Here is a 72,089-nt window from a genome sequence, read left to right as displayed (position 1 = left end):
GTGTTGAGAAGTAAATAAGAAAGTGTTATTTACTTCTTTTCATAACTCAAGAACTAGGGGCACAAAATGAAATTAATAGGCAGCAGGTTTATAACAAACAAAAAGAAGTATTTTTTCACACAGTGCACAGTCAACCTGTGGAACTTCTTGCCAAAAGATATTGTGAAGGCCAAGACTATAACAAGGTTCAAAAAAGAACTAGGTAAATTCATGGAGGTTAGATCCATGAAGGGCTATTAGCCAGAATGGACAGGGATGGTGTCCCTAGCCTCTGTTTGCCAGAAGCTGGGAATGGGTGACAGGAGATGGATCACTTGATGATTACCTGTTCTGTTCATTCCCTCTGGAACACCTGGCATTGGCCACTGTTGGAAGACAGGATACTGGGCAAGATGGAGCTTTGGTCTGACCCAGTATGTCCGTTCCTATGTTCTTATGAGTGTCTTTGAAATCATTGGAACATCTCACATACATAATCTTAAGCATATGCACACGTCTTCACAGAATTAGGGACCCAAGCAATTTTCAGAGTTTACATTATAACATTGCACCTAATTTGAAAACTCAACACTGAGCTGCATGAGAGCAGTTTTTCACTAATGCACCTGTGGAAAATTGCCCTGAAACTAATGAAACCAGACACTGGAGGGTGACTATTCTGCATTGAAGCCACTCCTGGGTCTGATCCCCATCCATCATCCACTGAAATTAATGGCAATCTTTCTACTAATTTCAATAGGACTTTGATAGATACTTCATGTATGGAAACCCCCCATTTTGCATTAGTCACACATCAGCAGAAAAAAACAAAACAAATCTAAAATACCCTGTCTCATCAGAGGGATGCTGATTATTCTTAGTGTGGACCACTTCACTTGGTCACCTATCATGTATACATGACTGGGCCTGTTTTCATTAAAATTGTTTGGCCTCTAAAGTGAAGGGAAAACCAGTAAAGCTGAAATATTTTGTTAACAAATGATCAGTAAATGGATAGGGGAAATGTCTGGCTGTGGGAAGTGCTTAGTTATAAATAATTATATTATGTTTAAGAAGGTATTCTGGATCTCAGAGGCAGGGAGGGTAGCCAGAACATTTGATCAGTGGTTCAGACCCTGAGATACTGAAAATCTGCAATTCCTGTTGAAGCTAGTAGGAGTTTCAAGAGCTAAGGTGAGTCCCCTTTTCAGGATTTGGCTTTGCTCTAGGTGGTTTGTGACCCTAATGAGCACTTTTAAAATTTGTACTGTTTTGGACAGCTATTAAAAAAAACAATTAGATGAAAAGATCAAATATATTATTTTTCCTTTCCTCCCACCCACACATAGGTGGCCCCATGGGGACCTGTAAGATTGGGGCCAGACTCTCTTTTACAGGAAGCAAGGTCTGAAGAGGGTGATCTGGAGCAGTTGATGGAATCTGCCAACTTCTTCCTGCTCCTCTAGAAAGTGCCCCTAGGAAGCAGGAACAAGATATTTTGGGGTTGCTTCTTTGAAACCTCTTTGAGAGAGGAGAAGGACTGGCAGGGAGATTCCTAACAAGACTACTTGTGCATAAAGTTAAATTTTATGTGTATTTGCCAGATTGGCACTTAATTAAAAAATCAACACTCAAGTAGGTGTATGAAGCAACCAGAAGGAACTGGGAAAGAGGTTGAAGATAACACATAGTTATATAGACTGGCTAGGTACAACAATTAGCTGGTGTCAAATTGTTCATTTTTTAAAGATAAAAATAAAATATTCATAAAATCACTAATCCCTACTTGCCACTTCCATAGTCATTATCAGTTTTCAGCACCATAGGCATCATAATAGCAGGTCTTGTGGGAAGATTTGAAGGATTTAAGGACTACTTCAGAGATGTCATTCTATACATAAATGTAAGGACATTATTTTTCCAGTCCAAAATGTATGCTTCCTCTTCTAGAATAGATTTGATTTCCACTAAAGCTGAAATAGCCTTAAAATATTTAGGTCCTGAGATAGGCACAGGTCTTCTCTCAGGTAACACAGCAGTATAAATCTGGCTGGAAACATGGGATGTCTAAGATCATAGCCGACTTGACATTCTCCTTTATATTCTTTGAAAGAACTAAAGTTACTTCAGTTTATCAATTAATAGGAGGCAGTCACTGTACTGGTTTTGTGACAGGCATTTAAGACATACATTAAATAGAGGAAAATTACATATAAGATGCAAATCAAAGAGCCTTTTCAGCAGAGACTGATATTGGGAAAGACAGTAAAATCTATTCAACAATTATTATTTTTATTACTTATTTATTCTTATTGTACATGTGTGTAGGAACTCCAGTCATGGACTGAGGCTCCAATATACTAGGTGCAAACAAAAACACAGTATCTGCTCAAAAAGCTTGCAACCTAAGTAAACAATAAGGGTATGTTTTACACTACAGTGACTACAGTGGCACTGCAACGGTGTCGCTGTAGTGTAGATGTTTCCTACATCGATGGGACAGATTTTTCCATCAATATAGGTAATCCACTTCTCTGAGACACAGTAGCTAGGATGAAGAAAAAATTCTTCATTCCACCTAGCTGCATCTCCAGTGGGGGTTAGGTCAACTTATGTTACACAAGGTGCAGAATTTTTCACAGTCCTGACTGAATTAGCAAGGTAGATCTAATTTTTAGGTGTACACCAGGCCTAAGTGACCACTAGTGCTTTCCAGGAAACAAAAGCTTGTGCTGAAAAAATTCATTTGCAGTTTAACAAAGCTATCTCATAGGGCAAAATCCATAAACCTGGGCCCCATCATCTCAGGCATTGTCACCCTGACAGCAGGATTATCGGCTATGAAGACTCTCTCCTCAGGCCCTATGCTACCAGCACTCCCAGCTATCTTCGATACACCACTGACTTCCTGAGGAAACTACAATGCTAGCCACTATGGATGTAGAAGCTCTCTACACCAAAATTCCACACAAAGATGGACTATAAGCCATCAGGAATAGCATCCCCGATACCGTCACGGTAAACCTGGTGGCTGAACTTTGTGACTTTGTCCTCACCCACAACTATTTCAGATTTGGGGACAATTTATACCTTCAAGTCACCGGGACTGCTATGGATACCCGCGCATGGCCCCTCAATATGCCAACATTTTCATGGCTGACTTAGAACAATGCTTCCTCAGCTCTTGTTCCCTTATGCCCCTATTCTACTTGCCCTACATTGATGACATTTTCTTCATCTGGACCCATGGGAAGGAGGCCCTTGAGGAATTCCACCAAGATTTCCACGATTTCAACCTCAACCTGGACCAGTCCACACAAAAGGTCCACTTCCTAGACACTACAGTGCTAATAAGCGATGGTCACATAAAAACCACCCTATTGACTGGTATACCTATTGACTGGTATACTTACCTACATGCCTCCAGCTTTCATCGAGACCACATCACACGATCCATTGTCTACAGCCAACCTCTAAGATACAACCGCATTTGCTCCGATCCCTCAGACAGAGACAAACACCTACAGAACCTCTATCAAGCATTTTTAAAACTTCAATACCCACCTGGTGAAGTGAAGAAACAGATTGACAGAGCCAGAAGGGTACCGAGAAGTCACCTATTACAAAACAGGCCCAACAAAGAAAGTAACAGAACACGACTAGCCGTCACCTATAGCCCTCAACTAAAACCTCTCCAGCACATCATCAAGGCTCTACAACCTATCCTGAAGGATGATCCCTCACTCTCGCAGACCTTGGGAGACAGGCCAGTCCTCACTGACAGACAGCCCCCCAACCTGAAGCAAATACTCAACAGCAAAAACACCAACACCAACCTAGGAACCAAACCCTGCTACAAACCCTGGTGCCAACTCTGTCCACATATCTATTCAAGGGACACCATCATAGGACCTAATCACATCAGCCAGGGCTCGTTCATCTGCACATCTACCAATGTGATGTATGCCATCATGTGCCAGCAATGCCCCTCTGCCATGTACATTGGCCAAACCAGACAATCTCTATGCAAAAGAATAAATGGACACAAATCTGACATCAGGAATCATAACATTCAAAAACCAGTAGGAGAACACTTCAATCTCTCTGGTCACTCAATAACAGACCTCAAAGTGGCAATTCTTCAACAACAACAAAAACTTCAAAATTTGCAAACTAGATACCATCAGATGAGGCCTGAATAAAGACTGGGAGTGGTTGGGTCATTACAAAACCTAAACTTAATTTCCTCAATACTAATTTCTCCCTACTGTTACTCACACCTTCTTGTCAACTGTCTATAATCATGTTGATACACTCTCAACATGGCCACTCTCTTCCCACTTCAAAAGTTATTTTTCCTCCCTTAGTATCCTGCTGTTAATTGATTTATCTTGTTAGACTGACTTGACACTTGGTAAAGCAACCCCATCCTTCCATGTATTTATACCTGCTCCTGTATTTTTTATGTCATACATCTGATGAAGTGGGTTCTAGCCCATGAAAGCTTATGCCCAAATAAATGTGTTAGTTACTAAGGTGCCACAAGGACTCCTTGTTTGTTTGGTTTTTTTTGCTGATACAGACTAACATGGCTACCACTGAAACCTCTATGCTTTCAAAAATATACCATCCAAGCAATGCACCAACCATTACCCATAATTGCAACAGAAACAAATAAAGGGAAAAAAATATTTTTTTAAAAATTAAATTTTTTAGTTCTTTAAAAAAAAAAGATATCCACCCACTGGAATTTGTCAAGAGATTCCAGTGTCTCAAATAATTCATATTTTCTGTCACTTTCTAGAACAGGAGAAATTGCCCAGGTATTGTTTGGAAGCGAGGATAGCCGTTCTCTTGAAATAAATAAATAAGCTAAAAATCTGGAAGACTGCAGATCATACTGCATACTGATAAAAGTAATTAATTAACTGAGACAATGAAATACTGGAAAACCAACTATCTCCAGCCTTAGCACTTCTAATTCAAACTAACTGATCAATCTAATTTTATTCCAGGGAGACCCACTAATTTTAATCACATTAATTAAGGAAATTATTAAGTGTGGTCTTCTAGTAGTAGTGGAAGACATCCACTAGGGTTCTTTGGGATTGTCTTTTCACAGCATTAGAAAAAAATAATTTCAGACATCAGTTTATTTTTTCCAGTCATACCGTTTCCCATTCTCCAGATGCATTCTTTTATTTGAATCGATTTTTCTCAGTCTTTTTTTGTTAAAGAACACACAAGGCCAGGTTGTCTTTTATCACCTTGTCTGTTTGCTCTATCCATTGAACATCTTGCAATAACTATCAGATTCTCCAGAGAGTCGGAGGATCACAATTCATGATAAAGAATGTAAAATAGTGTTTTGCAGACATGCATCCTACTTTCTCTTAGTGGCGTGCAATGTTTTAAAGACGTATCAGAGGCCCGTGCCATGATGAACCAACTTTTCAACATGATCTGTTAGCATAAAGGGGCCAAAAAGCCACTGGATCTCCCAGATGAAAATTCTCAACCCATGGGGAAGTCCCCAAGTCCCCATTTGGCATAGAGGTGATATAGAAGGCTCCTGTACCACCTCAGCATAGGAGACATGAAAAGAAGAAAAATGGCCATGGCCAGAGAGCTCTGTACTTCAGTGACCCCTGGCTATGGCCTCCCGGGGCCATTTTCCAGCTATCAAATGTAAATTAGAGCAGTTCTGGGGATGATGTAGAACCAGCCTCATAATCAGGAAGCTTTGAGTACTGTCTGCCCCACATTTTAAGAATATAAGTTCAGCTCATGTTTGTAGTTTTGCATATGTTACCCGTACATACACTACACATTAATATTAATGATCTGTGAGTTATGGGCAACAGTACCAACTGGCATTGACATGCTCTTAGGGTCACAGTGTCTTATCTGGATTTCTGCATGTAACTGCAAGATAGGCATTTCCTGGATAGTTACAAAAGGAGAAAAGTCCACAAATTAGAGGAAACACTCAGAGAGTGCCTAACCCAAATAGTTAAGGGCTTGGCTACACTTACGGTTTGCAGCGCTGGTAGTTTGCAGCGCTGGTCATCCAGCTGTGTAGGAGCAGCGCTGGTGTGTGGCTACATTTGCAGCATTTCCAGCACTGTTGGGAGTGATGCATTATGGGCAGCTATCCCAGCATTCAAGTGGCCACAACGTGCTTTTCAAAAGAGGGGGGTGGAGTGGGGTCTAGTGTGACAGGGAGCAGGGGGAGAGAGAGAGAGTGGATTTTTGGAGCCAACACTGTGTGTTAGCTTCTTGACTTGAAAAATCAGAACATTTTTCCGACCCCTTAGTCTTAACTCTTAATTGCAAACAGCCTGCAGGCAACACGACTCCCCGCTGTTTCCCTGCCTGCCTCTCATTTGATTGTTTACAGCCAGGTACAGATGATCACAGCAAACAGGAGCTCTATTTGTTTTTTAGATAAGCAGCAACGGCAACGGAGGAGCTCCACAGAGCTGTTCACAACAGGGAGGAGGATCTCATTTGATTGTTCACAGATTGATCACAGCAAACAGGAGCTGATAAGCAGCTCCGGTAGAAACGGAGCTCCGGCGGTTCACAACAAAACAAAGACAGGCTGCATAACAAAACAAAGGGAGTAATTTAGTTAAAAGCATTCTGGGATATCTCCTTATTCCCTGGAGGCCAATAAAAGCGCTGGTGTGTGTCCACACTTGATGAGCAGCACTGGATCACCAGCGCTGCAATCGCTACACCCCAACCTGGCCAGGTGTACAGCCAGCGCTGCAGCCAGGGAGTTGCAGCACTGGATGTGCCTTGCAGGTGTGGACGGTTACTAATTGCAGCGCTGGAAAGCCTCTACCAGCGCTGTAACTTGCAAGTGTAGCCAAGCCCTAAGCAATGTTTCCTGAGCCACTTCTTTGCTAAGAAAATGGTACAAATGTATAGTCCATGTGTTGTTCTCTGGACTCGACATCTTAAAATACCACTTAAAGATCATCAATAGCAGAAAGCACATGAATGTCCTTTTGAAAGCAAATGCAGTACTTTGTGCTGCATAGACTTTGCTATTTTTCTCCTATTTCTAACAGAGTGAATCAAGAAACTACATTTAAGATGCTCTAAATGTGATTATTGTTCATCCTTACACATGTATTGTTTATGGAACTGCCATTATATGCACTGCTTTGGGATACTGAGTCCTCATTTCATACTTTGCTAGCTTGCTGGCTGATTCAAGCATTTAACCCTTTATTGTACATTTTGGGAATCCTCATATGTTAACAACTCTCTAGCTCAAATTTAAGGGTATGGAACATAAACTCTTTTGTGAGCAAAAAGTCTGTTGTAAATCTATTGATTGTACCAATGAATCCCACATTAAAGATGTTGCAATATGAACTCTGAACAATCCTTAACCTACAGAAAACACCACTTCAGATTAATAGCCCCACAGAAAGCTTCTATAGATAGTCTTGGCAGAATTCATTTTTTACTTGTTTATAATTTTGATGGATAAGATCAATGTTCATTTTTAAGCTTTTTTCAACTTTTATTGATTGAAATGTTCACAGTTGCAGGAAACTATGGGGGTTAAAATGTAGGGAGTCAGGCAATAATTATTTAATGACAGTAAACACTGAAATTCAAAAAGTTAAAGTTTGATAACCATTAAAATACAAATTGTCAACATATGTCAAAGTATCCAAAATAAATAGCCTTAAATCAAACTCGAAGAAGTTCTCAAGCTGCATTTTTCTTACTTTGCTTCTCCACAAATTTCAATTATCTATAAATCTTTTTTCATCCATTTGTGTGTCTATGGTGAAATCAATGTTTCTATCAATAAACATTTAATCCTTCCAAATATATTTTTAAATTACATGGTGTAAATATAAACACTGGAATTTTAATAAATGATAAATCAATGTAGTATCATTTTAGATGCTGGAGATGCCCAACTTATTTTCAAGTCAGTCAATCAGTTGTTCAAAATATTATTAGCATATGGTGTTTAACTTTATAATGAGTGCTAGATGGCTCGGAGGGAAACTGTGTTATTTAGACTTTTTTAATTATTACAATGGATATTTTTAATGTGTGAAGTGAAACTTTCATGAATACTGAGTATCTGTTATCTGATATATCATTTTGTATGCTATGATTATCATGTAATGCAATGACATTTAAAAAATCAAATTCATTCGTTTAGTTTTCCTGGATTTAACTCTCCAGATACAAATTTTCTTTCATGGGATCCTTAAACCTGCATTTCATCTGAACCCATCATTTTCTTCAAAAGTATATGCTATGGCCAGGAGGATGTCATGACATTCCATCATAAAAGGTGAGCATGGATGCAGATATAGTACAATAGATATCCTTGAGACAGATCTTTGGCCCCAATCTTATGAAGGCTTACACATGCGCTTAAGTTCATACATGAGAATACTCCCATTGAATGTGAGTAATTCCAATGTGTTTGTGTGTGAAGGTAAGTACAGTAACTCCTCACTTAACGTTGTCCGGGTTAATGCTGTTTCGTTGTTACATTGCTGATCTATTAGGGAACAAGCTTGTTTAAAGTTGTGCAGTGCTCCCTTATAATGTCCTTTGGCAGCTGCCTGCTTTGTCCTCTGCTTGCAGAATTCTCTGGAAGAGCAGCCCCTCCTTGTGGGGATTAAAACCAGGGGGGGCTAGCAGCTCCCCTAAATTTCCTGTAAGGTATGTGGCTTGGCAGCTTCCCATCAGCAGTTCAGCTGTGCCTCGCCCCCCCCCCCCCCACAGTGCTGCCTCCTGCCTTCTGCTTGCTGAGCAGGGCCGGCTCTAGGTTTTTTGCCGCCCCAAGCAAAAAAATTTTTGCCTGCCCTTGCCACCCTCAGACATGAGCCCCCCCCGCCCACCAGTGCCCCCCCACTCACACCCCCTGTTGCCCCAGCACTGGGCTCCCCCCCAAACGTGGGATCCGCTACCAGCACACTGCAGCCGAGCCCTGGCCCAGCTGCGACTCTGTCCCCATGCGGGTGGAGCTGCTGGGCAGCACGGAGCGGGAGTACTTCCAGGTGGCGGCGCGGCTACAGGGTGGTGCAAAGAACACGGCCCCCTCCCTAGGCTTTGCCGCGCTGCTGGTGGCCAAGGTGGATCAGTTCACGCTCACCGCCCTCACTCCCGACATGCTGGTGGCCGAGGACCTGGAGAGCCCCCCGGACCTGCTGCTCTTCAGCCTCACGGTGCCCTGGCCCAGCCCCGGCGGGCGGGAAGGTGAGGATCTCCGGCTGCGGGGCAACCTGCTCAGCACCGAGGAGCCCAGCCGGCCGCTCACCTCCTCACACACTCTGGGAGCCCCTCGCCACCATCGCAGCCCGGGCTCGGCTCCAGGGGACCCCGTTTCCCTCCCTCCCCGGCTCCTCACACACACTGGGTAGGGCTGCCCAGAGGATTCAGGGGGCCTGGGGCAAAGCAATTTTGGGGGCCCCTTCCATAAAAAAAAGTTGCAATACTATAGTAACATGTATTTGGAAATGTAAAAAATAACTAGTGAAAATTAATTTGTAATAATTTGAAAATACACCAGATACATTATTTAAAAACATTAAATGCTTTACTGGTCTGTATACATTTGCAATTACAAAATGGGCTGTTGCTGGGTGATGGTGATGCTTGGTGCCAATGGGCTGTCACTGCCTGGAGGTGGTGCTGCTGTTGCCCAGGGCTGGGTGGGGAGCTGGGCTCTGGGGGGTGCCCGGCTCACAGGGGCTGGGCTCAGGGCTGTGAGGAGATGGGGTCGGAGGTTGTCTGGCTCAGAGGAGCTCGCCTCAGAGCTGGGGGTCAGGGCTGGGTGGGGAGGATGCAGGGCCGGCTCTGGCTTTTTTGCAGCCCCAAGCAAATAAAAGAAAAAAAACCTGCACAGCGGCTGGAACAGCATGGGGGGGGGACCAACCTGCCGCCCGGACGGAGCAGCACCGGGGTGGGGGACGGGAATTCCGGGAAACCTGCCTGCTGGTCAGAGCGAGGAAGGGGAGGGGGGCGTGAAACAAACCTGCCGCCCGGCCGGCCAGAACAGCAACGGGAAGAAAAACCAAAAAGAAAAAAAATCCCTGCGGGGCGGCGGGCGCGCGGGAGCAGGGGGACTCCCAGCCCTGCAGACCCCGGGCAGCGCAGTGCACACCCCAGCTTGGGGGGGGGGGGCGGGCAGGGCTTCCTTAAGCGGGGCGCTCCATGCGGCCCCTCCTGCCGCGCCGCCTGCCGGGAGGGCGCCACACTGCTCCGCGGGGCGGACTGCCGGCGCGGACTTGCTGGAGACCTGGCACTGCTCCCAGCAGCTCCGCGCCGCCGCCCCCTACAGGGCAGCAGGAGCAGCAAACCAAAAAGGAAAAAATCTGCAGGGGCGGGGGAAGTGGCGAAGCCAAAAAAAAATAAAAAAAAATAAAAAAAAATAAAGGGATTGGACAGAGGCCGCCCCTTGGAAACTGCCGCCCTAAGCACCAGCTTGCTTGCCTGGTGCCTGGAGCCGGCCCTGTTGCTGAGGGAGGGGTACTGCTCTGACTTCACCACCTCAACCAAGCTTTACAACCAGGGGCGGCTCCAGGCCCCAGCACGCCAAGCGCGTGCTTCGGGTGGCAAGCCGCGGGGGGCGCTCTGCCGGCGCCGCGAGGGCGGCAGGCAGGCTGCCCTCCGCGGCTTGCCTGCGGAGGGTCCGCTGGTCCCGCGGCTTCGGCGGACCTCACTGCTCCAGGTCAATGGGGCGGCGGGAAGCGGTTTGGGATGAGGGATGTTCTGGTCGCCGCTTCCCGCTGCCCCCATTGGCCTGGAGTGGCGAACCGCGGCCAGTGGGAGTCACGATCGGCCGAACCTGCGGACATGGCAGGTAAACAAACTGGCCCGGCCCGCCAGGGTGCTTACCCTGACAAGCCGCGTGCCAGAGGTTGCAGACCCCTGGTATAGTCCATCCCTATTTAGTAAAATGCTTAAGCACATGCTTAATTGTGATGACTTAAGCATGTGCCTAGGTTGCTTCATTGAGGCCTATCAAGGGCAGGGGACTGCCTCATTATACCCTGTGCTTGGATATAATGCCTACACTAAGAGCTCTTTGCATGTGCTCTGAATATTTTTTGTAGCAATGGTCCTATATCCATAAAGAAGTGCAGAGAGCTGCAACATCATAACAAATGAGCTGTAGTCAGCTTTTAGGCCACGTTTCCTATCCTGTGGTAGGGCTATGAGGAAGGAAAATGAAGAAAAAATAAAATTAATACTAATACTATTTTTAATCATTCAGCTTCTTTTTATATATTTTTGGCCTGCTATATCTGAACATGGTGGTCTCTATGTTCAGCATCCAAGTCTATGCTGAAGCTGTAGTACAGACCTTTATGCAGCAAGCATACAACAGATAAACATATTTCTCACTTAAAAAATAAAATTTTTAGCCGAGTTTGGAAAATTTCCTTTGGGAAGTTGAGGCATATAAAGATGATATTTGTATGCTGATGTTTGATGGATATACCTGAAAATGTTAGGAGGGACAGTTCAGATGAACAAAGTGTTTATGCTTGTTTAAAATGTCCTAACTTCTTAGATCTCTGCAGTTGACAAGATTTCCACTATTTCCTGTTTGGCCAGAATATCATGTGCACAGCTTTTTCTGTTATATTTTTTCCTCTTTGATTTTCACTGAATGGTACTAAGAAGTGCAAAGTTGAGGGAAAATGAAGGTAACCAAATAAGGTAACTTAATGCTTTCAGCCCAGCAAAAAAAGATCTCTTTGGATTCAGTTTGCGAGATGCATTTAGTTTGGATACATGTATTGATGGAGCCAGTTTACCACTCCTGGGTTTGTCTCAATGATATAAATTGTACTGGTGTAACTATATCAATCAACTCAAGCAAGCAGGTGAAGGTTAGAGGTCTGCTTGGGCCTAATTTTAAAGCCTGGCCTGAATCCAATCAGACAACAGCCAATCTGAACCTAAAACTTGTTTAAATCTGTTTAATGTAATTCAGAAATGTACTGATGCTAACTAAACCACTATAAGAAAGGGTTAAACTGTGTCAACTATAGGGCTGACACCAGTTAAACTAGATGGATTTTGCTACACCAGTTCAACGTATATCATGTAGTCAAGGCCTTAGTGATAAATTTTTCTGGTAAAATCTTTCACTGCTCTCAAGCTCAGAAGAAAAGCAAGAATACTTGATCTACATTACATGTCAAATACCTTTAATGTCTACATGGATTTCATTTTACTGTAGCACCATAACAACATATACTGTACTGATATCAAAGTCTAATATTCTTGCTAATATTTATATAGTTATTTGAGAAATATCCATTCCCCTCCTCAAGTTCCTACTAACTGCTCCTATCCTTCCCTGTTTCTTCTTTTTCTTCACCTTTATTTGCATTGGCTATCACTTGAATTGATTGGAAGTGCTGTATTTTTTTTTTTACTGTACTGCTAGGATAGTATATCATCTAGTTCCTGTATTGTGCTTTGGCTCATGCACTTCTTAAAAAATAGCAATAGAAAATCTATAACAAAAAAGTACATGGTATCAAATGTTGCTTTTGGAACATTGTCAAGCCAGCTGGCTTCAGTGCACTTTACGGATGTGTTCATAATGGTAGCATTCAGCTTGTGTGGATGAGTCTCTCGAGATTCTGCAAGGTTTCTGACTGATAGGCAGTAGCTCAGTATTACTGTCTGAACTGGGGCATATGGTCAGATTTGGAACCGACTCAATCTCACAAGTTACACTGATGTCAAAGTACTATGCCTACAGTGATTTAAAGAAAAAAAATGTTTCTGTTTGTGGTTTCTCATGGAGTTTCTCTGTCTGCTGAGCAAGCACTGCTATGCCAGTGCTATTTTTTCATAGTCCAGCATAGGAACAGCAGTGCCAGTACTGGCCACCAACCTATTGTGAAAGTAGAATGAATTATATTGTAAAAATAAGAATGGATTAAAGAAATGTTGTATGTACCTTTAAGCAGAAATAAGAAATGTTGAAATACAGGTGCCAGGAAAAGAAACATGAGGCATAAACAATGGTGCTAATGGCGAAACATTAACAGAAGATCGGTAATAGTTAGTAAGGAAATAAGATATGCATGCCAAGCCCAGGTAAACTTATCTGATTCTGCTTCCTTTGTTATCTTGTTAAGTTCTCACCCTTTTATCTGTATAAATAAGATAGTTTGTGTCTTGCATGGTGCTCACATTATCTGGGTGTTATTAGCAGAGCACTGTGCTAATAAAACAGAGTGGTCTGACAAACTGTGAGTCCTGAGTCTAACTTTGACACTATGAACTCATTAATAGTAAACAAAACCAAAGACAGCTCTCATTTATTCCTGTTTTCAATTTAAGTAACTAATGATAAACTGAAAACCTGAGGCAAAAACTATAGAGATATGTTTATGAAAGATTGCGATTTGGAGTCACGCCCTCATAAGAGCCAGTGTTGTGGGAATTTGAAGATGTGCCATGGAGGTGGGGGTTGGGAACACCACATGGTTGTGTGCTGCAGATCACTACAGAAGTTCTCCCATTTGTTTTATTAAAGTTTTATTCCTGTGTTATTTGTTTGTTATTTAATGAACCCCAGCATCATTACTTGGTGTCAGAAGTGCTGAATGAGAAGGAAGCTGCAGTCATTTTGAAGTTAACCCCTGTCAGATGTTTGTAGCTGAAAGCAGAGACAAAGGGAGGCATCAGAGAAGCATGTGGAGTACCAGGCATAGTGGTTTTTGCATGTATTTGGTGAGCACAATAGTAGCTTGACTAGCTTATGAAGGGAGTTGGGGGGAGAGACAAAAATGGATGTGTTGCAATCTCCTTCCAGTCTGCAATTGTCAGGCAATGTTGCAGAGAACTGTAAAATATTCAGATAGAGATTTAAATTGTATTTAGAAGCCAAAAGGGCAGAGGAAAAAATGATTAAGTGAAATTATCAATCTTTTTGCATGTTGCCGGGGAGTAAACACTGGATATTTATAACAACTTTTAAGTTTGAAGAAGGTGAAAGCATGAAGTTAAATAAAAATACTGACTAAATTTGAGGAACACTGCATGCCAAAAAGGAATGAAACCTTGGAAAGACACAATTTTTTTACATGCATATAAAAAAAATGATGACATAATATGATGACCAAACTGATGTCACAGAATTAAGGAAACTCAGTAAAACATGTGACTTTGGTGAGTTGACAGAGTCTCTGGTCAGAGACAGAATCATTTGTGGCATTAAAGACAAGATGTTAAGAGAGAGACTGCTTTGAAGGAGATTTCACTTTCAAAAAAGCTCTCCAAATATGCAGGGCAGCAGAAACTGTGAAAGCACCAGCCAAAGAGCTGAATTCACCAGAAGGGGTTATCCATCTACTAAGAACTAAGGAATATAGCCAGAATAGGTCAAATCAAAGAGTGGAACCACTCGCTATGAAAACCACTGCTAGGAGGGAGACTGGGTACAGACAATTATGTGGAAGGTTTGGATCACAGCATGGCCCCAAACAATGTGTTGCCTTTGGGAAACGCTTTTATAAATGTGAGAAAAATAATCATTTTGGAAAATTCTGCAGATCTCAAATGAAGAAAAGCCAAGTGCATTCAGTTACAGACAATCTGGTTGAGGAGTTTTTCACACGCATATTAGGATCTACCAAGGCTGATGAGAGGGACTGGATACTGCCTATGACAGTGAATGGAACAATTATTCAACTGAAACTGGACACAGAAGCTCAGGTTAATATTCTCTCTGAACAAGATTATGAGAGACTGAAAATTAAGAGCAAAACTGGGACCAACAAAATAAAAGTAACTGTTTTTTCTGGAACAAATATACCTGTCAAGCGGGTGTGCAGTTGCTAGGATCAACCATAAAAACACCATGTACAGGCTCCAATTCATTGTAGTGCCAAAGGAGGTGACACCAATTTTAGGCCTGGCTACATGAGAGAAATTCAGTCTGGTACAAGATCATACTGAACCTGGCTATGAGGTACTTTCAGGCGTATCATGACCTGTTTCAAGGGTTGGGTTGCTTGCAGGGTAAACATACAATCCAGATAATTAAGCAAGCTCCTCCAGTTATCCATCCATGTAGAAAGGTGCCATTTGCACTCCAGGATAATCTCAAGGCTGAACTTGCAAGGATGGAAGCAATACAAGTCATACAAAAAATTGAGGAGCCAACAAAATGGGTGAACTCACTAGTGATTGTGGAAAAAAGTAACAGCCAGTTATCCACATGATTAGATCCCAGAGTCTGTAAAAAGAGAACATTTCAAACTACCAACCAGAGAAAAGATTATGGCTCAATTTGCAAATGCTCAATAATTCAGTAAATTGGATGCATCTTCAGGGTTTCAGAAGCTAAAATTAACTGAAGAAAGCTGAAAGCTATGCACATTTAATACCCCATTTGGAAGATACAGATTTTTACGCTTACCCTTCATCATAGCTTCAGCAACAGAAGTGAATGAGTTGCTCAATGAAAGAGGAGCATGATCATAGACTTCAGGATATCCTGGATGCAACTAGAGCTCAAACTTGACCCTGCCAGGAGGTAGGGGATCTTGCGGGACAACTACTGCACTGGTGGGGTGCAAAATAAGCTTTATTAAGAAAATGCAAAAACAGGGAAAATTCAATAGTGAGGGATATGGGGGGTGTCAAGGTAGACAATTGGGGAGGGGTTTCTTTTAGTAAATAGTATAGGGGTTTCAATAGTGGGGTACAATACAGTGGGGTACAATACAGTTGGTAACCAATTAACACTGAAGTATAAATGTAACAGGTAGCTAACAATTTCTATGTAAAGGGTGTGTCACAGCAGCATATAACCAACTAACAGTTATGGATAAAATATGTTAAATAGCAAACAATTTTAGGTAAAATATGTCACAGTGGTATAAATGTAGAATGTGAGGTGTATCAGAGAGAAAAAGTAACCAATGGGGGTTTATGCTAGACTTTAGCAATACAATTGAGGTTTGGCAGCAGTAGGAGCGGGGTGAACATGTGAGGGAAGGAATTAAAAGAGAGAGAGAGAGCACGAGGTGGAGCAGAGACCAAAGGCAGAGGCCCTGCGGAGGGAGATTTAAGCTCAGGGAGACACAGAGAACAGACAGGCTGTAAGTTTAAGCAGCAAAGAGACTGGGAAAGCCCCGGGGGGGGAGGGGGCACGGGGAGAACGGAGGAAACACAATTATACAGAACACAGCAAGGTCTTTATCTATGATCTAACTTAACCAAGACTACACAAATTAGCAAGTAACAAAACACAATACAACAATTCTCTAAGCCTAACTTACAGAGTACAATGCAAACAATTTTCTAAACCTAACTTAACCACAGCTATGCAAAATGAAATTACAACTTATCTAGACTAAAGGCTAAACCTAACCTAGTGGGTGCACCTTATACTAGGGGTAGTTTTAGAGGGCAGAGTGGTGTGTGCCCAGGATACAGCTCCAAGGGGTGGGATTTAAGGTGGTGGCTGCAGCAGTGGGAGCAGTGGCACAGGCTTATTTCTAGCAGCAAAGGCGCTGTGGAGCTAGAAACAGATTGCAGATACAGACCAAGGAGTTAGCTTGGGTCTGTCTGCTGGGGAAACAAGGCCAGCAGCTAGGACAAGGGGAGTTTGCAAGAGGGAGTTCTTACCAATCCCCAGGACAGCAGCAAGCACAGAGACTGGAACAGCAGTTTCAGCATCAGAGGACACAGAGAGGACTCGATTCGCTCACAATAATCAGGAGATCTCCAGGCAAAATTTGTTGTTCGTGGGAGAGGAGTTTAAAAACGGGGGTACACTCAAAAACAAATGAGAGCGGGGAGAGGGCCCCCCAAAGACCCCTAGCTGATCAGACCAGGTGGCAAAGCAAGGACCTTCTCCGAGGTCTGATCAGAAAATGTCTGGTTTTAAAGGCAAACTCAGGCAGTTTCCCGCCAGTAACTCTGATTGGTTCCTTTTCATACAGGGGAGGAGAGAAGGCAGGGAAAAACTGCAGGTGAGCAAAGAACATGTCTGGGCAAGTTCTGAGTCACAGGTATGACTCATATGCTTAACTATTTGGCCATTTTAGGTCTTGCATACCTGGGCAGAGCACCCTACACCGAGCCGGGTCTGAACAAAGAAGAAGCCCCCCTCCCTGAGCAGAGCAGTGGCTCCAGTCCGTCTGCACAAGCCATTCCCATGAGCAGGGCCAGGCTGTGACTTTGGTAGCAAGCAGTTTAATGGCCAGGGGGGAGGCCACTTAGCACAAACAGAAAGTAGGGGGGGGGGGAAGGAATCCAGCAGGGGGACAGCTGTAACAGACAAAACTAAAACCTCAAGTTTGAAAACCTCCAACTAAATAGGGAGAAATGTGCTTTAGGAGTTACAGAACTGACTTTTGTTGGAGACATTATTTCCAAAGAAGGTGTAAAACTTGATAAGAGGAAGATTTCGGCCATTGAAACGATGTCACATTCCCAGATGCCCAACGGTTCCTGGGAATGGTTAATTATCTTGGTAAATTCAGACCTAATCTATCTAGCAAAGCAGCTGCTTTGAGAAAACTCATAGAGAATAAAAATGAATGGTATTGGGGTTCAGAACAGGAGGAATCATAGGGAGCTTTAAAACAACAACTGATACAAGAACCAGTGTTGAAGTTCTATGCATCAGGAAACCCTATTAAAATCTCAGCAGATGCTTCACAGTCTGGGTTAGGTGCAGTGATTTTACAGAAGTATGAGGATTGTTGGAAACCAGTGGCATATGAATCCAAATCACTGACTGAGGCAGAAACCAGATATGCACAGATCAAGAAGGAGCTTTTAAAGAATAATGTTTGCCTGTGAGAGATTCAGTCAGTATATTAATGGACAGACAGTGGAAGTTAAAAGGGACCACAAGCCCTTGATAGCATAGCAAAGCTCTAAATCAGTGATTCTCAAACTTGGGCCACTGTTTGTTCAGGGAAAGCCCCTGGTGGGCCAGGCTGGCTTGTTTACCTGCCGCGTCCACAGGTTCGGCCAATCGCGGCTCCCACTGGCTGCAATTCGCCGCTCTAGGCCAATGGGGGCTGCGGGAAGCGGCGCGGGCTGAGGGATGTGCTGGCTGCCCTTCCTGCAGCCCCCATTGGCCTGAATCGACAAACCGCGGCCAGTGGGAGCCACGATTGGCCAAACCTGCAGATGTGGCAAGTAAACAAACCGGCCCTGCTCGCCAGGGGCTTTCTCTGAACAAGCGGCAGCCCAAGTTTGAGAACCACTGCTCTAAATGATTGTACCTTAAGGATTCAAAGAATGATCATAAAGCTGCAAAAGTATGATTTCATTGTGACTACGGCTGCTGATTAATCGCAGTTAATTCATGTGATTAATAAAAAAAATTGTGATAAAAAATTAATTGCAATTCATTGCAGTTTTAATTGCACTGTTAAACAATAAAATACTGATTGAAATTTATTAAATATTTGTGGATTTTTTCTACATTTTCAAATATATCAATTTCATTTACAACACAGAATACAAAGTGTACAGTGCTCAATTTATATTATCATTTTATTACAAATATTTGCACTGCAAAAATGATAAATAAAGGAAATACTGTAGTATTTTTCAGTTCAGCTCATACTAGTGTTGTAGTGCAATCTCTATCATGAAAGTGCAACTTACAATGTAGATTGTTTGTTGTTACATAACTGCATAAAAAACAAACCATTATAGAACTTTAGAGCCTACCAATCCACTCAGTCTTACTTTTTGTTCATCCAATTGCTAAGACAAACAAGTTTGTTTACATTTATGGAGATAATACTGCCTGCTTCTTATTTACAATGTCACCTGACTGTGAGAACAAGTGTAGCTGGCATTGAAAGGTATTTACATGCCAGATATGTTAAACATGCATATGCTCCTTCATGCTTTGGCCACCATTCCAGAGGACATGCTTCTATGTTGATGATACTAGTTAAAAAAAATGCATTAATTAAATTTGTGATTGAACTCCTCGGGGGCGGGGAGGAGGGGAGGGATTGTATGTCTCCTGCTGTTTTACCCTCATTCTGATATATACTTCATGTTATAGCATACTCAGATGATGACCCAGCACGTGTCATTCGTTTTAAGAACACTTTCACTGCAGATTTGTCAAAACAAAAAGAAAGTACCAATGTGAGATTTCTAAATATAGCTACAGCACTTGACCCAAGGTTTAAGAATCTGAAGTGCCTTCCAAAATCTGAGAGGGATGAGATGTGAAGCATGCTTTCAGAAGTCTTAAAAGAGCAACACTCCAATGGAGAAACTACAGAACCCAAACCACCAAAAAAGAAAATCAACCTTCTGCGGGTGGCATCTGACTCAGATGGTGAAAATGAATATATGTTGGTCTGCACTGCTTTGGATCATTATCAAGCAGAACCCGTCATCAGCAAGGACACATGTCCTTGAGAATGGTGGCTGAAGCATGAAAAGACATATGAATCTTTACTGCATCTGGCTCGTAAATATCTTGCAACTCTGGCTACAACAGGTTGTCATTTTTAGATGACATTGTAAACAAGAAGTGGGCAACATTATCTCCTGCAAATGTAAACAAACATGTTTGTCTGACCAATTGGCTGACCAAGAAGTAGGACTGAATGGACTTGTAAGTGCTAAAGTTTTATATTGTTTTATTTTTGAATGCAGTTTTTTTTTGTACATAATTCTACATTTGTAAGTTCAACTTTCATGATAAAGGGATTACACTACAGTACTTGTATTGGGTAAGTTGAAAAATACATTGCATATATTTGTAATAAAAATAAACATAAAGTGAGTGCTGTACACTTTGTATTCTGTGTTGCAATTGAAATCAATATATTTGAATATTAAGGAAATATCCAAAAACATTTAAATAAATGGTATTATTGTTTAACCGCACAACTAATCGCAGTATTAATAACAATTAATTTTTAATTGCTTTACAGCCCCAGTTGTGACCTACCTATATGGTAAATTTATGTTCACTGAAGATACACTTTTCAGAGCAGTGACTCCCATGAAACCAGAGAAGTCCAAATTGACTCCCAGAGAAGTCAACCAAATGGACTTGTAAAAAAGGTTTATATGGACAGTAAAGAACCTTATGAAAAAGACTTTTGACAGTGGGGCTGATTTGTATAAAGGTTTATTGGTTTACCAAAGTACATTTCTGGAGAATGGCTCTTCTCCTGCTTAGTTGTTAACGGGAAGAAGGATCAGATCTAATATACCAATTACTGATAACCTGTTGAAATCTCATAACAATGCAATCATATGGAAAATGAAAGAAAATCAGAAGTGGAATCAGAAATATTATTTTGACAAAAGGGCCCATGATTTCCATCTCTTAACCAAGGTGATAGAGTGTGCCTGTGGAATCACACCTCTAATACTTGGGGACAAAGAGGTACCATTAAAGAATAGCTGCATCCAAGGTCTTACCCCATCAGGGTAAGCTGATTGTGCGCCATGAGACATTTTGCGGACGTTGACTATCCACAGGCATGGTCCCCCACAGCTCCCAGTGGCCGCAGTTTGCAGGTTCCCACCACTGTTTTATGTAATCCAGACAGGACACATTTCAATGTAATCAAAGGGATCTATGAGTAATCTCAGAAAGTTCCAACACACTGATAGCTGATATGGACTCTGGCATTTCACATCTGACTGATCCTTTATCATCAACGCACAAAGGAGAAACTGTCAAGGAACAAGAGAACAACTCAGACTCTAATGAAAGATTGATAGTGAGAACATCAGAGTGAAGAGATTAAACATCTTGAAAGACTTGCAGAGTCTTGGTAACTTGCCTGAAAAAGGGGTATTTGAGGAAAGTGTGTGGCAAAGACTCACTCTAGAGTGATGTGCTGGTAACCTCTCATCTCTAGGTAGTTGACACATTGGGTTTATGGAAATGGTTTATGGAAATATACTAGATGGGTTGGAATTTAATGTATGTGTTATTAGATAGCTGCTAACTGTTTATATCAGGAATTGGGAACGTTTGGTATGCGGGCCTCCAGGGTAAGCCCCCTGGCTGGCTGGCTAGTTTGTTTACCTGCCGCATCCTCAGGTTCGGATGATCGCAGCTCACACTGGCCACAGTTCACCGCTTCAGGCCAATGGGGGCAGCATGAATCTCCGGCCAGCACATCCCTCGGCCCATGCCACTTCCCGCAGCCCCCATTGGCATAAAACCTGGCTATTTAAGACTGGGGCCATATTTAGAAGATTTAAGGTTTACATATCTAAAGGGCCTTGTAAAAACAACAACTTGTTTTCAGAACAGCAAATAATCTGATCCAAAATATCAACTTTTTACTTTTCACCAATAGTCTGGAGTTTTGTACAGAGCTACTGTCAGATGCTATGTGTACAGGCAAATTCAGTTTCATGTTAGGAGGTCATTGTAAGTGGGTGTAAGTCAGATGCTGAATTGGGGGAAGAGTGATGCTGATGGTCAGTAGGAAAAACAAATAATATACGGCTGTCTTTTGTGAATTAACCCAATTTATAGTGTTTCTCACACACACAGCACAAACTATTACATTCAGAAACAGTATCTTTGAGTCACAGCAATATGAAATAGGCCACACAGAAAACAAACAAAGAAAAAACAGCCCACAAGCAACAATAAAAACAAAAAAGAGGGAAAATCCCAGAAAAAGCAAGAGTTATTTTTAAACCATAGCCTTATCATTAAGCAGCCATTAGTGGCATGAGGAGTGATAAAGAAATCTGCAGCATGACAGCTTTTTACGGTTATCCTGTAAATATGTTTGGAGCTAGCTGAGTTCAGCTGAATGCACCATTTACCTCACAAGTGTCAGTCATGAGCGCAGTGGAGGGAGAAACACTGGCAAATGGGGACATCACTGCTGAAATGTCATTGAGAAGGTGAACAGTACAATAGTTCCAATGGGAAGAACCGATGAGAAGTAAAAATTGAGGTGAACAAGAGGCTAAGGGTAATATAACGAGGATGAAATACAAGTGCAATAAAAGGCAATCCTATTTTTGAATGAGATAGACTGTTCGTTTTTGTGTTTCTTGGTCCACTTGAAATCAGGATGTATTAATCTTGTGAGATTTCCTCTCCAGTTTTCAGACTAAAGGCATTAAAGTAAAATTTAGAAAAGCTTCATGTAAGCATCTGATATTTAGCTAAAACAAAACAAATCTTCTGAGGTTCACCCAGCTGTGGTTTCCAGAAAGCCTTTCATCAAGCTAATGAATTTATTCAATGATACCATGTGTGTTCTTGGGAATTTTCTTTTCTATTACTATATGCAGTTGTATACCTAAATGTAATTTGCATCTCAAGAAAACTGAAATGAATTAGGCCCAGTTCTATTCCTATTTACATCAGTGTAAATGTGAAATATCCCTGATGATTTTGATCTGAGTTAGTTCAGATTTACTTCTGGGTAAATGAGAGCAGAACACAGCTCATTGTATTCACATTAGTTGAGGTCTGAGGACATGGGTAAAACAGTCAAATTCTACTTTTCTTAGCCATTTGAATTCTGTTGGGAAAATTAATCATGGAAAGCATATTTGAAACACTTTCAAAGAAATTTTTGCAACAAAATTTTGCATTTGAAGATGCAAGAACTTGTCCTGAAAAGATTATTTCTATTCCCTGTTTAGATTAGCATGCAAGCTCATGCTATTTCTCTAATGAATCAAAACCAAGAAACACAGCTCAAATTTAGAAAATTGTTATTTCATAGAACAACGAAGGTGAGAAGATATTTACTGAATGCATTCAACTAAGTAGTGAGTTACAGGAAATCACATTCTGCTTGCAAATATTCCATGAGCAGATAAAAAGATGACATTAATTGAATACATTATTAATTGTGAATTCTATTGCACAAAGTACACAAAGCATAATAAGGAATGTAAAACTTATAACTACATGTACAGAAATACAAACTACTGTATAATTATTGTTGCTGTTGGAAGTCCTCAGATCTAATTTACTGATTTCTGTGGGAGCAGAAAATCTAACTCACACTGTATTGTATTATTGTATTGTATGACAGTTTTTATATTTTCATTCACCAAGAGGAAAAGTTTGCCTGTTTGTGATTAATTAGGATGTGTATCAAATTGTTGCCTATTTTAAAATTTCTCTGTATGCTAGAAAACACATAAAACACGTCAGATGAACTGTTATAATTCAGAGCATAAGTCAAGCAACCACTGTCTAGTCTAGTGCTTTTTAGGAAGAAACTTACACAATGAACAGGTTGTTGCATAATTCCATTTTTTCTGCACTTTCTTCTGATACATCTGGTTCTGGCTACTGTTGAAGACTAGACTAGATGGACCAGTGGTCTGATCTGATTTGTCAAAACCTATATTCCTATCTCTTGCTCTCCAGTGCTGCTCACCAGAGGACAGGTGTTTTTCATATTTGGAAATAGTAATGGCATTAAAACAACTAGGGGGAAACAAAGGCTAAAAACCTTCCCCTGTTTAGGCCTAGAATCTTCCCCAATGGGGAAAGTCCCAGGTAGGGCATAGGAAACACTGTGAGGTTTCCTCTTGCAGAATTGCCACCAGATTCTTCTTTGGTGGCAGGAATTTACACAAGTGAAATGAGCAGGGGATTCAGTTTTTAAAACCTGTGGCTCTCCTGAGATCTGACTGGGCTATCAGTAAGCAAAATCTTTCTCTACATTGCATCCCAGCCATGTCTGCATCCCAGTCTCTCTCATACTAGCTATCAGCATGAGTCCACTGGATTTTTCTACTAGCTGCTATTTCTGAGATCCATCTAAAAGGGAGTTCCATAGAAACACAGCACACAAAAGTAAATGTATCATCAGGTTGAATTGCCTCAACAACATATTCTCTGTTGGCCTTCTGGAGGGAGGATGCACCAGTACACCTGTTCTTCCAGGTTCCACTCCTAGTATTTCCTCTTTTACCCTGGCCAGTTTTGCCCCAGTGGGCAATACACGTGACCTGCAAAAGGCTCTATGTGGAGTCCAGGGACAAGAAGTTTTGATGTCATTCCATGCCCTCAGAATCCATTGTGTTTTCACTCCCCCGTAGATGAACGGATATATTTGGCTCTTAGTTTTCAAATGGAGACAACCATATCAATTTATTTCATTTTTAAAGAATAACAGATAGAATGCTGTGAGACATCACTAAGGCAAACCCAGCTTGTGAATGCTGCTGTGGCTGGGATGATTTTCTTGGGGCTGGTATCAAATGCTTTTATATGTCAAGAGACAGCATAGCAGAAATGAGATTACTCATTTACAACAAATTGAAGATGATGTCTAATTGTCTAACTGCCCCAATGATTTCAATTGCCACCGAAGACCCGGACGTGCCGCCCCTTTCCACTGGCCACCCCAAGCACCTGCTTCCTTTGCTGGTGTCTGGAGCTGGCCCTGGCTATTCTTACACTAAAGGAAGATAAGGAGTTCTCCCCTGGGTCAATATTTTTGGACAAACTGTTTATTCACTGGAAAATGCAGTTTTAGTTGAACTGAAACTATCTGCAAATTTGACCCCAATAGTTTTGGCTGGGGAAAAGGTTTTCAGGGTTAGTTTGAAAATCATGTTTCCTTTAATCCAATAGTGAGATCACTTGTCTGGGATGTAGGAAACCTAGGTATGAATCCCAAATCAAGAGCAGGGAATTGAACCTAAAGTGTTCACCCCATCTTAGGGAAGCAGCCTAACCACCAAGCTATAGACCATTAGGGGACAGGCTGTTCTCAGTTGTTCCTGTTGAAGCTGTTCCACTTTGTATAAATACTTAATCATTCATTGTGCGAAGGCATGAGAAAAAAATCTATAGCCTGGTGATTAAGGTGCTTCTTGGGAGATAGGAGATGTAGATTCAAATCCTTCCTCTGAATCAGGCAGCAAGAAGATTTGAATCTACATCTCCCACCTCAGTGCCTTAATCACCAGGCTATGAAGTCATTGTCTCTCACTCTGATCTAATGAATACATGCACAAAGTGAACTGTAATCAGGGTGGATTTGATTTAAATCACTAATCAGGAAGATTCGATTTAATCATGGATTTCTACATAAAAGTGCATTCTTGTTGGTTGTTATAACCTTAATACATATTCTTCACAACTCAGAGATAGATGTAGATTTCATTTTTAGAAGGTACGCACTATACATTTTAAAGTGATTTATTTTGAAAACTTTTCAGATTAGTTTTACAGCTATATCAGAAATGAATGATTGTTTGGTTATTTCATTTATCAAAGGTAATTGAAGCAGATATTTATGAAGTCATTGGGAGGTGAACTATCTCCAATTCAACAGGTTAATCATTAGTATTTGAAATATTTTCTTGCCATGCTGTATTAGAAGGAGAACATAACCAAACAGACATTTAAATTGCTTTATTTAACTAAAACAACAACATTATGTATTCTGGATTTTTTTCTTCAACAGGAAACATAATAGTTTAACAAAACAAGCATGTGATTTTTGGAACGTAGTTAAACATTCAAGTTTTTTAAAATCAAGTTTATTTTTGTTAAAATTGTTTTTAACTAAAATAGTTAAATGAAATATTAAAAAAAATTAAATCAACTATGTCAGGCAGGTCAACATGAGAAACTTAAAATATTGGCTTCTGCAGATAACTCAGTCATCTTCACATTCATTTTCATGTTTGTTCATACTCTGGAAAAGAAAAACAAGCTTTCCTGCTTTTTCAGGTCCCAAATGATTTCTCAGTTTGGAATGAATTAGTCCAAAGGAAGAAAATATCTTTTCTACACCAGCAGAAGAAGCTACTGCTGTTAAAAGTGAGATTATCACTTCAACAGTCTCTGAATCCAAGTGATTAAGTGACTTCCAGCAGTTCACTGGTGTGACTTTCTTTAAAACATCATCAGCAAACATATATTTCTTGAATGGTTCACCCTTAGCTCTGTAGTTTATCATAGTTGGCATTATGGAGGGTTGATTGCTGGATGTCCATGTCATAAGCAACTCATTTTCTTCCACAGTTAAGGTTTGACCCTGGTACCGAGTATTGAGAATATTTGCAAGAAAAGGAGCTAGAGACAGTGCTTGTCCCATTCACTTTTTTTAATACTTGTAATTTAACTCTGTCATTTAATATTTCTCTTTTTAAGATCTCACTCAATTCCTTCCAATCTTCAACAGTGACACCAATAAAACAGTTATTTCCCTGCATTTTGTCCAAGGCTACAGAAATAGGCTTCAGGGTACTCAGCATGTGTTCAACATTTCTCTTGAGCCCAATGTTGAGAACTTTGGCTGTGACAGTGCTATCTATTTTTTCACAATTTTGTTCACAAAGTGTCATCAGATTAGGCCAGTTCTTGATATAGGGCTCAAAACAGGCCACTACTGAGTTCCATCGCACGTCTTGTAGGAGAGTTATCTTGGTTCCTCCCATTCTTTTCTGAGATGCTGCTGCAAAGAGCTTGTTATGGAAGTATTTTACAATTTCAACAACATTAGTCTTTATTTCTGGAACACTGAAGTCTTTGGCTAGGAGGTACATCACATGAGCACTGCAACCGTATGTTATTAGTTTGGGACTCTCTTCATTCTCTTAAATTTCTTCTCATCTTGGATACATTTGCAGCATTGTCTGTGACCAAGCTGCATACTAGACATTTAATTTTTTTTTCAAAGTTTGTTATAGCTTTTACTGCTGCTTCTTGTAAGTATTCTGCTGTATGTGCATTTCTTGATGTATCAGTTGTTTCTGTAAGGAAGACATTCCCTTCTTTTGTTGTCACACAAGCACATACAACAGGATCATTGTGGACATTGCTCCACCCATCAAGACTCATGTTAACAATTTTACCCTCTAGACCTTTTTGCACACTGCTCAATTTCTCTTTCATACACTTTATCCAGCAATTTGCCTGTGACATCTGCTCTGTATCCTGGTCTTAATGACTGAACCGTGTTAATGAAGTGTGGGTTCTCAATCATACGGAAAGAAGAGTTTGTTGCATAAACAAACCGGGCAATTTTTTTCATCAATTACCTCTTTTTGTAATTTGCTGGTTCTTATCACAAACTTATACATGGTTGTTTCTGGATGATGGAGATTATTTTTTCTTTTTGCTACAGGTGATATACTGTGGCTATGTGACATACATGGTGTGACTGAAACACTATCACTGGCAGATAACTCTGAAACTATAGAAAATGATGGTGATCTTGAAGGTGGATAGTCATCAGAATCCTGAATGTTAAGGATGGATTCTTGTAAACAAAATAAGTCAATACAGTTCTTTAATTATTATTACCATACTGTTAATTTAGTATTTCTCATCACATTCACTGACACTCAGTACTACTTTAAAAGTGAAATTGTAAAAGGAAGATCTGCCTATTTCAGCTATTTTTTATCACAACTGCATCTAAAATGATAGTACCATAGAGTAACAACTATATTTTTTGCTCAAACATGAGAATTCAAGAATAGTCCAGAAAGAAATACCTATCTCATAGAACTGGAAGGGACCCTGAAAGGTCATCGAGTCCAGCCCCCTGCCTTCAAGACAGGCAGTCCTTAAGAAGGAAGTATGAAATAAAAAAGTTTACCAACCTGAAGATCCTGCATGTTCAGATACATTCCTTTCATCATCTTCAATGCAGCTTTCTCCTAAGAATGAACACTTCTCATGATGTTCTTTCATTCGGGCAACCAGGCCTTGCATTTCTTTGTTGCACTGTTTGCATTTTGCACACATGCCTGTCTTACCTACAGGTAGAGGAACTTTATTAAAATATTCCCAAACTAGGTCTCTTTTACAGCCTGCTGCCATTATGAGTTTTCCCTTCTGGTATGGTAGATTTCAAATCAACGAAGGCTACACTCAGAAAGACCTCAAGACTTCTGGAATATTACCAGAATACCAGCATCTGGAATGTTCTGCTCAAACAGTTTCACTTTCTTTTCTACTGCCTGTCCTTCCCTTCTCACATTTATCTCCAGACTTCTCCTGGTTCAGATCTATTCTGCCCCTAACTATCTTCTATTCATTGAACTTTTTGAAACTTTGCACTTTTAGAGAGAGGTAAGAGACTGACTCTATGTACACAAATTTGCAGAGGAACAATAGGGTTGAGGTGTTATTTCTCACCTCTGTGTATTATTTATTTATTTATTTATAAGCATTTTTGCTGTTAACAAGCATGTTATCTCTGGAAACACAAATACACAATTTGAGAATTTCAAAACTAAACATCTCTGATGGTATCTGCTAGACCAGGGATTGGCATGCGGCTCGCCAGGGTAAGTACCCTGGCAGGCTGGGCCAGTTTGTTTACCTGCCGGATCCGCAGGTTCGGCCGATCGTGGCTCCCACTGGCCATGGTTCGCCACTCCAGGCCAATGGGGGCGGCGGGAAGCCACAACCAGCACATCCCTCAGCCTGCACTGCTTCCTGCCGCTCCCATTGGCCTGGAACAGTGAACTGTGGCCAGTGGGAGCTGCGATCAGCTGAACCTGTGGACGTGGCAGGTAAACAAACTGGTCCGGCCCACCACGGTGCTTACCCTGGCGAGCCACGTGCCAGAGGTTGCCGACCCCTGTTCTAGACTGAGCACTGAGTTCCACTGGGTAGCAAGAAAAATTAACCTACATAAACCTATACAGAAGCCCCTGGAAACCCATAAGATTGGGTCCCTAATCCATGAACTATTGGAACTCTTTTACAAAACTTTTCTTAAACATTTCATGAATATATTGTCTCATGCTATAGAATTAGAATTTATAATCTCTATTCCATGATGAGTTATCTTTGAGCTACAATGTATCTTAATTAAAACTATCTTTAGATAGATTTTTCCTCAAAAAGCACTTTATCAAAAAAACTGATTTAAATTTTAAAAAATCATTTTTTTAAAATAATTGATTTTTATCCATCCTAACTGTAATTCCGCAAAGTTTGAGGGCAATACACCCCAGAATAATCTATAGCCTGCTCTGCGGGAGGAGGGAGACCTGAGTTCATATGCTTGCTTCAAAGTGCCTTAATCACTTTGCAACAGGTCATGAGTGGATGGAGGGGCATATGCTATTGGTTTGCTGCATCAAAATGGGCTTTTCTACTTTGCTGGCAAATTCCAAAGATTTTGGAACAGAACCAAAAATCTGCCCTGATTTTTCATTTTTTTTTCAAAACTGAAAAACACTTATTTTCCCACCTCTATTCTCCACTTCTGTTTTCAAATCTAGATAAACATATCTAACATGCTAGTTCCATCTTATTACAAAACACCAGTGCATGCTTTCTCTGTTGGCTGACATTTCAATGACATGTGATATATATATCACTTGCAACCAATAATATCTCTTAATACCATTGAAGCAACAGCTTCTGTATTTGCCTTAGACTTTACTGATTTTTTGAAAAATAAAAATGTTAAAACTGCTTTTTTTCTTCTGACATGAAAATCTGTTAACACGCTCATATTTAATATTAAATACTAAGTACTCTAATAGTCTAATATTATCTGGGCATTCTATGAATATATTCTCTGCAAACAAAGAAACATGAATATTTTTATGTTGTGTTTGCATGCATTTTGTACCTGATGAGATAAAAGATAAAAAGCACTAGCTCAGAAAGAACGCTAACAAGAGCAGAACTGTATTACACATTGGTGCTTATCCTTGCCTAATCATTGGCTTAACCCTTTTTGTAGGAGGAGCTTTTTTTTATTAAAAACCCATTCTCCATATTGATTTTCTGCGTTTGGCTAGCAGGGATCTTTCCTGCTACCAGCCTCACGGTTGGTGGGGGATGGTGGAAAGGGGGGTGTTTAGCAGTGATCTTCCATGATACCAGCCACGGGGTGTTTTCTGCTGCTGCACGTTAACAGGAAAGAAGCAGCACTCAATGGGCTTTGCTTGCTATTTGGGAAAGGAGGGCGCTGGATAGATGAAGTCTGCAGAAGACGAAAGACAATGGCTTACCATGGCCGCATGCAAGCAGAATTCTGATGCCCGGACCTGCGTCTGTGATCTGTAACACCAAAGCCGCAGGTACTCAATATTAAGAAGCAAAATGCGACCTTGTAGTGAAAACACGTGCTATGTAAGGTGAATAGTGTTGTTCACCGTGAAAGGGTATGACCATTGTTCTCTAAAATGTATCTTTTAAAATACTTCTCTCCCTTTTTTCCCTCCCTGATGCAGCTGCAAATTTTTCAAGCATCCCTACTCCGTCCCGAAGGCTATCTCAGATAAGGCGGCGGAAAAAAAAGACGCAAGAAGAAATGTTTTCGGAAATCATGGAAGTGACCCGCAATGAAAGAGCGCATCTGAATGAGTGGAAGGACGTGGTAGCAAAGTACAGGAAAGATGCGAGTGGCCGTGAGGACAGGAGGGACCAATGTGAGGATAGGAGGGACGAACGTGAGGACAGGATTGATGCTCGAGATGAGAGGAGAGATGCTCAAGATGAGAGGTGGCGGCAGAAAGATCAGCGGTGGCGGGATGCAACTCTGGGGCTGCTGCGTGATCAAACTGACATGCTCCGGCGTATGGTGGAGCTTCAGGAACGGCAGCAGGATCACAGAGTGCCGCTGCAGCCCCTGTATAACCCCCCTCCCCCCTCACCATGTTCCTTAGCCTCCTCACCCGCCAGACGAGTAAGAACTCGTGGGGGTAGGCTCCATGCACCCGCCCACTCCACCCCAGTGGACAGCCCAACCAAAAGGCTCTCATTATTATGAAATTATGAAATTTTTATAGTGGCCTTTTACTTCCCTACTATTCTCCTCCGAAACCCCACCCAGGCTACCTTGTCAGTTCTCTCCCTCTTTTTATAATTAAGAAATAAAGAATACATGATTTTTAAACGAGAGTGACTTTATTTCCTTAGAAAGCAAGCTGTGATCGAGGGGGGGTGGGTGGCTTACAGTGAATGAGTCAATCAAGGGGGGAGGGTTTCATCAAGGAGAAAGAAACACAACAGTCACATTGTACCCTGGCCAGTGATGAAACTGGTTTTCAAAGCTTCTCTAGTGCGCACCGCTTCCTGGTGTGCTCTTCTAATCTCCCTGGTGTCTGGCTGTGCGTAATCAGCGGCCAGGTGATTTGCCTCAGCCTCCCACCCTCCATAAAGGTCTCCCCCTTACTCTCACACACCAAGCAGCAATAACAATGGGGACATTGGTTTGGCTGAGGTCTGAGCGAGTCAGTAATGTGCGCCAGCGCACCTTTAAACGGCCAAATGCACATTCTACCACCATTCTGCACTTGCTCAGCCTGTAGTTGAACAGCTCCTGACTACTGTCCAGGCTGCCTGTGTATGGCTTCATGAGCCATGGCATCAAGGGGTAGGCTGGGTCCCCCAGGATAACGACAGGCATTTTAACATCCCCAACTGTTATTTTCTGGTCTGGGAAGTAATTCCCTTGCTGCAGCCGTTTAAACAGAGTAGTGTTCCTGAAGACGCGAGCGTCATGAACCCTTCCTGGCCATCCTACGTGGATGTTGGTGAAACATCCCTTGTGATCCTCCAGTGCTTGCAGCACCATTCAAAAGTACCTCTTGCGGTTTATGTAGTTGGTGCTCCGGTGCCAAGATAGGGATATGGGTTCCATCTATCACCCCACCACAGTTAGGGAATCCCATTGCAGCAAAGCCATCCACTATGACCTGCACATTTCCCAGAGTCACTACCTTTCGTAGCAGCAGCTTGCTTTGGCTACTTGCATCACAGCAGCCCCCATAGTAGATTTGCCCACTCCAAATTGATTCCCAACTGACCGGTAGCTGTCTGGTGTTGCAAGCTTCCAGAGGGCTATTGCCACTCGCTTCTCAACTGTGAGGGCTGCTCTCATCTTGGTATTCTGGCGCTTCAGGGCAGGGGAAAGCAAGTCACAAAGTTCCATGAAACTGCCCTTCCGCATGCGAAAGTTTCGCAGCCACTGTGAATCATCCCACACCTGCAAAACTATGTGGTCCCACCAGTCTGTGCTTGTTTCCTGGGCCCAAAATCGGCGTTCAATGGCTAGAACCTGCCACATTACCTGCAGGATCTCCAAAGCGCAGGGGCCCGCAGTTTGACAGAATTCTGTGTCCATGTCCTCATCACTCTCGTCGCCGCGCTGCCGTAGCTGCCGCCTCCTCGCCTGGCTTTGCAGGTCCCGGTACAGCATTGACTGCACGAGAATGCGCGAGGTTTTTAAAACATCCATGATTGCTGTCTTGAGCTCAGCAGGGTCCATGCTTGCTGTGCTATGGCGTCTGCACAGTACACCCAGGAAAAAAGGCGTGAAACGGTTGGCTGCTGCTTTCATGGAGGGAGGGGTGAGGCTGTACCCAGAAGCACCCGCGACAATGTTTTTTGCCCCATCAGGCACTGGGATCTCAACCCAGAATTCCAATGGGTGGGGGAGACTGCGGGAACTATGGGATAGCTACGGGATAGCTACCCACAGTGCAACGCTCCGGAAATCGACGCTAGCCTCGGTACATGGACGCAAACCGCCGAATTAATGTGCTTAGTGTGGCCGCGTGCACTCGACTTTATACAATCTGTTTTAAAAACCAGTTTATGTAAAAGCAGAATAATCCTGTAGTGTAGACGTACCCTTACTTTCTAAATGGTCCCTAGAAAACACCTTTGTTTACCACCACCCCCATTACTGAGATACTAATTTGGCTTTTCTATCTTTGAAATAGAGCTATTGTTTCTGCAAATACAAGTAAGAATAGGTTGTAACTTATAAGTACATGCATCCGATGAAGTGGGTATTCACCCACGAAAGCTCATGCTTCAAAACGTCTCTTAGTCTATAAGGTGCCACAAGACTCTTTGCTGCTTTTACAGATCCAGATTAACACGGCTACCCCTCTGATACTTATAAGTAAAAAGGTTCACAATTCCTACCTATATAATCAAATAAAGATTTAACAGCTGGATCTCTCTTCTCTGTTTCCATTTTTTTAAAGGTTACGGTGAGTCTTCCTTTCCACTCTGTACCAGTAATTGGAGAGTAAGAGCAATCTGTCCCCCAACATCAGTATTTAGTCTGTAATTAGTCAGGGTGGTCTCATCCCTTGCCAATAGGAAAAAGAAAGCTGAGGAATTCACAGCACAGAAAGTGGAGGAATCACAGTAGAGCAGGGATCAGCAACCTTTGGCACGCGGCCCACCAGGGTAAGCACCCTGGTGGACTGGGCCGGTTTGTTTACCTGCTGCGTCCGCAGGTTTGGCCGATTGTGGCTCCCACTGGGCGCGGTTCACCGCCCCGGCCAATGGGGGCAGTGGGAAGAGACGTGGGCCGAGGAATGTGCTTCCTGCAGCCCCCATTGACCTGGAACAGTGAACTGCATCCAGTGGGAGCCGCGGTCGGCTGAACCTGCGGATGCGGCAGGTAAACAATCCGGTCTGGCCCACCAGGGTGCTTATCCTGGCAGGCCGCGTGTCAAAGGTTGCCAATCCCTGCAGTAGAGCATGAGCAGGCCCATCTATAATGCTGATACAGTAGCTCCATGTTAGCACCAAAATTAAAAGACTTTTAAAATAGGTATGGGCCATATCTTCAGCTGGTGTGAATCAGTGTTGCTCCATTGACTCCAAAGCACTAGGTACAATTTACATCAGTTGAGCATATGGCCGTATGTGTTTAGCTGAGAATAAAAATGACAAACTTTTTATTAAACCTGTGGTTTAATTTAAAGCTTCAAAAAGAAATGAAAATTAATAATAATAAAAAAGAAACTTTAAAAAAATATATGCGTAGTCAACAACTTTGTTATTGATCTTACTCAGGTTGTATAAAGGGGTCAGGAGAAATTTGTTATTTTGAGTTTGGAAAGAAAATAGGAACATTGGTTTCTATCCACCAGTATTTGTATCCCTAAAGTGACCATATTTAAAGACTTTAAAGAGAAAATATTTTCTGTAAAAGAATGAATAGCTCAAGGCTCATTAGAACTTCTTAGAAACTTGTAAAGGTGGTTAAAGATTGTTGTTCTGTGGCTTTCTGTTTCTGAAGAAGTTTGTATGTAGAATCTATGCAGGCCTGGGCTGAAATAATCACTCATGCAGGGGCTGTGCAAAAATAAAAGCTGCCAAACAAATGCTAATTTTAAATTGCACCTTCCTTGCCAGTTTTTCTAATTGTTTTAATGTGCAAAGGAATATCCTGCCGTCCCCTTATTTGTTCCTCTCTTCCTAGCTTTGTTCACATTCTGGTCATTTAATAAAGTTGTGAGGTAAAATAAAATTTCCTTGAAGCACAAACTAAACTATATATTTGCCTTTTGAAGTAAGCAAATATGCTTTGAACATTTTTGTTGGCATGTGAAGAGTTGGATAGTTCAGTGGATAAGCATTGGGCTTTTATCTTTAAATTGACTGAAGTCCATTCAGCAATGATATATTAGTGACATGAGTTAGAATTCTGTCAATGCATTTCTAATGCACCCATGACTGTGGTATCTAATTACCATCCGGTCATGCAGATGTGCACATTTACCATTGCCAAGGATGCAGGAGCTGGGATTCAGATATGAGTCTAATGCAATCATTATGGTATTTAGCAAGACATGGGAAATAATTGAAACCTTTTATTCAAACCTCAACAAACTTTGGTGTTTTGAACAAAATGAACCATGGCTGCTCAGTCCCTCTAGATTTAAGCACACTTTCCTCCCGATTAGTCTCATACTGCTCCCATGCTTTCAGAGGTGGGCGATGCTAGTACTCACGGAGTCTTCTCTCTTGTTCTTTCTTGTTATTTTGTATTAAGGAAAACAAGTTATTTTGGAAAGTATCTGTTTTCCTCTTAGGATGGAAGCATATCAGTCACGTCCTTTTCTCCCTCTCTTCTCTTCAGTTCTGCAATCTCCTCCATTGCACTGGAGTCCTTCAATTTTTCTTACTGTGCACTATAACAGGAAGTGGGCCACAGCGCTGTTTGGTTCATTTATACTTTAAAAGGCCAAGAGTCTAAACCCTTATTTCAAAATCGTGTAATAGTTGTTGAGCTGTGTGGGGAAGTTTGTAATTTGAATAATAGCATCATACCTGATCCTTGTATAAACAGACACTATCGATAAAAAGAGTTTCTAGTCTTTTTAGGTTTTGTGAGCTCAAGTAGTTCTCTCCCTTTAAAAACAATACAAAAATGACAATTACTATGTGAGGAGGATAAGACTCTCCCCCCCCCCCTTCCAAAAAAACAATCCCCCTCCCCCAGCATTTATGATGTGAAATCTGTGAAAATAGTGTCAGGCCATATCTCTCAGGGGATTGTTTGAAAGAATAATACAAAATGAAATGCACTTAAATTTGCTAATCTAACACCAGAACAGCATGTATCATGGTGCTGATATGCCTTGACACCAGAGAAGAGATAAGATACATCAACAGCATATCAACCATTATCAAAACCATGCCCTAGCCTAATTATTATTCATGTGATAATATACCTAAAAGAGGATCACACATTGTAATGTTATCTTGTACCTGTAAAGTTACTTGAAGGCTTCTATGCTTTCAAAGTAGTTGCTTTTTAAATAAAAGCAAAATGAGCAACCTAATCCCCCATAACTGTTGTTTCCAGCTAATTACAATGGACAGCTATTTTCACTGGCTTGCTATTATGATTCAGTACAAAATCTGACTAGATGGCATAGGTGTTGGAAATGGAGGTGCTGGGGGGTGCTCTTGAACCCCCTAGCTTAAAGTGGTTTCCATCATATACAGGGTTTACAGTTTGGTTCAAAGGCTCTCAGCACCCCCACTATACAAATTGTTTAAACACCCATGCTGGATGAAACAAGTTATTTTGGAAAGTATCTGTTTTCCTCTTAGGATGGAAGCATATCAGTCACGTCCTTTTCTCCCTCTCTTCTCTTCAGTTCTGCAATCTCCTCCATTGCACTGGAGTCCTTCAATTTTTCTTACTGTGCACTATGACAGTAAGTGTTTCATGTGTTTCATGTGTTTAACAATGTGTTTTATTATATAGTGCCCTAAGCATGCATGCCATTTTACAGATTAGAGCTGGTTGAATAATGCAAAATATTATTTGTGATCATTTGTGTGCATTCCAAGTAGCTGCTCACTTTGACCAGGCTCGTTCACTTTATTGTGAATGGATTTTTGTTCACAAAAATATTTGAAGAATGGCTCTTACCCCAGTTATGTGGGATAGGACTATTTGCTGTTTTCCGTTATTATTTATCTGTTTGGTTTTAGCTATGAACTTTTAAAACACATCTGAAGCAAACTGTGATTTATGTGACCAATCATACATCAGGAATAGTTGAAATTAGAGCTTGTTAAATTAAAAAAAAATCACAAAAAACATCAAAAATTTGAAGCTGTTTCCATTTCCCCTTCACAGGGTTTAAAAACTGATCCATTTTTCATTATTTTCAGTTTTTTCACAAACATTTTCAATCAAAATGTTTTCTATAAAAATCAAGATTTTTATTTTTCTTAAATGATCAAAATTAGGGAGGGATTGGGAGGAGGGCAGATTGATTGCATGGTACCTGGGATGAAGGAAGTCTTTCCAGCAGCAAGGGGAAGTGAAGGAGAAAGCATGGGCCATTTGTGGGAAACAGACATAAAGGGGTCAGTCAGGTGAGCCTGGTTCCCAGAGGGTAGGGCACGAGCACCCTAAACTTCATGTCAAGATACTGAGCTAGGAGCCTTATCAGAACTCCTAGTTCTATTTCCTATCACAGGGATCAGCAACCTTTGGCACACAGTCCATCAGGGAAAGCCCCTGGCAGGCTGGGCTGGTTTGTTTATCTGCAGCATCTGCAGGTTCGGCCGATCGTAGTTCCCACTGGCTGCGGTTCGCCATTCCAGGCCAATCGGGACTGCGGGGAGTGCCGTGGCATGGGCCGAGGGATGTGCTGGCTGCCACTTCCCGCAGCCCCCATTGGCCTGGAACAGCACCACGGCCAGTGGGAGCTACGACTGGCCGAACCTGTGGACGTCTCGGCCCACCAGCACATTTCCCTGACGGGCTGCGTGCCAAAGGTTGCCGATCCCTGTCCTATAGTCTGTGCCACTACAAGAGCCCAACCCCATCTCATGTGCTGCCCAGCACCCAGACGGGTTGCATGGAGGAACTGGCAATGTCCCCTGTTAATGTTGTGGCTAGCGTTTCTCAGAAGAACATTTCTCAGGCAGTATACGCAAAGTTATCTGTCTGAACAAGCAAAAACAGATTTTACAGGTCAACTTAATTTCCCACATTTGAAAATTTAGCCCTAAGGATTGTATTTTGTTGATCTGTTTCCTGATTCTTTTAAATAACAAATGGCTTCTGTACATACTTGTTCTGCTACAAATTTGTTTTTAACAATTGGGACCTAAGGAAAGTGGCCTACAATCTGCTCACTGAAAAGTGTATGTATATATTTATATATTTTTCTTCAATGTATACACACACAGATTGCTAATTTTCTTAATGGATGTATTGCTCCCTCAAAGAGTAATTATGTATTTGTCACCATCTCCTTCCTTTGTCAATCAGCTTAAAGTTTTCCCTATAAACCCATTGAGCATGGGGGCTTTGTGAAATGAAGCACTGCAGTCAGGCAGTTTTTCTTTTTAAATATTACCACCCTAGCAGATGGAATATCAGTAATTTAGTACTAATCAGCTCAACTGGTTTTACAGACTTTCTGCCTTTAATGTTCTGTGGCTTCATTGTGTGTGATTTACATCTGACTTGAGTGTAGCTTCAAAGGCTGGCAGCTATCAGTAGCTGACTGATACTATCTCTCTGTCATTAGGCCCTGGGTTGCAAAGCAGGCCCTGGATCAGATGACCAGGAAGGGATAGAATAGCCAGCACACCGGTAAAATGAGTTTCCTTATGCTCTTCTGAATTGTGACTGGATAGATAAAGGGAAGTATGTATTGCAGACCACCAAGCGACCACCCTATTATCCTGTTAACTTGTAGGGATTGAGAAGACAGATGAAGACATATAGTATGCTGAGTCACCTTTGCCCAGAGAGAGGTGAATGAAATGTCAAAGATAGGCTCATCCCTGGATGACAGCAGCTGCTATCTTTTCATCGGTGCATTAGTTACACTAGCCATTTGGATTATGATTAATATCATCAGTCCAACACAGCTCTGTTTTCAAAAGCTCTTGAAAAATCATCTTCTGAGGAGGCTGTAAAATGCTGGCCCAACAAAATCTTGGGAAAGAGGGCAGAGTAAGAGATTTTGCAACTGCATTTCTTAGACCCCAGCATTGAAACATTTAATTCCCCAATATGGTTAAACCCAACGTTTAACTCATGGTTAAAAAAAACCAGACATTGCATAGTTTGCTCAGCTTTTAATGGTGGTTTAGCAAAAGATTTTGACATTAACATTTTTTTATCATCATTCTTTGGGCTCTGAAAAATAAGACATCTTAAACCTTTTCTAAAAAGAGTCAGTGGTTGGAACTATGTGCATAAATTACATGACACGAACAGAACAAAATAGTCTGATAAGGAAAAGTAAATTGGGATAGAAGGAAATATTTATGTAATGTGACATTTGTTACAATACCTTCTATCTTATTTTATCCATTCCCTGATACAAAAAGTGGGTTGTTTCCAAAAGTTGTCTGTATGCCAGTTGATTCAATTTGCGATAATATAATTGATATAACAGACAATGTATTGTACTGTTGTTTTTATTTTGGAAATCATTCATGTATTCTCTCTCCAAAAATAATTAACACTTCTTTTTTTCCTCAGTTAGGTTTTTTGTTACCCATTTGGTTGTTCTCCCATCCAACATAATGGTTAAGTTCTTTGTGTAAGAGAAATATATATTTTTAGACCTCCATGAATTAATGAAAAGAACTACTAGATATGATATGTTGAAAAATGTTAAACCTAAGGCCTGTGCTATATTAAACTGTTTTGACTTGCTGTTTACATTTAATTGAAAATAATAATAAGAAAATTAGCAACATTATCTTTTTAGCTGAAAGATACAGTTTCAAATAAAATACTGTAATTGACATCCTTATAGAGGTGTTAAGTATTCTGCTTTTTATATGTCAGCTTTACGATAATACAAAATTGTATAATGGTTGCTGAGCATACCTGGGCAATGATTGCTTTACAAAGATACATCTTTCACTCTCCATTACAGTGGCCTGATGTTAAGGAAAAAGCAAAGTCCGATTTAGAGACAAGTATTTTTTAGCTGGATCCTAAAATAAGATTTGGATTAACCTTAGCAGTTTCATTAACTTTTCCCACACCATTTGCTGTAATAAACTCCATGGAAATGTCTAACAAATAGGGCTTATTTTTTAGATTGTAGTACTTGTACAAAGAAATTAGTTTATTAAAATTAGGGGCTACTTTTAATTTTATCAGTCAAAATGCTTATTTGTATAACTGACACAATGTGAAAATGCACCTGTCTGTATTTACAAAAAAATGAAGTGATACAAGCAACCCTTAATATGAGATTTTCTAGTTGTGTTAGTGACTTTCCTGTGGGAGTCCATCTGTGTGTGTGTGTGGGAGTCCATCTGTGTGTGTGTGTGTGTGTGCACATCTGTGAGGGAATGTGATGGGGTGTACAAACCCCACACTGGGCAACAAGGGGTTAAGCGATTATTTTGAGTTCAGACAGCCGGGCCCTGTCACACCTGCAGCAAATGTTCCATCTGATGGAGGAATTAAAAAGCAAGGAATTAGCTCATTTTGGGTGGCAGATCTGGAGGTGAGCAGCCCTGTAGCCCACAGCTCAGTACAGCACAGAGCAGAGGGAAGTCTAAGATTCTGACACACCTGCCCAAAAGGGCCCGCCCTGAGGGGAGGAAGAAACCACCCCAGAGACAACCAGAGAGGGAAGTATCCTGTGGAACTTGGACATTGGTAACCCCTCTTACTTATTATGGTTCGGATTTCCCCACTAGGGGAAAGTGTTGGACTAAATTAACCCTAAAGAGGGGGTGGGGGGTGGGGGGATTAGAGACAGAGGTCCAGGGAGACAGAAATACAGTAGAACAGCTTCAACAGGAGAGACTGAGAGACTGAGATGCACCTCAGAATCTATATAGCCCAGAAGCTCAGGTATGCTCCCACAATGCTCAAATCTCTTCTCCGCATTAGGCAGAGGGGGAATTGATTCTGTTTCCCACATCCCAGATGAGGGCCATAACCACCGGACTAAAGCTTATAAAGGAGGTCCCACTACCACCACCATCTCCTCCTCCTCTTCTGGAGGTTTTATGAATGGTGCTTCAGTTGGGGCGGGGGGAGGGGGGGAATGGGCCAAAACTATTTGGCAAATTCATGTCTAATTTACTATTCACTTAAAATAATTTGTAAAAGCGGCAAAGAGTCTTGTGGCACCTTATAGACTAACAGACGTTTTGGAGCATAAGCTTTCGTGGGTGAATACCCACTTCGTCGGATGCATGCTTTTACAGATCCAGACTAACACGGCTACCCCTCTGATACTTAAAATAATTTGGCCAGTTCTAGGGCTGAGTAAATTTTAGGATCAAGCCCTGTGTTTCTTTTATTCTCTGTGGTTCAAGTCGGGTGTGAAGATGTTGGCTGTCAAATCTTGGATCTGTCCATGAACTTCTAAAGAATGGAGTTTTGCAACTATTTTGACTAACCCTTCTGAAATGAGCAAATTCTATTCCAGTTATTCTTGATTTTAAATCTGAAGGTAGAGTGCTTGGTATGGTTTTTCTGCTCATTAAGGGCCAGACTGACATATTCTTTGCTCACACTGAATATCATCTCACATCACAATTGCTTCCATTGTGGGATTACTTATAAAGTACTATTCAGCCTGAGTAAGGATATTCCAGTCTGGTCCTGCAGAGACAGGCAGACATTCCTAAACTTTCTTGTACACCTTTCTCATGGCTATATGCTAGCTGTATTGAAATCAATGGAATCATTTCCTTTGACTTTAGTAGGATTTATCCCTGAGTGCATTGATTCTGACTTGCTATACACTACAGCTGAACAGAGCTAAGACTGATGACGTGTGTGCACATTTGATATTGTTAAACAAAATAGCCCTTGACAATCCAAATTTCTTAAAAATTAGGGTTTTAGGTCTTATAAATATACCACTAAAACCTGCAATATGAAAGACACTAATAAAATGTTTATAAATATTTTGAGAAGAGTGCTAAGGAAAATATTTGTACAATGCCTCCTGAAGGAAAAATGAATGAACTCCCCCCCCCACCTCCAAAAATTGAATAGTAAGGGTCAGAGCCAAACCAAATATTAAGGAATACGAGCTTGAATATCCGCCATGTAATTCATCTGCCTTATATCCTTTCACTTGCTGTGTTAGAGAAAAGATTGCATTATTAGGAAAGAAAAATAAACACAAAAACTTTCCTTTCCTTGAGAGAGCTGCCTTAGTTTTTACTTCTTCATGAAGCCGTTTGTATTCTCTGAAGCTAAACAAATGTCTATTCAATGGAATGTAAATTTGTCAATATGGCATTTGTGCTCCATGATCGGGGAATTTTACTTTGGAAGACACAGAGCCTGCTGTGAAGTGTTTTTAGAGTGGGGAGGAATGTGCATGTTGCAGCAGTGTGTCAGATGAAATTGAAAGAGGCAGTTAGATAAATCAGGATATTTCAAATGCGTGTGGCAGGTGATGATGGTTTAATACATGAAGGGTGAAGGATGGGAAGAACCCTTCTACAAGCTACTTTCATCCCCAGTTCCCACCTTTAGTAGAGTGGATGATATTTTCCCTTCCTTCTTCCATTGTGCAGCTACTCCTACAGTAAAGAAACCCAGCAGTGTTTTATCCTTGAGGCAGCCGGTGTAGGAAGCAATCACTTGAGGCCAGAGAGCAGACAGCTAACCAAAACCTCCATTTTATTTACAGAAACAGAGAGCTCACTCAGCCGGTTGAAACCGGCTGAGCTATCCCTTAATAGTCTAACTCAGTTGCCATAGTAACAAAACCCATGACAACCAAATACACAACAAGCAGGAGATAGCCGGGCCTGATTTCCACATGCCTCCTACTTCAGATTTCAATCTTGTCTTGTGATACTGACCCTGGCACATCTCATCAAAATGAGCGTTTAGTAAAGCCGTGCTTCCCTGATGAAGTGGGAAGGAGTGTAACAGTGAAACATTGCCTTTGACTCTAATCCCTGAATGTCTCTTCCATAGTGAAAAGCTGCTACAGAATCTCTTTTGTGTAGATGACAGTCATTAAAAATCTGTAGTCTGGGAAAGATGCAATGGAAATGAGGGCAGAGTTGCCATTTTTTATTTGCTATGTTTATGAATTTTAGTGTCTTTGAAAGGTGCTGGGATTGGCGGTCTTGAGACTGAAGTAGGAAAATAGTCCTTCTATTCACAGAATGGTAGCAGCACAAACTTTCTGACACCATCGTATCAATGTGCATTAAGGCTGGCAAAGGGGACAATACCACCTCTAAATGTAGACAGGGCAGCTAAGTCTCCATGTCACTTCTTTCCTTATCTTCTCAGCTGTGAATGCCAACCATGATGCAGATAGGGCCAAGTAGTTTGCCATGTGGATTGTGACCTGTCTATTCTTAACCCTACTTTGTTGTATTTGTACATAAAAGTTGTGTATTGATTATGCATCTGAAATTAGAAATGGGTATAGCTTGTGGAGACATTTCAAACTAATCTCACAGTTGTGCTAGAACTCAGACACAGGAGAGAATCAAGCCCTGCATATTTAAGTGAAAATGTGAAGTGTTTGGCCTTCAAAAAGAGTACAAGAAAAACATCTGCCCTCCCGCTCAAAGAAATTGTCATCAAGTGAAAAATGAGCATAAGTTGCAGGACACTAGCAGCTTAATCCTGGGAACAAGCTAGTGGCCAGTTCATTTCATATACCAATAGACCACCCAGGAGCTATTGATGATAACTTTAAATCATTCCCAGCCTAGACTGGATTTGACCTGGAAATGCTCTGTATCCTGGTATTAGATTTGCTCTTTTAATTCATTAACTAGATCTGAAAACCGCCATTCCCTGCAATGTGCATTACTGCCTGCTTGTACGTAGGCAGTAATTTCTAATAAGGAGAAATGAAAAGCAGATTAGTAGTTTATTGAGGAAAATGCTACACGAGGAGCTGCTCAGATACCATGAGGAGAGATGCAGTCAAGGACCCAAATTATTATTAGTAGTAAGAGTGTTGAAATATTTTGCTATTTGTATTATCAGTTTTAGTATATATTTTCCTTACAGGCTGATAATATACACAGCACTGCATAGAAGGCCATATCAGGGCAATCCCTATGTAATAAGGATGTTTTTCAGACGTCACAAGTTAGAAAATAGGTAATAAAGAGGGTTGCTCTGATGGAGAGAATGTGACAGAGAGGCAGGATCTGGTAGCTGATGGACAGAAGGGAATGCTTAGGAGCAGGGTTGGCAGAGGGAGAAAAGCTAGACAAAAGCAAAGAAAAGGTGAGGAGAGAGAGAAATGTGCTCAGGAGAAGAGAGCCTATATTAATAAAACTAGCCAAGGAATTCATTTCTCCTCCAAGGAGTTATGAGTTTAATAAAGATGTTGTAGATATGACATTGTTTTCATTTTAATTTATTTTCTCATTTCACTAAGCTGAAATTTTCATTTGAGCTACAGCAGTCATGTGCACAAGAATTCAGAGTCAATGGTGGTGTGGTTTTCAAAAATACTCAGCATTGGTTTAACTCTGCTGCCTTTGACATCAAGGACAAAACTTCCATTGGCTCCAAAGGAGAAGGAGTTAGGTCAATGTAGAATGCGTCTGAAGATTCCACCCTGTGCCTTCTGTTTCTAAAACTATATAATGAAATCTCTACAAATGTTCACAAAGCCCTAAAGATCTTTATTTAAACCCAAAGGCTTTCCCCGCCACTCTAAAGACAGAATGTTAAGTGAAGGTGCAAAATTGATGCACTGCCAATTCTGTGTGCTCAGTTAATGAGGCCCTGGGTAGATATGACTCAGTGTTTAAATAAATCTGAATGCCAAAACAATGTATGACAGTTTAAAAAAAAAAGCTTCACTCTTGCAGTAATGCTAGGAATACGGTTTCTTTAGAAGGTACACTTTGACCTCTGTTCAATATTAGGGCAGGGCCTTGCAACCTAACTTTTTTTCATAATTGATGGCACATTCAAGGTCAGTGGCCTCTGGTGGGTAAGGTGAGTTAACAAAACCTACAAAAAGTAATTAGGAAATGTCAAGGGTAAGCATCCCTGACATATACGTAGTCTGGCTCTCCTGCTGTGAAATATATTGTTGTGGAATCCAATGAGCAGCCTCATTAATGCTGCTAATTATCTCCTGCAGTTTTGAAATGTGTGTTAATTTTTAAAAGTTTGTTGAGCTAGGAGCATATCAGGAGTCACAACGGTACGACAAACAAGGTCACTATGTAGACACAGATTTGGCTGACAACATGAGGGCACGTGCAGAGGAAATTACTCTGTTCCATTACTGCTTATGTCTGAGTATCATTGCTACTCAAACGGAACAGTGGGTGTTGACTTCAAGTCTATGTTTTAATCCATTCCATGTATTGAGGATGTGGAGTTTAAGCAAAGCAGCCAAGAATGGCAGAAAAGTGGTCTGATAATACTGTTCTTTAGTTTAATGTCTTGCTGGCTCAATCTGGAGGAAATGAAAAGAGCTGGAAAAATACAGGTATAATAAAGCCTTCTGTCATCCAGGTTTGGGATCGATACGAAAAATATGGTTAAGGGTGAGGTTTTTTCTTTGGACTTGGTATGTACCAAAAAGGTGCGTTGGAAACCTAGAATCCTGAATGCTACCCACAAAGTGTCAGGATTTCAGAGGTTTTTGTGTGTAATTTTTGTCTCCTTATTAAAGTTTCACCTTTTTAGCTTAATTCCAGAACTGCTATACTATTATTTCTATGGATGAGTAACCTGATTACCCTACTTACTTTCCAAGGGCCAGATTCTGTGAACCTTCCTCAGGGTTTACTTTTCTCTGCAAGCACTTAAATAATATTCCTTGTAGAGTAAGATACTGCTCAGTTGGAGGAAGATTGGCAGATGCTGGCTCCCTCTGTAATTACCATTAAAGTTGTGGGAGTGGGAAGGTGTGTGTGTGTGTGTGTGTGTGTGCTGAGCAGTCAAGAAGAAAGTCATGGACAGTGAATATGGCCAGTCATAGACAACGGATATGGGTCATAATGCAAAAGCCACTATCTTTTGAAATATATCATGTTAACATTTCTAGTTGTTTGTTGAACTGAATTGCAACAATTTCTTACATGGGTCACAACTCTCTATCTTAAACAGTGCCAAGAATCGTTCTTCTGAGTGATGATATAAATGAACATATTCACTTTCCCTAGCTTATGACACAGTAGAATTGGTATAAAAACATTAGTTGGTAAATGTTACCACCTACAGCTTTTATTTTTAGTAATCGAGTTTGAAACATTTTATACGTCAAGTGTCAACAGTACCTAAGTACATAAAAAGATACACGGCAATATTCATTCAGTACCTTAAGAGTATCATTCAGTAATTTAATTAACTTGAAAATGACAAATATTTTGAGACAAGGCAATCTTAGTCAATATGTATTTTCAACTCAACAGGTAACTAAATCATCCTTTTTGGATCATTAATTCAGATGCTATTTTGGACTGGGATATAAAGAAGAGAACTATTTATTATTCTTATGAAACTACAAATACCGTAATACCAGAGGCATAAAACCAAAACAAAAAGTGGGCTCTATTCTCATTTTCTTGGAGTTCTGTTACATGTTTTTAGAATTATTTTTATATGAGCCTTAAATGAATTAGTGTAATTAACTTATGCATCTCAATCAGATGCATAGCAGAAAACTGGAGTTTGGGATTCTTGCTCTTTGGCAATGGATTCATATGGAAATATTACATATAGCAACTAAGGGCTAGATTGTGCCTTTAGGCACAGCCATGAACAAGGGGCAGTGCACAAACTGCACCCAACCAGTAACTCGGTGGGGGGAGGGGAAGGGAGGAGGCATTGTGCTGGGGGACACTCTGAGGGATGGATTCTGCGTAACCGTCATACTGTAAAGGAGAGGAGGAGTAAAGAGCCTGCAAAAGGGCTTGACAGAATTGCTGCTGTTCTACTCAAGAGAGTGCAGTGACTATCCTTGGAGGTGCATGGCTCCCCAGAGGGGATGCGGAGGGGCAGAGAGCAAGAAGATCCAGTGCTTCTCCCTACACGATGGCTGAATTGTGAGTATGTTTTAATGTGTGCAGCCAGTTGCACGTCTGCAGCAGCATTTCATGTTCCCCTCACATTGCCTCCTGGAGCTCCCCAATCCCAGGGCAATGTTGCTCCACAATGTGTCCAATGCAGGGCTGTGTCTTAAAAGCATGATCTTTCTTAGAAGCAATTATTGATATTCACTTGAGATTTTTTTTCATTCTGACATCAAACTTTCTTTGAAAATAGTGCTATTGTAGTGGTCAACTCTAAAAATAAATATTTACCACTATATGGTAATCAAGTCACTTATATAATTCTGATACCTTGACTAGGTAGAACACACACTGCAATAACCCAGATTTGGTGGCAGGGTAATGGGGATTTTATATCAAGTGGAAGATATTGTGGCCCATTATTATAGGTTATGTTAAGGACCTAAATCAAATGGTCCCTTAGTTGCTCACTGCAGGCTACTGGAATGTGCTATACTTCAGTATGGTTGTAGCCTTTAAAATAAAAAAAAAGATGATGTGGCTGGAGCTTTAAGTAGCTTTAGGAAAGGATAGAATATTACATCTAGTAAAATCAAGGTATTGGAGAACAGAAAAATCTATTTGTTTCAAGGAGACTGTCTGCACTGTGGGCCTTGGAGAAAATGAATTCGGACAATTGGCCTGAAAATTCAAATACAACTAGGGTTGCTGCCAACTTTCTAATCACACAAAACTGAACACCCTTGCCCTGCCCCTTCCTCTAGGCTCCACTCCCCACTTGCTCCATCCCCTCTCCCTCTGTTGCTCGCTCTCCCCACCCTCACTCACTCATTGTCACCAGGTTTGGCTGGGGGGGCAGGCTCTGGGGTGGGGCCAGGGATGAGGAGTTTGGGATGCAGGAGGGGGATCTGGGCTGGAGGTGGAGCTGAGGGGTTCAGAGTGTGGGAGGGGGCTTCTGGCTGGGGTGGGGAGGTTGGGCTGTGGGCTCCAGGAGGGAGTTCAGGGCTCAGGCAGTTGGGGTGCAGGCTCTGGGAGGGAGTGTGGGTACAGGCAGGGGCTCAGGAGGGGGTGCGGGCTCAAAAGGGGGTGCAGGTTCCGGGAGGGAGTTTGGGTGCAGGAGGGGGCTCAGGACTGGGGTGCAGGAAGGGGTGAGGGGCCTGGGATCTGGACGGTGCTTACATCAGGGGGCTCCCTGGAAGCTGAAACGTGTCCCTCTGCTCCTAGGAGGAGTCACGGCTAGGCGACTCTGCGCTACCGCCATGGGCAGGTGCTGCCCCCGCAGCTTCTATTGGCCATGGTTCCTAGCCACTGGGAGCTGCAAAGATGGTACTCAGATCAGGAGTAGCACACAGAGACCCTCTGGCCGCACCTCCACCAAGGAGCCCAGGGATGTGTCAGCGCTTCCGGGGAGCCGCGTGGATCCAGGTAGGGAATCTGCCAGCCCCACCAACCAGACATTTAATGGCCCAGTCAGTGGTGCTGACTGGAGCCACCAGAGTCCCTTTTCAACCAGGTGTTCCAGTCGAAAACTGAACATCTGGCAACCCTACATACAACATGGCAAGATAGGTACATTTCTAAAATTCTGTCTGACTTTCTGCCTACTCCTAAAAACAAGTGAGTGAAGGAATCTATGACCAATTTAACTGAAGTAGAGGGTTAAGTGGCTAGAGCAGGGGACTGGCTTTGTTCCCAACTCTGCTTCTAAGCTGTTATGGGACCTAGGGGAAGGTCCCATAACTCTTTGAGTATGTTTCCCCATCCATCAAATAGACAGTATAAAATGATATCTACATCACACCATAAGGGTGCTGACTTAAGTACTTTTTAAGGTGCTTTGAAAGCCCCAGAAGAAAGGCCCTGTAAATGTGTAAAGTATTATTATTATTAATTAATACTACTAATAATGTACAGTAGTAACTTGATGAATAGCTTGATGGAAACATTCTTTATACTGATTCAGTTCTATTAATTCAGTTGTCAGAGTAACTCAGCAGGCTGAAGTTTTAAATGAATATTATGTCATTGAATATAATGTATTTTCATATACAATGTCAAATGTGCAATTCTCAATAAGCATGTAGAAACTGGTAAATGCTTACCTATGGGTGTGGTTTACATGCATAGATGGCTACTTCTTGCAAACAATGTTCTAAAAACATAGCATATTTATTTAACAGCTTTTCTTCTGTGCCCGTTAATATAGGATACACTATTTAAACCAGCATGTAAAATCTTGCAATAGACAGAATCATTTACGCCTCTGGAATTATTCTAGGAATTATTCTAGGGAAGTTCTATGGTCTGTGTTTTAGAGGATGTCAGACTAGATCAGTGGTTCTCAAAGCCAGTCCACTGCTTGTTCAGGGAAAGCCCCTGGTAGTCCGGGCCAGTTTGTTTACCTGCCGCGTCCGCAGGTTCGGCCGATCGCAACTCCCACTGGCTGCAGTTCACCGCTCCAGGCCAATGAGGGCTGCGGGAAGCGGTGCGGGCCGAGGGATGTGCTAGCCACCCTTCCTGCAGCCCCCATTAGCCTGGAGCTGCGAACCACGGACAGTGGGAACCGTGATCGGCCAAACCTGCGGATGTGGCAGGTAAACAAACTGGCCCGGCCCGCCAGGGGCTTTCCCTGAACAAGTGGCGGACCGGCTTTGAGAACTACTGGATCAAAATGGTCCCTTCTAACTGATGAACCTATGTCATAATTTAGACTATATACCTTTTAGATTTGAGACTGTCTCTTACTATAGTAATATCTAGTGTCCTAAACAGCGGTGTCCCAATTTCACTGAGGCCTCTGGGGACTATTCCAATGCAACTAATGGTAATGATAACAAAATGAGCCAAATTTCCAATCTGGCCACTGCATTATGATATTAGAGTTTCTTACTTAAATAATTTGCTCCTGCAATTTCAGAAAGGCATGTTTTATTGTCTGCTCTGACCTGTTCTGTAATTTTGCTATGTGCCATTTATATTTACTATATTTCACCCAATAAACATTTACATTTCACTTTAGTAATCCTTGTGTAGATTTTATATATAGACATTTAATGATCTGTACACAGAAGTGGAAGCCAGGAATTTGGGTTCTAATCCCTGGTTTTTACTCACTTACATTTCTATGCCCCATTTTCCTCATCTATAAAATGAAGCTAATTGCTACTTTAATTATGTGGATTTACCCTTGTAAAGTGCTTTGCTGACAAAAAACACCATGAGCTTTATGATTTTTTTTTAAATCAAGAGCTTTCAGATGAAAGATGCTATGTAAAAAGAATGAAGGGGTCTGAAGAGTGAAATCATCACCATCGTCCATCTTGTGTTTTACTCATGAAATTATAGAGTGGCCAGAAAAGACCACTTGGGTTATTCATAGCAAAAATGCTCACTACCCCAGGCCTACTAATGGTTTGCCTTGCTAGGTCTAGAATACAAGTTGTGATCTAAAACAAAGAATTGTACTTTATTACTCAATATCTGTATCTTTCCAAAAATTTTAGGTACTCTGATAGGAGTAGAGGGGAAAAAATAAAAACAGCAAAAATAAAAACTATCACCAGCGAAATCATTATCTACTCCACTTTGTCCTGAACTCATCATCTATCTACCACTGAAACAATCTTCCAGTCATGGTCTCATTCTGTCAGTCTGTCTGTCTAGATCAGGTCCCACCTCTGTGTGAAAGTAATCTCTTCAGAGACGGTTTTCAGGTAATTCTAATGGAACTGAATTGCTTTCATAAAACGAAGGAGGGCTGCTCTGCAGTTCATAGCAGTGTTGCCAGATGAAATGAAATTTAATCACCCAACCCAAGATATGGTATCTAAAATTAGCCCAGAGTAGTCCAATGTTTCCCAATTGATGAATCAGTAGATAGTTTTTTTCTGCTTGCATATGCAGTATCTGTGTGCTGCAACTTGTAATTCATAACCTGCACAGATGCAGAGTACTCTAGTCTAAATAATGATGATAAATGCTCCAATAACTGGACAAAAAGAATGGTAAATTAATCAAAAGTTATTCTGTCACAGGGCTTTAGAGTATAAATTCTGCCAGGCAGATCCAGAGCTGACACTGATCAGAAGGTCTGACAAAGATTACTAAAAAATTGGAGGTCAATCAGAGGGATTTGGAGAATTAAATGTGAGGGACAAAGAAGAATGAAGTCCATGGCATGGGTCAAATTGATCTGACTTGCAGTGGCTCGTGTAATCAGCACCTGTTTTTCTTGGACATTGCCATCTTGTGCTCCAGAATGTAAACTTTTTTTTAAGTCTCAGACACAAAAATAATCTTCAAGTTTGTAGCATGTGTAAAATGTGTAAAATGATTCACAGATGTCTGTCCTGACATTCATTGCAATACATTGATAGTCCTGAAGTTAAATTATGATTTTAAATGTCCATACTCTGAACTATTTCTCTGATCAAAGCACTCAGTAATGGAGAGGGAAACAATGGTTAGGTGTTGTCCTTGCATGCATAGCATTTGAGAAAGAAAACTATTTATATTCAAAAGATCTCTACTGTCACTAATTTTTTTTTTTAATCCCAAGTGGATCAGAGGTTTTGGGCAGAGCTAGTTTTGGTGATGCCGCTAGGGTGAAGAGCTTTCCCCAATTTGATCCCTGATCAGAAGAAAGAAGTTAAATTAAGATTGGTAGTGAGGCAATCAGGAGACTGGGAAGCAAAAATAGGGAGGAAGAAAGGAGAAGTGAAATCTCAAAAGGTCAGATATTTTCAGGGCCTGTCTGAAACCAATCGTCTTGTGACTTTTGCTGGTCACTAACAACAACTTGTGGTGATGTAACCATTGTTGTGGCACCATATATCACCATTGTGATAAAAGACGAGCATGTGAGGTGATGAGATAAAAAGAAGAGCAATAAGAAGAGGCTGCAATATGTCACATGTCTCTGTTCACTTTAGTGGATATTCCATCCTAACTGTCATGTAGCAGGCTCTGCAGTTTCATTTCAGTCTTTTTCTTTAACAGGGAGCTGGATTGTTGCAATATTTTCAGTTACAGAACTTTCTCTCTCACAACTGCTATAAAAAGTCCTCCTACCTGTTTTCAAAAAAGCCATGCTGTCAACTAAAACTTGAAAAAACTAAAGCCATGTTTTTCAAAAATAAAGCATAAAATTAGGCTCCTGAATCCATATTTAGGAACAAAAGGTAACATTTTCAAAAGTATCTAAGTGACTTGAATGCAAGTCGCATTGAAAGTCCATGAGCTTTATGCACCTAAGTGCTTTTGAAAATTCCATCTTCGAATACATTTTTAATTTTTAAAGATATTGAGCACCCAGAAATCAATGAAAGCTCAGTTTTTTTGAGAATTAAGCCACTTATTTAGGTGTTTAATGCAGATTTAGGAGCCCAACTTTATATACATGTTTTTTCAAAACATGTTTAGCAATTGGAAAAAAAAACTTGGCTAATAGTCTTTAATTGCCATGAACTTTGGAAGAGAGAGAAAATGACTTGGCCCATTTCTGTTGGGAATGTTGAGATGGCTAGAACTTTTCTCAATAAAATGGCTGTTTAGACTAGACTCGAATCTTAAATCTAGTCTTGGAGAGAAAAGTACATTTTAAATTTCCTTTACTTCATAATTGCTAAGTAAATGGAATGTCATTTGACTTTTAGAATCTGAAATGCATTTTGTATGAGGGACTGTACACAATCATACAAATTGATAGCTTCTGAACAATTATTCTTTTCTTTAAAACCTTAAATAAGGAGAGGAGTCTACAATGAGATAATTATAACATAAAGAGACGTTTATATTCTTGATGACAATATTTGAATGTGATGACTAGCAGTACAATGTATTTGAATGAATATTTTGTTGCAGAAAACCAAATGAAAAGTCAACACCTTAGTCCGACATCTTTGGATATAAACTGGAGTTTATCATTTACTTGAAGCTTAGATGAAGTATCCATTTTGGGACACATTGATTTTATCAGTCAATGAGGAAGCCCAGTTGTAGTTGAGCACCAGCACAGAGACCCTGTCTGAAATTATTGTTCTCTCCCAGGCATTAGAAACATTGCCAGTAATGTTAACACTTTAATTGAATAAGATCTCATAACACATTACGCATGATGAAAACTGACAGTCTGCAGGCTCTTAAGGAGATATTAATCAACAATGTATTATATTTTTGGAACATGGGGTTAGTAGGCTGATATGCATTCAGTTTTTTTAAGAATACAGATTGCAATCTCTTGGTTAATTAAATCATAAACCCCTAGACCTCCTGTACAGTACTACATGCAGCAAATAGTGTAAATACTTATTAATAGTGCACCCAACTCTAATTTCTAATAAGTGAGCCAGTTTGGTGCAGAGAGACCACATATCTTTGGCAATTTAGAATGTATATCTATGTGTCATGTCCCCTTAGTTCAAAATGTAGCTTTGGGGCAGCTTTTATGCAGTCAACATGCCAGGTCAGACCTAATTCTCACATGCTGCACTCTGGAGCCATCTAAACTCAAGTCATGATAATATTGCCTTGTTGTTTTCTGATTTTATGTATGGTTTACAACCCTGACCTTTTTTTTAAAAAAAGCCTTGTTTAGAAGAAAATTGATAGAAAACAGAAAGTATTTTTATTTGTTACAATTTGATCAAATTTACCATTAATGACTAAGTTTTTGTAGCCAGAAGTTGTATGCAATGCTGTTTTAAGTAGTGAACCCTTTAACTCCAAATATCAAATGTTCCTGATAGAGTACCCATCACCAAAATCAGTGGCACCAAACGCCACATCTTTTTAGCTAGAAACATTTTATGTTAATTAAATATAACTTGCTACTTACTAATACCCTACCTGTCCAATATTAAAATTCACTGCAATTATGCTTTACTATCAGTCATGTATGGTACTGGTTGTTAGTGGTGGGTCATTGGGAAATATTGGATTGTGAGGGAAATGTTTAATGTGTTCTTTAAGATTATACTTTTCTGAGCAGCGTCAAATATGTATTGCATTTGCAGCTGGGGAGCTCAAACATAAAGGAAGCATATGACTCACCCTGGAAAGTGGCTTGTGAAGGAAGCAGCTGTATCAATGAGGGCAATTCAGATTTTCCAAGACCTATGAAATGCAGCTGAAAGGGGACAGACCAGACAAGGAAGCAGGAATAGTAGAAGCAGAAAAGGAAAGAAAACCAAAAGGTAAGAACATGGGTAAAGAGGAAGGAATGTGAGGAGAAACACAGAAGCTGAAGATTGGACAGAAGATTGATTCACTATGTGAAATATAAAATAATACTCCAGAGTTCTTAGTTCCTTCCCAGTGTTATACCTGTTAGGTGATTCATGTCTCTCCCCTGTAGACATCCTTTCTGCTGATTTCTTTGAAAGCAGGACCTCCCACTGATGCTTTAACTGTCACTTGCCTGTCCCATACTGTGCAGCTACTGCCAGTTATCCTCATCCTCTTTGATGAGTGCACTTTTCATCTGTATATTGCAATTATTGTAAACAGAATAAACAGTCTTTAATTTTCTGCTCGAGAAGAATTCTCCAAGTGTGCACCTAATACTTTGCTAACATTCTACATGGAACTAATAGGTGTTTCATATCAATGACTGTAAACCACATTTTTTGTCAAATTTGGAGAGGCTGACTTTCATATTGACTTAAACAAGTCCAATACGTGAAAAAGGCTACTTACAGGGCATTCAGATAGGTGACGTATTTCTGTTCCATGTAGAATATTTTATCCAGTGACACAACTTTAACAATTGGGAGTGATTAGTTCTTTTTAATTGTATGTGGTTTTTTTAAAGTCTAAAAGTAATTGGAAAATGTTTTGGATGAACCTAACATAATTTGCTATTCTAGTACTAGTCATAGTATTGTTTCTGTACCACTTTCACCAATAAGATGGAAATATTTTGTTGGCCTTTAATGAGTCTTCCAGTTTATTTTATAGATTGTAATTAGGTGAGGTCAGGAATTTTCCATCAAAACGGTATGATGGAAAATGGGGTTTTCAATTTTTATTGTGTCTTTGTGTGTATGAAATGTTTCTAGTCCTTGTGGCAATGGAGGAAAGCTTCAAAATGTGACCTGGCTCCACTCTAAAGGCTCAAAAATCAGTAGGCAAATATAAATACCTACAAACATTTTTAAAAGCCCCTCATTTTTAAACCAATCTCATAAATTTGAGGGCAAACTCAAGATTTTGAATGCTTAGATTGGCAACACTGGATTTTTAAAAATAAATTTGAAAAGGTTTTGCTGCATACCTAATAATCTGTTCTAATTTTTTTCTTTCTTGATAAATCTAATACCTTAATCTTTAATCTGAGTTGTCAAGTATACTTGCCTAATTTCAGGCTTTTGATTGTATTTTCAACCAATTAGGATTGCCTGCAACCTTGCAGGGCTATATATGACACAATTGCTATGGCTTCACGTGCTGGACACTTGAAAATGATTTTGACATAAAATAGAGGGAGGAGAGAGAAAATAGGTCTTCACCAGACTGGCTGCAGACAAGACCTTTTTTTTTAAAATATTTGAGCCATGCTCTTCCTAAACTCACTTAAAATAAGGGTTATTTTCCTGTTTTTTAAAACCAGTTGTTTTATTTCATTTTCCCCCCAAATGCTAGAAAGAAATTTAGTATGGGTATGTGAAATGTAAATCCCAGCATCTTCAGTTTCCCACTTATGCTGTGAAACCTTATCAATTTTTCTCTTTTTAAAAAATCTGATTCCAACAATGATCAGTAAAGCTGGTAGAAAAATGTTTTTTTCCCCTCTAGAAAGTTTCAATGACACAAACTAATTGTCTAAATTTTCTGCGGAAAATGTTTTCATTGCAAAGTTGAAAACTAAGATTTTCCTTGAAAACTCTCAATGAAAAGCAGGCACTTCTGGCAAAAAGAATGTTTTGTGAAAAAAACAAATGTTCAGTCGAATATCAGTTTATGGGGGGAAATTTTGACTAGACTTACTAAGCACTTATGTGGTATGAGCTCATTAGGGAGGGACTGTTCCTTCAAATAGGAGCACTACCAGATAAGTTAAAACAGCAGGACTGCTAAATAATACTTCTATCACATTCATTATTAGTGCAAGCTCTTAAACTGAAACCAAAAATTATCCTAAGTCAGGCTTGGCTTTAGTTTGAATTGCATTCATGGATCAGCACTTGAATTTTGCTTCTGTTTATGAACTGCCTATCAAAGCTGGTTTAACTTTATCTGGATGGCCAGAAATAACATCCGACTGCAACTGATTTGGTGGAACCGGTCACATGGGGAAGTCACAAACTATTTTTCCTGTGTATTGTATCTGATTAGTTACGTCAGTCCCATGTGATCCTAAAGGTCAGTCCAGTGGAGAACAAGCAATTCTCACTTATCTGGGTCTGGGATGGCTGCGATTGAGTTGTGCTCTCTTATCCTACTGGGAAAGTCACAACACATTTCTTTGTCCAACTCCTCAATATTTTTGACTTGCCAGGTAGTGGCCTAGTGCATTGCCACCTGCTGTAATTCTCCCAGTTTTGGGGAACGGCACCATTATTATTTTGTATTTTGGTTAATGTAATTATGAGAAGCTGAGACTATGAAGAGATGGGGTGAAAACACATCTCCAGGGGCCTGGGTTGGAAAAAATACCTGCTAAGCAGCATTTAGGAAGGAAAGGTTGAAGGTTGGTTTTGTTATATAGATACACATTATTTGTGAAACATTTGTTGCCCAGGTCTTGTGTGGGCTCTCGTCTCAGAATCGAGGGCACTTGACATTTGATTTCTGGGATTTCCAGGATTAATGAACTTCAGTGCAAGGACAGTGGCTTATAAAGTACGGTAATCAATATCCATTAGTGAAACATGGACTAGCACCTTGACTTTGCTGTATAATTGAATCTGGGCTAGTTGCTGCAACAAGATCTTTGTATGCCCAGCTCTCTCCAGCTGCCTGTGTGGTTAAGTGTGAGTTGAGAAAGGTCAGAGAGGTGGTGAAGCGCTGTGTCATTTGCATCTGGTTTCGGATGCAGGGAAGGTGTGTGCTCAATTGCAAGCATGGATTTTTTCGAGTGTATGCACCTTGTGTGAGCATGAAGAGGACACCCAACTCCTAATGAGATTTCTCCCAAGAGCTGATAGTTTGTGGCCCTGGTTTCTGGTCTAGTGGTGGAGTCATTCCAGGCATATTGTCATGGATCCTGGGTTGATCTAGCATTTTATGACTCTTATGAATAACAAAAAGTACTCTTCAAGGTGCTTTCAAGCTCAGTGCACGTAGGAACACTTTGAATCCTGTTAAAAGCGACAGAGTCCTGTGGCACCTTATAGACTAACAGATATATTGGAGCATAAGCTTTCATGGGTGAATAACCACTTCGTCAGATGCATGTCTGAATCCTGTTGTCATATTGGAACTGAAGATCAGAGTATTTATTTAAATAGCACCCTGTACCCTGACCTTTCCTAGTCTGCTCTTAAAATAAAAGAAAATAAAAAACAAAAACACCACATACACACCGTGTAGAGCCCAGGGACTTTGGATCAGGCCTTTGTTGACCATGTAAAATGCATATGTTACAAATTTTTGAAAAAGAGCTAAGTTATGTACTATTTATGGCTACAACTCATAGGATTAAGCAAACCAAATAAATACCCTCGGTGTATTACAGTCCAACTACTAATTTATAGGATGGATAATGTTAAAAAATCACTCATCAAGGGAGCATGATGAACACAATGTGTGACTCAGAAATGTGACTAAATACAGAGGCAACCTATTTCTTAGATCTGAGGTGAAAAAATCTTGTCAACTCAATTAAATTGATATACCAATAGCTGAGGAAATGAACGTGCAGACTTGGGAATGCTTAAGCAGAAAAGACTGATCCAGACATCTGCAATGAATGTCATTTGGAGCCAAATGCTAATAGTTTTTTTGTGAAGCAATTCAAAGTTCATCATATACATTCATGGCATGAAAGAAAAAAGGTCTGTTATTAAATGTTCATTATACAGAAGTAGACAGGTAAAACCTTTGCAGCTCCTATTAAGGCATTTTGCTAAATATCAGTCATCTTAATTTAGTCAAGTGATTTTCATTTTCACCGATAAAAGGAATCCAAAAAAATTAAATTTACCTAGGAAAGTAGGGTTGTATGTGTTGTCTACAAACTTAGAGGCCTGATCCAAAGTCCATTGAACTCAGTTGAAACATCACATTCAATAAGCTTTTTGAGGCCCTCAGAGCCCAATCCTGCAATCAGATCTGTGTAGCCCTCTGCACCTGTGTGGAGCCATGGGGGTTGTGTCCAGGCACAAGGATGCTTGTTTTCAGATCTGATTGCAGGATATGAATGGAATATATTTAAGGCATTTCTAGTTAACCCATCATTACTGTGATGTATGCAGTATATCTAAACATTAGTAAATAACTGTCAAGAATTATTTAGTCAAACATTTCTGAAAATCAGCATTCACAGGGCAAATTCACAGAACAAGTGACAATTTTATGCTGAGTGCAATAAGATAAAGTTCAAAATATATTGCTTTACTGTATTCTGCAATGATATCAGTCATGTCTATCAGGAATCGTTGCAGTGCTTACTGTATAATTGACTTCAGTTGATTATTCCTCAGCAATCGTGCTATGAATGGTCAGGTAATGAGGAGTATGATAACATACACTTCATGCAAGTGATAGTTTGTGTTGTGCCACTTCAGTAGTTAGACATAAAAAGGCATTTTTATTGAACAAGTTATAATTAATGGATACATGCCTTTCACTGCGCGAAGCATGTATTAATAGGTCCATAAAACACTGTTGGGCTGTCCTACAGTTCCAAATACATCTATTTTTATCTTTCCAGATTGCCTTTTTTTCTCTTTTCTTACCCATAAATTTTCCTGTGACTGCAAGTTATAAAGATGGAGCAGAACTGGTGGGGACATTTCTGTGGGAAAGAAACAGGAAGCAGCAGTAGGAAGATTTTTCCTGGGTCAAATTGAATCCAGCAAGTTGCTCAGAGGGATTACTTAAGGTGAAGGAAGAACCATGCCTGCTAGAGGGAACTTTCACGCGTTCCTTTTTTCCAAGCAAGAACATTTGGTGTATTTTCTCCAGGTTGGGTGATAGTAGGATGAGCAGAACAGTGGAAATTTGGAGAGGGGAAGAGCAAAGGAACTGGAGTGCAAGTAAGACCTTATGCCTTTCTAGGCTGCAGTTTTCAAAAGAGCTCAGCTCCTATTAGGGCATCAAAATAAGTGGCCAGATTTTCAAAAAAGCTCAGCATATTTGGTACAAGGTGGGTACTGGGCTCATTTGAAAATCTGGCTCTACAATTGGAGCTGCTGGGTGCGGAACACTTCAGAACACTTGGCCTTTATTTAGGTGCATAAGTGGAAGCTGAGGTCCATTGAAAATCCAGCCCCTAATGTACTAGAGCAGTGCTTCTCAAAGCCAGTCTGCCAGCACATCCCTCAGCCCGTGCTGCTTCCTGCAGCCCCCATTGGCCTGGAATGTTGAACTGTGGCCAGTGGGAGCCGCGACTGGCTGAACCTGCAGATTCAGAAGGTAAACAAACCGGCCCGGACCTCCAGGGGCTTTCCCTGAACAAGCGGCGGATTGGCTTTGAGAAGCACTGAACTAGAACATGCAGCACAACCTGTGGGAAAGAGACTTGAAGGAGTGTCATGTCACTAGGGTAGTGTGCATGCTTCCATCAACTAAAGATTGCTTATTAATTAGTAGCTGTATACAGTGCCAGCGATGCACTTACAAACTTTTTACAATACAAATGAATCCCTGTTCCAAACTACTAACAATCTAAATTGTAGTACCATCTACAGACCCCAGTTACAATAGGGACCCCTGTGTTCAAGGTCCTCTACAAATACATATTCCTTGCTCCAACCAGCTTTACTATTTAAGATAAAGCAAGAAATCTAGGAGATGACACATACTGTACAGGGAGAGTCTGAGGGGAACAAGTGTAGAATCTGTTGATGTTGCTTCAACCCATGTGATATTTTGTTACATTGACCTATATTGTGTGAGCGGGGTCAGGATATATCAGTCTCTTTGCAGCACTCTCATATGTCACATCTTCATTACATGATGGGGAAAAAAACTAAGATCATATAGTAACTTGGGTTAACTGTGGAGATTACACTCCGGGTTTGGGTGTTATACTGAGGGAACTAAATCTTATATTATTTGTTGTTAATATTTATATGGTAGAATTGGTTGGAAAAGGGAATTTCTCTTTGGAGGGAAATTCCAGATTTTGTTTAGTTCCACAGCAGAATGAAATGCCAACCTCATGGAATTTCTGGAATAAGGGAGCAATCCATTTCATTACCAGCTGCGGAATGAGCCAAGAAGTGGGCCAGCCTACTTGTTTCTGTTTCTAGTTGATGGAATTGACACATTCCTGTGAAATGATTCATAAAAAAGCTATAGATGTAAGACTCTTTGGGGAGGGGGAAAAAAGTCAGAGATCAGATTTTTTACTCAAAAGAAATAACATGCAGCTGTAGTGCATTGTGGTGACTGTCCCTAACACATCACATCCTGTCATGGAGGATTGTCTAATATGCAGTCAGCGATCAGCTGTCCAGTCATTTACTCAGTTTAGGGGTAGGATTTAGTTCTAAAAGAACAATGCTAGCAGCTCTTCGTATAAATGGCTACAAACTAAAGACTGGAGCATACAATTTCGATCAGGTGATTACATAATTCTCCTTGAAATCTGACCATCCTAGTTCCCTGCACTACTGAGGGAACTAAATGCTCAGAAAATGCCAAGGGACAGGTTCTGCCACTCTTGCTTTTAGTAGTACATTATTCTAGGAGTAGTCCAACTGGTTTAATATTAGAGTAAGGTACTATTCAATGCACTGCACGAGACCTGGCTAAATCTGGCACTAAATATGAATATGCAAAAATCCACCTCATTTTCTACTGTGGGGGAGGGGCTTGCTGGTAGATGGCGGAGGAGGGAGTGTTGCGTGCTTCTCCAGATCCCAAGGAATCAGCCTCGAGAATTTATGCTCATTTTACTCATTACTCTTTCTGTGACTTTCCCTCCCTCCTGGTAGCAGAACTCACACAGGATACAAGAGCTGGTGATGCCAATGAGTAAAACATTAAGTCCTACATGAATTTCATCTGAGTGTCTACTGGGTTCTCCGGAGACAAATGTTTGTATCATTAACACACAGCTCTGCTTCTCGTTGGTACTAATATGCCTTCTTGACAACATCTATGCAGCCCCAGGTGTGATGCTGTGTAGTATGGCTTTGATAGTCTCAGGGGAGAGTAAACTTCCCCCTTGATTGCTGTCATTGTGTATACGGTATATGTAGTGTTCATTCCATTTCAGGATCAACAACTTCTCTTTTTGCTCCTTTCCACAAAGTGCAGTGCACAGTAGCATCAGGTATATAATCTTTGCTTAGATACCAAAGAGAACCTAGGACATACAGTTGCATAAGTTAGCTGGGTAACAGGGATGTGTGTCACAAGAAGATTCAGGCTTAAATATAGGTTTCAGTTCATTTCCTTCTCTGGGACCTCAACATGACCTCCAACAGAACTTCATTTTTTGTTTCTAGGAGTCACTCTTTCTAACCTTTACATGATGACTTCTGACTTTAGAAGCCTTCCTAATGGGGACCAGCTATCTACTTCCTCCCTCATGAGCACAGGCAGCCATTCCATTAAAATCTCACATGCACTCTGGGAAATGTTTAGATGAGAAACCTTGAAAATACATGATATTTCAATAGACTGCATAGCTTCCCCTTTATGCCCTTGCTTCTGTGATCTGAATGCCATTCTGTTTGTCTTCTTCCTGTCTTTGTTACTCTGCTTCTTCTTACTTCTTTTGATTAAAACAACTCCCTAAAGGGGTTTAGCAGCTCTTTCTACATGCATACCTGTGATACATAGGTATGTGAATAAGTGTCCTAAATCAGTGCATTATTGATAAGGTTATTGATGCTAATCCCCAAATTTATACTATATTTGTAAACTTCTTTATAACATATGCAAAAGACATAACTTAATGTTCTTCACTTTTCACTTTAAAATGTTTTGTATTTTTTTTTCCATTTTTTTGATGGAATGTAATCAATTTCAGTGCTCAAAAAATAGACATAGATCACACTGGTTAAGAGTAAGGTAATAGTGCAAGTGAGCATAGTGTTGAAGCTTCTCTGTACTATTCTGTCTACACACCTTAAGTGCTTCTACTTTTGCATCATCAGAGTAAATGAAATTGTGCTGAGTGGGTGATGTGGACACATTAGTGTTAGGCAATAAATTGAGAACAGCAGAATCATTTCACTTGTGACCTCAACTTGATTGGAAATCCACATTTCATCCAAATATATTACATTCATTTGAGGTTTACTTCACTGCCCAAGGGAATCTAGTGATAATGCATGCTATTGCAGGTCAGTTGCCTGACAAAAGTGCAGTCAAACAAAAACTAGGTTAAGGATTGGCATGGGATTTAAATTGTACTTCAACTTTCAATGAATAGTATGATGGAAAAGCAAGGATGGCACTGCTTTTGTTAATCTGTGTTGGGTAAATACCACCACATATCATTTTGCTCACCTAGGGAGAATTAAACAGACTGGCAAATCAGCCTCTTGTGCTCTTTGAATGCACCAATGTGGAAATTCCTGATGAGAATTTTACAGATGCTTGATGAGAGGAAAAGGCAGACACATATTCCATATTTTTGGAACTAGGCCAAGCTCCTTATGTTGATCTGAACTGGGCCTGAGATTACTGTTGCTGTTGTACAACTATTCACTCAGAGGGTGGATTATATACAATATACAGTATAATTTTTAGGATGTTGCTGCCAACTGGGGAGTCTTCCAAAAATTATTTCTCAAGTAGTGAATTATATTTCAATGTGATGTTTGTCTCTGATATTCCCCAGTACATCCATTTTCCATCTTGCCTTTTTAATTAGTGAATACACTGAATGTATATATATGACTATCATTGCTCCTGCCAGTCTGTATGCTTTTAATTGTGGATGCATTCCTCTGCTCTCCTTCCCTAATTGTAGAAAACTGTGTTTATTTCAATTGTTACTGACTGCTTCAAAAATTATTTGCCTACTGCTGGGTCCTACCCTGCTTCATAAATATAGTTGTGATCACATAAAGAGGTATATTATTACCTATTTTTTCCCTTCTCCAGTTCAGCCACTCTGGTTTCCAAAGCTCGTACACGGTCTCTGAGGGTGAGGGGCTCCTTGCACCAAATGCACACATATACCACTTGCCCATAGGGCAGGCAGTCAGACATGCTGCATTGGGTGCAATAAACTGGATAGCCCCCAATCTGTGCTGGACTTCTGCCTGCATTTTCTTTCTCTCACACACTTGAATAGTACACCTCTACCTCGATATAACGCTGTCCTCAGGAGCCAAAAAATCTTACTGCATTATAGGTGAAACCGTGTTATATTGAACTTGCTTTGATCCACCGGCGTGCGCAGCCCTGCTCCCCCGGAGCACTGCTTTACCGCATTATATCCAAATTCGTGTTATATCTGGTCGCGTTATATCGAGGTAGAGGTGTATTTCTAGTAATGCTAGTTAACGATCCTCTGCTCTCCAACACAACCTTTAATCTAATTTCAAAGTAATTTACAAACATTAAATAAGAATCTCAATAGTCCGATGAAAGCAGGTATTGTTTATATCCTTATTTAAGATGGGCAAGCTGAGGCACACAGAGGGTGAGTTAGTTGCCCAAAGCTACGCAGCAAGTCAGTGGCTGGCAGGGTGGTGCCCTGTCTCTGAACAATATTCCCCTCTTATTTTCTTATTGCTACTATTTCTATACTACAAATGTTGTCAGTTTAAAATTTTACAAAATATTTTTTCTTAGGAATATTTTTCTTTCTGCCCTACCTTTACTTCCCCAACCTGGAGAGAAAGGAGACGGATCGTCATTTTAACATAGAAGCGATTTTGCTGCAATCTTACAAGCCTGTTGGACCGCTGGTTAAAATGTTACCATTCCAATTATATTCCTATTATCACCAGTTATGTTTCCAAACATCTTTTACACCAAATTTCCCAAGTTAAAGAGCACACGCTCAGCAGGAATGAAAAGCTTATTTTTTTAATGTCTTATTTTACCACTATTAAAAATAGCTACAACTTCTAAAGTTGGTTCCTTCCTCTTCTTTTATCATCATCATGATCATCATCATCATCTCTGACACTGACTGCAACAGTTTGGAACAGTTATTGTGTTGATATACAAAGCTAAGTGAAAACAGATCAATGATGCTACCAGTACTTAATCTTTCTTTCTTGATATAGTAGGACCCTCCTTGCCTTGGGCTAGGCAATACAGGCACTGTCAGTCTCTCATAGTGACTCACATAGTGTAATTTATAATATCAATAGTTGCTGAAAGTCATTTGGCTTCATTTGAAATGTACAAACCTGTTTGAGGGTAGGAGGTGGGGAGGACGACAGGCCATTGTCCTAACCTATTTTTTGAACCAAACTGCATCAAAACAGTATTTGTTTTGGAAAAAATACCTGACCTCCTACAGGTGTCTTCTTTTTTCTGGAAAATCAAACAATCTCAGCAGATCTGACACTCTCCGTTGAGTAAGTTGCTGTCCTGTAATACGGTGAAAAGCTGACTTTCCTGAATTTGAGCATGAGAAGGCAATGCATTCTGGGGCATCTTACTGGAACTAGTGAGAGCTAGAGAATGGTCAAAGTCTAGCAGATAAACTGTCAAATCCATCACTTATGAAATATTAATAAAGGTAGGGAGATTTGGAGAGGGAATGTCAGGGATTAATTAGGACTGGATTGAACACCAACTATCAGCGTTTCAGAGTCATGGGACTGTTAAGAGAGCACTGAAATGGGAGTGCAAATTTCTAATTAAAGTTAAAAGCATGTGTTGGTATATTTATGCACAAGTGTGTTAGAGAGGGTTGAAACTATTTTTTTGCTGAAAAATGGCCTATTAAAAATGTCTTGCCAAAAATTCAGTATTCATTGCTCATGAAATATTATGTGCTGTCTTTATAGATAGATAGATAGATAGATAATGCTTTGATCATTAGTATATATATATATTTTAAATGATTAAAGCATTATCAAAACATTCTTGAAATGACTATTCAAAATTTATTTATACAAACCTGGGATTTTGGTATATGAAAAATGTCATATACCATTATGATAACCATTTAAATCATGCAAAAAAATTAACTAAAGAAAGAAAAATTGGTCCACTTCAAAACCTGTAAAACAAAAACTACATTGAAAGGTAGAAATTTTTCATTCAAATAGTTTTTCATCTTTCAAACAGCGACCATGTATGGGAATGTTTAAATTATTTGTCTCCATTTTCTAATGTTTTTACAACCACCTTGGTTTTGAAGTTCAAAAATGTCTGATTAATTTGTAGTCTTCATTTTTGTATACCTGTTCTAAATGGCACAGGAAGCAGATGTTTCAAATCTCATGCAGCAAAGGCCTTGCTCATATTATTTCCTTCTTATTCCAAAAGCAGGAAGGTACCAGAAATCACGAGAGGATGTTTTTGTGAGATCCCCAGCAAAGTTTGGTAAACCTCAGCAGGTCAGATAAACATGAGGGCTGAAAACCTGGTCCTAATGAAGTGCATGTTTTTCCATTGATTTTTCAATGGGCCACAATTTCAATCTGGAACTTTTTGATGCTTATCTCATCAAAATGTTCCTAACCTTTCTGTTTCACACATCTGCTAATTTAGGATTCCCTTCTCCCCACACACAACTCTTAGCTCTGCAAACTCAGTCAAGACTTAAAGGGCTTGTCTATCTGGTGTGAGTTAGTAGTAAATTGTAATACACACTCGTGTATTAGCTGGTCTATTGTGGACCATGCCCTAAAAGTTCCCTAGTACACACTAATGGAACTAGGGAACTTGTATTTTGTGCCGGGAGGGTCCATGTGGGCCAGTTAGTGCACAGCACACTAGTCTGCACTAAAATTTACATTCCTCTAACGCAGACTAATGCATCCTGTAAACAAACCTTTACAGGTCTTTTCTACACTTGGTGCAGTGTATAGGGTACCTGTAGCTACATGCTGCAGTGAAAGGCAGGTTGCGTCCATACTGCCATATGTAGCTTTTACCTACACCTCCTGCCAGCCAGAGCCTTTCCCTGATGCTGGAGTCTTTTACTGTGATGGGGGGAAAGGCATCGGAGAGGAAGCAGGATACTATACTTCTAAAATAACAGTGTAGACATGGGAAGCATTGCTTTGGCATGTTGAGAGCTGGGTAGGGTATGTACCCTACTGTTCTGGTGTATCTGTACTCTGCTTGCCTATGTGGTGCTGTCTTACCATCTACACTACTATTCATATTCATGCTAGCTGGGCATGCAGTGTCTATACTTTGCATGCTGTCATAAGTGTAGATCTACCCACAGTTATGGTAGGTTTTTTCCTTCCCATGCATCATCACCAATAATAAAAAATTGCTGGCCATATTAGGACCTCAGTTATATGGCTCCTGACACCTGTTCAAATCCATAGCCTTCAGTGGGGTTGACCAGATGTCCTGTTGCCCCTATAATTGTCAATTTGTGTGTGTGTGGGGGGCGGGGATTGATGACACAGTGGAATAGAATATTTTACTCTGTTAGCTGTGTTGGATCTACAGGGTAAACCAGAATAAAACGCAGTAATAACTGTTTTGGGGTTTTTTTGTAATAAGATTCTGAATATACATAGGGAGCAGATCTCTTGAGTAAGAAGATGCCCTTTTTGACATACAGTAGAACCACACTTTAAGTCCTGATGGGGTTGCTCCACATTGTTCTGGCATTCTTTGTTGCATCATTAGACCTCTCTACTTTTTGACTTGACCCTGCTAGGCTGTGTTTCACTTTATGGAAGAAATACCGGAGACTTGCTTGTTGCTTGTTTTCTTCTGATGCTCAAGTATCTCTTTGACAGGATCCTTCCTCTAGCCAGAACCTTCCGCTCCCTTCTTCCTTCATAAATGTGTTAATGTCTCTTAGGAATCGGAAAAAAGAGTAAACCTAATATATCTAATGGTATTTTGTAAGGTACATAGACTAAGGTCCCTAAATACAACTAAAGAGTAAGTCAAAACAAAAATTGTGTGTGTAGGGAGTTACTGTGTGAGATACAGAAATACATAGCTTTTGGAGTATATTGTTATCCACACAGGTTTTTTTTTTGTTTGTTTTTTAATGAACTTCACACAGTTTTTAACTTGTTTCTCCAGTACACAGAAAAAAATCAAAGGAAAAAGACAGACCATTATAGAGTGCATATATTCAAACTGAGCATAATATTTATCTCACCAAATTCATCCACTTGCTTCTTGTGCTCCCAAAAGGGGTGTGGCATTATCAAAGTCAGAGAAAATGTAGTTCAACCTTTTTTTTCATATCACCCAAGAGACTAACACTGTACATCCAGTATAAACAAATCTCTCATGAGTCTGAACTCAGCTCACCATTTGAGCCCAGTTCTGGCTTTGAAAATGTATTTAAGTGCCAGTAGAATTGACCTTTTGCTGATCTCCCTGTGTTGCTGACGGCACGATCATTTTCACAAAGTAAAAGGGCAGTTTGGATTATGACAATTGGGGAAAAGCCATGCTCAGGAGGTTGTATGTTGGGGCAAAACTTTTTCACTGCTTTGGAACATATAAGGAATGATTTTCAAAAAGGTTTTCACTATACTCAATATTAGGGCTAGGAGAGTATGATCGCATTTCCTATGAGAATTTCTCACACAAGAGTAGCTGTCATCCCATAGGGCACAGGGGAGGGATAGCTCAGTGGTTTGAGCATTGGCCTGCTAAACCCAGGGTTGTGAGTTCAATTGTTGAGGGGGCCACTGAGGGATCTGGGGCAAAAATTGGTCCTGCTAGTGAAGGCAGGGAGCTGGACTTGATGACCTTTCAAGGTCCCTTCCAGTTCTAGGAGATTGGTATATCTCCAATTATTACCTAACTTTACAATGAATTCTCATAGCTGTGGAGTGTCTTTCTGGGGCGTTCTCCCTCAGCTGAATGTTGTTTCCTAGAGAGAACTTCTCATTCTTAGCATTCAGAAGTCCCCAAAGAGTTTCTCCTCTCTTGAGGTGGCCCTGTTGTTAACTGATGACCTCCTTTGAATAACTTTTACTTATTTCCCTCTTTTGTTTCCTGTAATGAGATGAGCAGGTCAGTGTGTGTGTGAGGGGGGGGTGGGATAAGAAATGAGCTAGGAAAGGGATGGAGGGAGGGATGGATGATGGTGTGTGGAGAGACTTCTGTTCTTATTCTTTCTAGCTGTAGAGATTTGGTGATTCCACCTGTAAAATCATAATAATTGCTTTCTCTCTACATGTCTTGAGGAATGTTGGGTGCTACCATAATTTAGTGATGCTGAAATCATTCAGTTTGTTATTGTACTTCTCTGTATCGTATGCTTTGACCATGCATACCCCAAGATTCATAACTGTGTTTTCTTTGCACTTTATTTTTGAAGGTATTTCTTTTGTGTGTGTTTGAGGGGGAGGGAATAGAAATCTTAATGATACCAGCAGTTTATTATGTGATGTTTTTTCCCCCTTCCCTGTGAGTCTGTAGGTCTGATTCTTTGTAAGTAGCACAGGAAAAGGAAATTCTGAAAAACAGTGGGAAATGAAGTGCCTTCCTCCTCCCTCTCTCCACCAGAAAAGGGGAAAGGGGAGAACCCAAAATAGGAGGTGACTTCAGATTTCTTTTGCAGTGAAAAAGTGGGATTATTCTTGTCTTTATACTCCAGAAGGGACGGACGGACCGAAGACACATGCACACACACACACACACTCTATGGGGTTGAGGCAGCTGCTTTATTTTCCCTGTTCCTGCCCCTCCTCCCATTATAGTCCTGACCCTGTCTAATTAATAGACATTGTTTCCTGGATTTACAGTCCCAGCTAGTTAATCCATGCTTGGTTTATCCATATGTCTGGCTATCTGAAGGATTTAAACTGTAACCTATCTTATAGCCTGCATTTAACAAGGATTTGTTAATCTGAATAAAAATGGAGTTTGCAGACAGACTTGGATTAACCAGGGCAGAAAATATATAGTTTGGTGGTGTCCTCTTTCTAACTGGGATGAATTTAAGTAGCCACTCTCCCGCCACTGCCCTTTCACTGTGGAAGCTGATAAGACTGCAGCTTCAGCAAATGTTTTTCTCTGTGTCAGACATCTCTCACAGCACAATCAATAAATTTCATGGTGTGTTTAATTCAGACAGTGTTCAGTTATCAGTGTGAAAAGGAGAAAGGATTCACTAACCAACCTGAAATGGTCTCTCTGGTGCTGGTGGCCGAGCCTTTTTATTTAATGCTGTTCTCTTGTTTGCATGTGCTTTGTCCTTCTGTTTTGGAGTTATAGCATTTTTTTTAATTGTTACTTTCCCCCCTGAATAGTTATTTGTCTCCCTGAACACACTAAAAAGAATCGGAGGTGTTTTTTTTTCCGTGATGTGGCCTATTCATCAGAGCTGGAGCTGTAACACAAGACTGTTAGTTAAAGAATAGTTAAACAGTTCAGCAAATGGGCCTGTGTTACAGTAGTATGCTGGGATACAGCCTCTTTAGAAGGGAATGGCTGTGTCACAAAAATATAGCAAGCTCTTAAATCTCTCTTTTATGAGTGTTTTTAAAGGCCACATTAATGATGATATTATTAAAGGTCCGATCTCTCCAAACACATGCTAGCAAGTGCAGTGTTATCATATGGCATATACCAATTGAAATCAGTGGGGCAATGCCCAGTAATTTCAGTGTACTGGATCAGACCTCAAATTAAAAGAAGGCCCAATTTTATTTTTTTTCTTTGTTTTACCACAGAAAAATTAGAAACATAGTTGTTCCTTCTCTAAACCACTCTGGGTTTGATTTTCAAAATGTTATACACCAGGTTTCCACATCTAATTACTGCAATTGCTCATGCCCCTCGGGAAGCAGCTTTGCAAACAGCCCGTTAACAGTTCTGTCTGGTATTTGTGGTGCAGTTAATCAGTCTGTACACCGCACTGCTGTATCAGTGCATACAAGCTAAGTGTGCAATAACATATTTTTGCATGAACAATTAAAATAAGTTTTTGGTTTGGCACTCCTTTTTAAATTATTATTATAAAGGATGCTAAATTTCAGTCTGCAAATAGGAGCATTGCCTGCTAATATTTGCCATTTAATGGCTGATCAACATCAGCACTCTGAGTTGGGGAGAGAAAAAAAGCTCATCTGTTATTCCTCTGTAGAGCCACTTTTCTGTCTAATGTTTGTAACTCTGTTCTGTAATGTGTGCCTGGAAGCCAGATAGCTACGGTGTCTAAATAAAGGTTCCTCTCAGGAAGTAAGCTGCAGGAACAATTGCTGTCCTTGCTGTCCAAAGGGTAAGATAGTAAAGGATGAAACAAAAAAAAGTTCAGAAATAATTATTCAAAAGAAAACAGTACTATCTGCAATCTGTCCCCAAAAGACTGATTCATAGAGGTAGAAATGAATGAAAAGTAAAACAGAAATAATTTTACAAATAGAACAGAAGCTGGAATAAAAAGGAGAAATGAGAACCGGAAGGCACTTAAGTCTTCTGTTATCCCATTTGACTCCATGGAAGTCAGTAAATTGAGAAGAGAATTTGGCCAAAAATGTAGGTTAGATGAAAAGAGCTCACTGAATTCACGTTAACTGTGCAGTTGTCCCATGAAAGTGGCTATATCCCTGCCGCTGAGCTCGTGGGATGGCAGAGATGATAAGTCAGTACAGAATTTTCCCCTATCTTTTGTTTTTGTTTTGTTTAACAGTCTACATTAATAAAACATAAAAGAAATCAAGACAATATGTTGCTAACTTCTGACTCTAAATTACCCATTTCCTAAATATATTTTTGTATTTCCAACTGGAAGAAAGATACATCAGTTTTATTTAGTATTGTTATACTCTCAATATTTTATTACTGTTTTGGTCTGTCTATGCAATTATTTAATCCACTATAAATCATCGGATTTAAGTTCTAAAGATCCTGGGCCAGATTTTTAAATCCGTTTAGGTGCAGTGGGAACTTTTGAAAATCTCCAAGGGACTTAACTGCATCTTTAGCTGCCTAAATACCTTTGAAAATCTGGCCTTCTGTGTAGTGTATTTTTATTAGTAAGTTGTTTTAATTTTATTTTAATAACTTACTAATAGATCTTATTTTATTCTGCTTGTTTTATTTTGACTTCAAATAGGTATTCGTTAAGCATTTTGATACCTCAGTATTAATGGATTAATGAAATCTGAAATTGAATGATCAATGTAGCATGAATGTTATTAATTAATAATATCGTTTGTATTATTATTGTTGTTTATGAAGCACCTTCCTGCTGAAGCACATGAGTACATTGCAATAAAATAATTCAAAATATGGTTTAAAAACAGCAAGTAAGCATTTATTTAAATATTGGACAGTAATTATATGCTATTTCAAATGCTGATAATGAAATATAGGAACTGTTTGTATTAGGTTCACTTTATCTGAAAGGATAAAAACTGATCTTTTCATTAATTATTCCTTATTGAAGCTGGATGTCTTTATAACATACACCTGAAAGAACACTGAATATGTGTAAATAATAATAAACCCTTTGAAGTTCTTACAGACTATTTTGAAGACTCACAATTCTTTGAAATTGTGGTATGGGGAAGAAAGAGGGTGAAAGTGACACATGGATTTATGTACAACAAAAATTGAACAGAGAATATGATATATCTTGAAATATTGTTCTCAATAAGTTGTCATTGTCCTTTAGCCCAAGAGAATATCTCTTCAGGATAGCTGTATCATTTCTAAAATGGCATTTTTCCCTTTGACATGTTAGTGTTGTGTTCTTCTCTTCACCCTTTAGGTGCCCTTAACTTAATTTAACCTTGAAAGTGGTATTGGCATAGCAACAGTTTTAAAGAAATCAAAATTTCCAGCCTTTCTGCCATCTAAAGGTTAATTATACACACTGCCAGTTCTTCCAATCCAAGCAGCTAGGTTTTGTACAAGCAGCTAGGATTAAAGCTGAAAAGTGCTGTTGGAAGGGTATATGCATTTTAAAATAAAACTTCCCTTCTTCCATTGAAACAGTCTGAACTGTCAGTTTAGCTAACCTTTGTTTGCCTGTCACTGTGTTCCCATGATTAAATGTGAAGATTATAATCATTAACCATGCCGGAGGTTCACTGAGGGTGGAATTTTGATGTGTGGATGACATTCTGTTTATACTATGAAGTCAAAATCAGACTTCATCTTTTCCAGCTCAACACCCGTAGGTCTCTAGGTTAGCTACCAAGGGCTAGCTGCATTTGTGTCACCTGACTTTAATATTAAAGACTGCATCCATGGCAGATTGGAAGGTATTTCACTATACTCTTTAATCTCTGCCTTTCCTTTTAACTGGAATAATCTATTGGACATAAATGAACTTTATTTGACCTAGACATGAACTGGTAAAAAAAAATCTTGTTTAATACACAGAAAAATCTCATTTATGCATATATTCAGTCATTAACCAGTTTTCGCCTGAAGCTTAATAAATATAGATCAAACTTTCCCCTTTGAAATCTATTCAGACTCTCTTCTTTAATATTCTATTGATGACGTGAAAACTAATATGGTTTTGAAATTCTGCGTGTGAAAAAAGGTAGAGCTTCAAAATATAAATTATCATTCAGCGTGATACTTTACACACTAAAGTAATTAACTATGAATATTGTGTGACAGATAGAGACATTGTACTTTGCAATTAGTGATCTTCATCAACATGAGTTCTGTCTTCAAAGAGCTA

This window comes from Mauremys mutica, chromosome 1 (assembly GCF_020497125.1).
Source record: "Mauremys mutica isolate MM-2020 ecotype Southern chromosome 1, ASM2049712v1, whole genome shotgun sequence".
Lineage (NCBI taxonomy): Eukaryota > Metazoa > Chordata > Testudines > Geoemydidae > Mauremys > Mauremys mutica.
The sequence above is the reverse complement of the archived record's forward strand: the minus strand, read 5'-3'. Positions refer to the sequence as shown.